Raw genomic sequence first — 60,948 nt, 5'->3', positions numbered from 1 at the left:
ACGCTAGGGCTCAACCGATGCCACCACCCAATTGATGTGACTTGAAAAGCCTGCAGACTTTGGAAAAAGCTTGAGTAAAAGGTTTTTGGTTTTGTCGGAGCTCTCTCAAACCTTTGAAGTAGCATTTCTAGGACATGTATTGGGACAGGCTTGGGAAGACAGCAGAGATGGGTAAGCCCAGAGGATGGATGGGTACCAAAGCTGAAGCCTTTGCTGATCCAGAAATATTCAGAGCCGGGGGAATTGTTGCATAAAACAGCCTTTAAGGATATGTGAACTACTGAAAGTGTATAAAAATATTTCAACAAAAAGCAGCAAAGTGGCTAAGAGCATTTTTTTTTTTTTTTGGCCGCATCGCCCAACATGCGGGATCTTAGTTCCCCAACCAGGGATCAAACTCGCGCCCCCTGCAGGAGAAGTGTGGAGTCTTAACCACTGGACCACCAGGGAAGTCCCAGAGCATGGGTTTTTTGTTTTTTATAAATTTATTTATTTATTTTCGGCTGTGTTGGGTCTTCGTTGCTGCGCACGGGCTTTCTCTAGTTGCAGCGAGTGGGAGCTACTCTGCATTGCGGTGCATGGGCTTCTCATTGCAGTGGCTTCTCTTGTTGTGGAGCACGGGCTCTAGGCACACGGGCTCAGTAGTTGTGGCTCGCAGGCTCTAGAGCGCAGCAGAGCCATGGGTTTTGAAGGTGGGTGCACTACGGTGCTTCAGGCTCTGCCCCAGTGTGACCCTGGCTCTACCCAGCTCCTCCTCAGTAGAATGGGATCAGCTTAGTGCCTCTATCCATAGGCGTTGAAGAAGTGAAATAGATAATACAAAGTGCCTAGCATAGCGCTGGCCCTAAAAGAAAAGAACAGTTTTCTTCCTTTTTTTTTTTTTTAATCGGGGTATAGTTGTTTTACAATGTTGTGTTCGCTTCTACTGTACAGCATAGTGACGTAGAGTTCCCTGGGCTATACAGCAGGTAAACACTGTTTTCTTCTATACCTACTCCCACTCACACTTGTGACACTAAAAGTGTGGGGTTTCTCCCACACTGACCAATTCTCTGACACCAGCTGGGTGTCCTAACCGAACCCTATTCAGTTCTGACACTATCCACCTGGAGTTAGGGTCCCATCCCATAAGTTAGGGGATCAGTTCCACAGACTGCCGTCACTTCAGAAACTATTTCTGACCTACCAGATATAAATCAGAGGTTCCCATGACCCCCTCCTTGTGTTCAATAATTTGGTAGAATGGCTCACAGAACTCCAGAAAGTACTTTACTTATTTTTACCTATTTATTATAAAAGGATACATCTCGGGAACAGTCAGATGGAAGAGATGAATAGGGCAAGGCATGTGGAAGTGGGTACAGGGCTTCCATACCCTCTTCAGGCCTGCCATCCTCCCAGCACCAACCTACAAGCTCTTGGAACCCCTTTGGTTAGGAGTTTTATGGCGGCTTCATGATGTAGGCATGATTGATTAAATCATTGGCTGTTGGTGATTGAACTCAATCTGCAGCCCCTCCCATCTCTCCAGAAGTCAGGGGGTAGGGCTGAAAGTTCCAACCCTCTAAGCACATGGTTGGTACCCCTGGAACTAATCCCCCATCCTTAGGGGCTTTCCAAAAGTCACCTCATTAACATCTGCTCAGGTGTGGTTGAAAGGGGCTTATTATGAATAATAAAAGACATTTCTTTTACCCATATCATTCAGAAATTCCAAGGATTTTAGGAGCTCTGTGCCAGGAACTGGGACTGGATGAAGACCAAATATGTATTTCTTCTTATAGCACAATATTACAGGCCCACAGTCAAGTGTAGCTATGTACTTGACAAAGAGAGTAGAAGGAGAAGGAAAAAAAAGATTCAGAATAGAATAAAGGGGAAATGGAGAGGGGGCCAGAATCAGTATTCTGGGCAGGGCTGAACTCATGGGCACGTGACCTGTGCAGTCACACAGAGCCCTGCTCTCAGAATGGACCCAGCTTTTGGTTTAATGCCAGCATGCAGCTTCTTCCGTTGCGGAGCACAGGCTCCGGACGCGCAGGCTCAGCGGCCATGGCTCACGGGCCCGCCGCTCCACGCCATGTAGGATCTTCCCGGACCAGGGCACGAACCCGTGTCCCCTGCATCGGCAGGCGGACTCTCAACCACTGTGCCACCAGGGAAGCCCTCCTTGAACTTGTTTTGTAAGAGAAGTCCAGTGGGACGATGATGCATGTGTATGAGCGGAGAAGATACACCAGGTGGCAGCAAGCAGGCTCTGGCCATCAAGAACAGCAGGCAGTGGGCGGTATGGGTGCTGAGCAGTTGGCCTGGCCACCCCACGTGCACCCATTTGGCTGGGCAATCTGGGACACCGTGGGGCTGCAAGGGGCCAGGATCTGAGCCCAGATCGGCAGCAGTAGAAGATGGTAGCAGTCCACCAAGGCTGTGGTGAGAGAAGGAACCCCATATGGAAGCGCCCGTTCTGTAGCATATACACAAATATAAGCTCTGCGGCCTAAGTCTGGGACAGGAACTGCCAGCACTCACACAGTAAGATGTCAGTAAATTATCACAAAACTAAAGCATACACATGGATGTTGCAATAAAGCATATCAGGGAGTCATCAGAATTCATTAGAGCTAGAACCTCTGGTTGTAAAAACCGCTGCAGCATTGCAAAGCAAGTATTCACAGGCTTAGAAATATAAACTAAATTTAAAGATCATATTCTTCAGAAAAGAATTCTATTTTCACTGAAGTTTCATTATTAATGAAGAAGGCAATTTAAAATTAATTTTTCCTTGTAATCGAAGATAGAGCAAGCAAATGTATAAACAGGTTATTAAAATTATATACAGGGACTTCCCTGGTGGCACAGTGGTTAAGACTCCACGCTCCCAATGCAGGGGGCCCGAGTTCAAACCCTGGTCAGGGAACTAGATCCCCCATGCACGCTGCAACTAAGAGTTCTAATGCCACAACTAAGGAGTCCGTGAGCTGCAACTAAGGAACCCGCTTGCCTCAACTGAGACCTGGTGCAACCAAATTAAAAAAAAAAAATTATATACAAATCATGAAGTCACTCAGTTTCTTATACAACTTCCACAAGTTACAGAAAATGTTAGGGGAAACATTAAAATGTCACTGTATAACTTTACATATAAAATTAAATTCAGACACATGAAATTGGTTTGTATGAAGAGTTAAGTCTTTTTAGAAAAATTGTTCCACAAGAATCATCAGTTCTAGATGTACTAATATTTGATATATTTTGAAGTAGTTTATCAGAAATTTCTCCTAATGTGACAGCCTATAAAATATTCTTAACAACTCCAGTAACAACTGCATCAGCAGAAAGATCCTCAAAATTAAAAATTATAAAAAATTATTTGTGATCTTGCATTTGCCAAGAATGACTGTCATAGCTTTTAATTATGTCAATGGAAATGAAGTTGACAAAAGTATGTTTTGATGACTTAATAAATGAATTTAAAAAAAAAGTAAGCCAGAATCATTTAATGATCGGATATCATATTAACAAGGTATTATTATTTATTGTATTATATAAAATTATGACAATAAAAAAATTTATTTTTCAATTTTAGGTTTATGGTGTTACTCATGTATCACTATTACCCCTTACTTATCATTATAAGTAATAAAATGGGCTTCCCTGGTATCGCAGTGGTTGAGAGTCCGCCTGCCGATGCAGGAGACACGGGTTCGTGCCCCGGTCCGGGAAGATCCCACATGCTGCAGAGCGGCTGGGCACGTGAGCCATGGCCGCTGAGCCTGTGCGTCCGGAGCCTGTGCTCCACAACGGGAGAGGCCACAACAGTGAGAGGCCCGTGTACCGCAAAAAAATAAAAAAAAATAAAATATTTTGAAAGGAAAAATCTTTATATTTTAGTACCTTTAACTGCACTTTTTTTTTTTTTAACTTCTTTTTGAACAAGAGGCACTGCGTTTAATTTTGAACTGGGCTCTGCAAATTATGTAGCGGCCCTGATTCTGAAAACTAGTATTTTTTTCAAGGGTTTTCACACTTCTGCAAATTGTCCTGCCTCTGTGACAACACTTTCAGGCTTTTACAGACTTTCCTCCAGTCCAATGAATGGCCACCACGTGATAACTTTCTAAAACCCACATGACAGTGTGGAGCGCTGGTCATCTTGGAAGGCTGACACTCTTCACTGTGATGTCCTATTCATCCCCTTTGGGGCACAGTCTTCTCAACCTGAGACACTTTCCTCTGAATCGCTCCCCCACCCCCATCCCAGATGGCAGATCTGAGTCCTTCGATGTCAATTTTTGAAGTCCTTTGGCAATATGTGACAAGTGGTAACTGTAAAGAGTGGAGGGAATAACCTGAATAATGATGACGAGGACAGAAAGTGCAAATAGAGGACGGTGTGACTACTAAGTGATCACAATTCCATTAATCTTCTTGAAGACTGAGGGGAAAGGCTGTTACAGGTGAGCCCCGGGGTCAAGCAGAAGCTAGCGGGCTGGAGCCCGGCCCCACTGTGTCCCAGGGTTACGCTTCCTCAGGCCGGGCTGGGGGTGGGGGGACAGCAGCCTCAAGGGCGGGCCTTCCACGGGTGGTGGGGCTCTTCTGATTGCGAGCAGTTGCGGCCTTCAGGCCTCCTTAAAGCAAAGCAGGACAGAACCTGGGTAGGCTGAAACCCGCGGTTCTCCACTTTCTCCTGGAACTCGCGCCTCTTCCTGAGTCTCCGCCCACCCGATTGACCAGTCCCTCTGCTCCATCGCCGAGGGAAGCAACCTGATTGGCTTGGTCATAGTGTGGGGTGGGATGGGGGGCGGTGCTTTATAACAGCCATGGCGCCAAGGCCCTGGGACCCATCAGCCTGTGAAGGGGCGGCCCGTGGATCAGGTGTTCACCTCTGTCCAATCAGAGGCCTAGAGGCTATTTCCCAGGCCGGGACTACTGCGGAATTTGCAGAGAGCAGGGGAGTGGGCGTGGCCAGCACCATAACTGACAGGTCCATACTGAGAGCCAAGCTCACCTGCTCCTCCCCGCCAGCCTGACCTCCAGCACTTCCAGTACTTGGGAGGTGTTCTCACACCTACCTCACCCCTCTTTACTCAGTCCATTATTTACTGATCTGCTCCTCCATCAAACTTCTTCCGCTCTTCTCATCGCCATGGTGACCTTCCTGTCTGAACACTGGGCAGCAACCTCGACTGCCATCTCACCACCGGAGTGGTCTTTTTAAAGAACACACTGGGACGGTCACTCGCTCTTCAGTGGGTTCCACACACTGACTCTGAACCAAACCCCTACGCAGGCCTCAAGACCCTGCGCCGTGCAACTCGAGTACCCTCCACATTCTCTCCTGTGTCCGCCACTCTCAAGCTCTTCCCCAGACAGGACGGCGTTTTAGTTCCTCTCCAGAATGCTCACCAGCCCACCTTCTTGCCAGCGAACCCCTGCTCATCCTAGACAGCTCAGGTTAAGGGTCATCTGCTCAGGGGGGCCCAGGTCTAAACCGCATCTTCTGACACTCTCTCAGCACTTCACACAGTTGAGATTTTTGCTTGCATGTTGGTTTAACGTCCATCTGCCCTGCTGGAAGACCACCTCTGCAAGGGCAGGGGTGTCTACCTGGTTCAGTGTTGAACTCCTAGGGCCCAGCACAGTGTCTGGCACTTTACAGAGTCTGAATAAATCCTGTGGCAGCTGAGGGCCACTAACTTTAAAAACAGCGCCCTGCAAACGTGTACGTAAGTACATGGGAATGGTCTGGAAGGAATGAGGCCAAGCTAATCTTGGCTGCCTGTGGTGGCTGGGGAAGGCACCAGGAAAGGGAGTGGCGATGGGGTGTGCGTGCATGCACACATGTAAAGGTGAGGGGCATTGGCTTCATCTGTAATGACTTTACTTTTTACTAAACATTAATGAACAAATAAAGCATGTTCCAGGTCAGGGGAGACAGAGGGGATGGGCAAATGCCAAGCCACACTCACCAAGAACCAAAAAAACACCGTGACACTCTGCAATCCACTGGTGGGTTTGGAGTCTTCATTTTATTACTATGTCACCAGAAGTCACCACCTTCACTTGGTTCACCACAAATGGACAGATGTCATAGAGGAGGGTGCCATGGGGCCACACTGGATTCACTCTTGAGAGACTTAACCAGGTGGTGGGGGAGTCCAGAGTGGGGGCCCAGGATGGGGACTGCCATTCACTGCACACACACACGCACAGAGATATATTTGTGGAGCCTTATATTATACATCTTATATATAGAAAATATATATATTTATACTATACACAGGCAGTAACGCTGCGGGAAGGGCCAGGGCACCCAGACAAGGGCTGTGGGCACCAGGGGATGGCGAGCGTCACATCAAGGGGCAGCGCTGGGAGACGGATGGACAAGTCCATCCTCCCACAAACTCTTGGGAGGCAGCTCCCCCTTTCTGCTCCTTAGAGAATCAAAGGGGTCTTGGGCCAAGGTTGGGGGCTCCCGGGGGGTAACGTGGGGGGAAGCCTGGGACCCCCAACAGTCTTCGAAGATCAAGAACCACCAGGGAAGGGTGGAGTGGGGAGCAGATACCAGCACCCTGGGAGTTAGTCCCTCAATTGTTACACACCCAGGTGGACCAGATGCCTGTGATGGAGCAGGATGAGTGTCAACTCGGAGACAGGAGACCTGGATCCCGAACCTCTGGCTCTGTGCTTGACTTTGGACAAGTCACTGTCTTCCTGGCCCAGACTCTACCACCCCTAAGTGTCCGTGCAGCTCTAAACTTGTGTGGAACCCAGTTTTCCTTGGCCCTCTCTTGCGCTTGACGGGAGGAGGGAGCCCAAACTCAGCAAGGTCGGGCTGCAGGGGTGCCCTTCTCCAAGGAAGGGCTTGGAAGCAAGGGGGAGGCAGAGGGGGGCAGCAGGGAGGGAAAAGGGGATACCGCTGGCCTGTGAGCACAGGCTCTAAGCTTGGGGCTCCCAGGGGGCTGTCCTCAGCCAACAGAAGGAGCAGGGCTTCCCCACCAACCACTCAGCAGGGGAGTCAGGAGCCCTGGGTCTCAATCAATTCCCGCCCTGCAAATCTCTGCTCCTGTTTCTCACCCCCACCGCAGCACAGCCTGACCACGGGACCCTGTCTGGGCAGCACCCCAGGACTAGTGGGGAATGCTGAGAGATGATTCAGCAACCCCCAATCCTGGCAGGGCCTTGTAAATTTTCCCATTCTGGGGTGGCAGGTAGAGTCTGTAATAAACACCCAGCGACCGGGTTAAGTTTAAATGGTACCCTGCCCTCTAGCCCAGCATCACCAGAAGCTGGTCGGTGCCCAGGGGAAGAGATGGGCAGCACCCTGGGGTCTCCTGGTGCCCGTCAGCAAGGGATGTTTTTGGTGGGGAGTGGGTGAGGGAGAGGACTTCTCATAGAATGCTATGTGGGCACAGAGCTTCTCTCTGCCAGAAACACACCCACTCCCACCCTTACCTTTTTCGCAAACCGCTGCTCTGGTACCGGTTCCACTGCTCAACCTGGCAGATACCAGAGCCCCATCCTGTCCCCACTTGGGCCACCCAGGGGGAGAGAACCATAGATAGAGCCCCTTCCCCAGATGTGGAAAACTGAAGTCAGCAACAAGCAGCTGTCACTTGGCTGCCTGGGGTCCTCTCCCGTCACCGCTGCCCCTTGGGAGGACTTGACCAGACCTGATCCATGCTCCACTGCTAATTCACGTGCTGAGCCTCAGTTTCCCCTTAAGTGGGGACAACGATGCTACTTCTCTGCCTAGGAAATTTCCTCTCCTTCCCTCGTTGCCAAGCTAACTGCTGCCCATCCTCAGGGCCCCTCCTTGGGGAGCCACAGCCCGTCATGCACTCGCATAGCGCCTCACCCCTGTAATGGACCCTGGATACAGCTGTCGGTTTAATGCTCACCTCTGACGACTGTCAGCTCCTTGAGGGCAGGGACCCCACCCTCTATATTCCCAGCACAGATGCCCCATAACTGCCGAATCAACAGGCAAGTGAACAAATATTACCTGCCCCTTAGGGTTCTCGTGGGGGCTGGTGGTGGGAACACCCAGCACCGTGCTGACCTGCAATCCCAGTGCCCTGCTTCCCGAGGCACTGGCTGGTGGACGCTGGGCCCCAGGTCTCCCCACACCTCTCCCCTCTTCAAGGCCTCCCCAACCCTTAAGGCTCAGTAGAGAGCCCACGTTGTGTTAGAGTCCCTCCCTGTCCCCCACAACCCTCCCTGTGCCTTTGAGGACACCTGCCACCCTCTCCCCTACAGCCTGTGGCCTCCCGGAGCCTTCCACGCCCCAGGGGCTCTCACCGTTCATCTTGCTGGGTCTAGAGCCCCTGTCTTCCCATAGGGAGACCGGCCGTTGGCAGGCCTTCTGGAAGGCTTTGGCTTGGCTGTCCCAGCCCCTGGGACCCTGGCTGACCCCAAATGAGGGAAGATGACACAGTGTCCCAGATCAGTTCTGTTTCCTGGGAGGTCACAAGGGCAGGGAATGGGGCACCTACTAGGTAGCTGGGACCAAGGAGACCAGGTAGCAAGCCCAGCCCTGCCACTCACTCACTGTAACCTTGGGCGACGTGCTCCCCATCCAGGCCTCCTTGTCCACTCAGCCCCGGGCAGGGACATAGCGAGCCCCTCCGAGAGGCAGGGACAGTGGTCAGTCGCCAGGAGGCCACAAAGGCGTGCTGGAGCTCCTGGCGGGATACGCACAGCACGGAGCAGCACATGGGAGCCAGGCCCGCCCTCTTGGCTCTCCTGCCCTGGGAGGCTGCCAGGGGAGGGGCTGGCGGGATGTGGGGAGAGGGGCCTGGAGGCAGGGCTGTCCCACTTGAGGGAACAGTCGGGGAAGAGCAGGCCCCTGGCTTGCAGCAGAATCAGGGTGTCTCATGGGCTGAGGTCCCCAAGCCCTCCCAGAGTGACGGTAGCACTGAGCGGTGGAGCCCCCAGCTTGGGGAGGGGGGATGGTGGGAAGGCCAGGGGACAGCAGGTGCTCTGCAGTCAGGGGGCCTGGGCTTGGCCCCATCTCTATCACTGGCTACCTGAGTGACCCTGGGCGAGTGACCTTGACCTCTCCAGGCCTCAGTTTCCTCAGCCATAAAATGGAGACAGGCCAACACTCCTAGCAGGGCGGTTGTATCACTCCTAGCAGGTGACAGCCCCCAGTGTCCTGTGGGTGCTCACACCCTGCAGCCAAACCTTCCCAGCATCCTCCCAGTCTAGTTTTCTCTCCATTCCTACTTCTGGTACCAGTAGGGCCTCCTCCACATCTCCTCTTCCCCATTTCCAGGGACCATTTGTCTTTCAGCACTCATGCCAAGCACAGGCCTGATATACAGTAGGTGCTCAACGAACGCTCGAAGACACAAGGAATGAATGCAAACACCCCAGGGCCCTGCTGGATACACCTGCACACACATGTGGATACCCCCCCAACACCTCACTGCCCCATCCCACCCGAGCTGCCCTGGACCTCAGTGGAACCACCTGGAGGGACCGGGTAGGGCAGCCTGGGAGGGAGAAGGGGGCCGGGCGTGAAGGGGAGCAGGGGGCAGCTGGGGCAGGTCACAGGCAGGCGGGGGGCAGGCGGTCACTGTGGCTCAGTAGCCCTGTGACTGGTAGCCCTGGGGCTCGGGCTCAAAGGCGCTGGCCGGCTGCTGGTAGGTGCCACCCATGCCGGCGGGGTCTGGCCCGGTGCTGGGCTCCACGTAGGGGGCGTAAGGCATGCTGGAGTCCTGGCTGGGGTCCATGTAGTCCTGGGAGAAGAGGGCCGAGTCTGCGCCAATCTGGTACCTCTGGAAGGCCAGCACAGCCTGGCCCGCCTGGGGACGGGGGTCGGCGGGGACAAGGACAGGCGGGAGGGGGTGGTTAGGGGAGAGACAGACAAGAGCACTGGGTTAGTAGAGGTTAGTCCACAGGACACAGGCAATAGAGGGTTAAATATCCTCAAAACACAGAAGATGAAACCAAGCTTGACTGGGGAGGAAGGAAGGCTGTCCTCGAAGCCAGCCCAGAACCACACTCTCTAGCCACAAAGAACTTCAGAAATCACCTGCCCTATAGCCCCTAATCCCAGAGGTCACGCTGGGTCAACAAAAATTCTAGAGTCTTCATTTTGGAGTGTTACAATGCCCCCAAGGCCCACAGCATCCTTCTCAAGATGTGTTCTTAGGGAGTTGGATGGAATGGAGAAAAAAGTTTTTGGTGGGACAGAGAAATGTCGGCATCTCCTAAAAGCTATTCTGTCTCTCTTGCAGTTAGGCATAGCCATATGACTAAGTTCTAGCCAATGGGTCACCCCCAAGTTCTCTGTCCCACCCTTTGACCTGATGCCTGGAATGCAGGTGTGATAGCGGGCGCTCTAGTTGTCATAATGGACCATGAGGTCCATGAGCCAAATTGTAGGGAAGGACGAAGCCTGGGTCACTAAAGGCTTCTGGGGCCACTATGCCAGCCCTAGACTGTCTTCCCAGACTTAGACTTTGTTTAAACCACTGTCATTTGTGATTTCTGTCATTTGTCGCTGAACCTAATTCTAACTGAAATGCTTCACCAAACAAGTTTGGGAAACTGAGTTAAATAGAAGACTATAGGACTTGTCAGAGCTTTGACTAATGACTAATATATGCTGGGATCCCCAAGGGGAAAACTATGGCAAGCAACATTTGCCAACCTTATCCAACCACTGAAGCCTTTTTTCATAGGACCCAGTTGGGAAAGACTTGTCTACCGCATAAATGCATAGGCGGGAAGTTCTTTTCCAGTAAAAGCAGTTACATTGTTATGAAGGACAATGACACTGATCACACCAAGCTAGGGAATAAATTAAACCTGTCATTAAATGACAACGTTTATAGGTTTGCACTGAAAGTCTTCTCCAGAGACCTTCCCGATCCAGGTAATCTGCCTGTGATGGGAAAATGCTAATGTTCTACATACCCTTGTTTGGGGTCTGGGAAGACTGAGGCCTAGAAAAGGGTGGCCTCATGGCAGTCAGTGCCAGAACCCAGACCTGAACACAGGGGTCCTGCCCCTTCCCAGGCCACGGCCCTCCCCACCTCCTTCCTTTTGATCAGCCTGCTGACAAGGCACTAAGTCAACCAGGAAGCCAAAAGGGTCAATGGGTGAGAGGCAGGGGGGAAAAGGGCCAGGGGCCTGGGAAAGGCAGACCAGGCCTCAAGGAGGTGGGCTGAGGAAGTTAGGAGTGGCCCTCCTGTATTTTCCACTATGTTGGTAAGAGGTCCTGGCTGTGGGGGCACTCGGATGCAGGAGCCTGGAGAAGCAGGGAGGTGGAAAGTCCCCCCTGGGGTACCAGCAACGTTGTCAGCACCCTTGAGCCATCAGTGAGCCCACAAGAGCACAGGGGGAATGAATGAATGAATGAATGAGTCCCTGAGAGGAACTTCTGCAGACCTGGTCCTCCCACAGCTCCCTGGCTCCACTGGTGTCTGCACGGAGGCAGAGGGCTGGAGCAGATGACCTCTGCAGACCCTTCCAGGAAGGGGCCTCTAGCTACAGGCACCTAGTGCTATATCTGTGGTCACTCCTCCATCCCCACTGAGTCAAGGCCTCCCTTAGCCAGCCAGTTCAAAGAGCCACAGACAGGAGCCATGGAGGGGTCTGGGCCCCTGCTGGACTGGGGTGCAGAGGTGAGGCTGGGCGTTCTGTTCAGAGCCCAGGGACCTGGTGGTCCACCTGGCCCTGCTTCTTCAGAGCAGGCGCACTCTCTGTGGCATTTCCACCGTGCAGTGCTTTGCCCTGGGGGCCAGTTTGTACTCCAGGGCAGCAGAGGGAACCTGTGTAGAAATGGGGGCCAAGGTCCTTTGGAAGAACAGGGACTCACCACACGGGAATCACTCCCAAAGTAGAGATTATGAAGGTGTCCTTGACTCCTTGGAGAGAATGAATGAATGAATGAATGAATGAACAAAAGAACCTACATTTATTGAGCATCTCTGTGCCAAGCCCTGTGCCAAGCTTTGCTTCATCTGTGCAACAGCCCTGAGAGGCTGGTCCATTACCACTCCTCAGTCCAGGGAAGTAGACTGAGGCTCAGAGAGGTGCACAGGTCTGCCCAGGGTCACAAAGCACACGAGAGCAGAGCCAGACCATGAGTCTTCTGACGTCCTGGGCCAGACACCCCTTGGCAGCCAGCCTCCACGGGGACTGGAAAATCGGCCTTCATGTTGCAGCCATGGGACGGGCTCTCAGCCCACAGCTCGGCACCCTGACAGCCCATGTGTGGAGCCACCTCCAGCCCTTCTACAACCTGTGCAGTACATTTGGGGGAGGTTTCGGTTTGTCTGTCTTCGCCTCCCCAGGATGTGGGCTCCCGGGGCCAGGGACCACATCTGACTCATCACTAGGCACAGGACAGTTGCTCAATAAATGTTTACTGAATGAATGGACACATGAAGAATAAACAAAGGAGGCAATGAGCGAATGGTGAGTCTTAACTGGCCCCTCTAGCCAGCTTTCCACCGCCCTGCACGCCCTGGCATCTTGGCCGGTCCAGGAAGTGGGCTGCCCCCCAACCTTGCCACTGGGCATGATTAGGGCTCCCTGCCTCTGGAAGCCGGGCGGGCCTACGGCTGTGCTGAGGTGGGAAACAGTGTGCTGTACTCCTCCTGGAAGGTAAGGTCCTTGAATCTCCGCACGGCCAAGGCAGCGGTCAGGCTCTGCCAGGAGAGAGCAGGGGTGAGGCCAGCGGGGAAGAACAGGGAGAGGCAGAGGTGCCAGCAGGGAGGCTGACTGCAGTGGGCTGGTGGGCACCTGTCAGTCAGGCTTTCAGACCCACCCCTGGAAGTCGTGGTGTCCAATCACCCACTCCTCCTTTTCAAGCCCCGCCCCCAAGAGAAAAGGGATAGCCAGGAGCCCAAAAAAAGGAAGAAGTCTAGGACAGGCCCAGGAGGGCAGGGGGGACAGGGAAGGCTGGCTGCAGCAAGGCTTCACAGGAGGGGTCAGGACAGCTGGAAGGTCTGGAGGGAAGGGGGCACTGTCAGAGGAGAGGTGAGAACCCTTGGGATGTGGGAACGGAGCCTATATAACCCCAGATATCTGCAGGAGGGAGACGAGAGAAGAAAAAATAAATCAAGAGGACCTGGAACCAGTGGGAAAGAAGGACCAGCCTTGCTGTCACGCTGATGGGTGCTCAACACCACTCGGTCTAGAGCCTGCAAAGGGGTGATCTCTGGCCAGTGGGGCCCAGAGACATGCTTTTTTGGACCCACACAATATATTTTTTTAAACTTGAACAAATTGCTAACACATAAAGATCAGATTTCTCATAGAAATTCAGACTTCTGGGCTCCCTGGGAAAACAGGAAGACCTGGCCTCTGTGGGTCCCCATTACTGCTCAGAACAGGGGCCGGGCAGAGGGTACCCTTTTAGGACGGTGTGCACATGCCACCCGGTCCACTCACGCCTTCTCACATCCTGCCTGCCCCGTGGCCATCTGCGTTTGTGACACACCCCACAGCAAATCCAATCTCCCCACTTTACAGATGGGAAGACAGAGGCCCAGAAAATTAGAGGCAGCCCCACAATTTGACCCAGGTCTCCTGACTCTCAGCTTGGGCTCCTTCCCTGCCTTGAACCTCAAGGCCTTAACTTCCCATCTAGGCCTCAGCTTTGTCATCTGTAAAAGGGGACAGTAAATACCTACCATCCAACTATTGGAGTGGCTGGGAGGGGAGTCCATTACCACAGGAATGGTGCTCTGCACCAAAGCCAGGGTCTGCCACCACCACCTGACTGTCTTTGCTGGACAGTCTCCTTCCTCAGGGAGCAGCCCCGCCATGAGCATTGAGGAGGGAAGCAGAACAGAGTCCGTGGCTATGCTCACGGGAGCCTGGCTGGGGCCGGCGAGTGTGGGCTGGGTGGGCGGTGTACTCACCCATGTGAAGATGGAGAAGAAGGAGAAGGCGATGGCAGCCCGGGCCGCGTCTGTCCCTTCGTTCAGCGGGCTGTCCTTGGAGACCTGCCACTGGTTGGCCAGGTAGCAGAAGCCCACGAACCACAGGAAGGCCCAGAAGGCTGGGGTGTGCGCGGGGCCAGGCGGACGCCCGCGTGGGGAGAGAGGGCGAAGAGGGAGGCGATTGGAAACCGAGGAACGGGGGACGTTCAAGAGCACGTCTCCCACGCTCCCCCACCCCCAAAGGGAGAGGAGGTGGGGGTCAGAGTGGGGAGAGCACAGGCAAGGTGCAGGCGGAAACAGAGAGGCCGGTCAGATGCAGAGCGGGAGAGAGACCACAGAAAGGAACCAGCCAGGCCGGGAGCAGATCCAGGGAGGGCCGGGCAGTGAGAGGGAGGGAGACACAGAGGGGAGGAAAGACAGAGAAAAGTCAGTCAGCCTCGGCCGGCGTGTCTCTAACCTCAGCCAACACACATTTCCTGGCTGAATCCCTGACTGACCCATGGTCCACCCTGAGACCTGCAGCTCTCTGGGAGGAGCGTCCACCCAACCCCGCAGCCTCCCAGAGAACTGGGCAGGGGAGGATGAGGGGACGCCAGAACCAGCAGGTCTGAGTCTCAACCACTAGTGTGACTGCAGCCTCACAAGGCCCCGAGGTTAGTGAGGGGCCCTTGGAGAGCCGAGGTCTGGGGAGTTTAGTGGTGCGAGCCCTGTGACAAGATCTCTAGATGCCCACGGTCTATCCATAGAAGTCCAGAGCTGCTCAGGATAAAAAGCGTGTGTGCCGGGGGTGATGCCTAGAGCCTAGCCCCTCCCAGAGACACTGCTGGGGAACCCAGGGGCTCCATGGAACAAAGTTTGAGAACCACTCATGTCATTCTAGTTCCTTCAAGTCTAAGGGACCCCGGGCCTCACTGCCTGCAAGCCAGGCACATCCTGACAGTCCTGGGGCCAGGAAGTGGGGGGAGGTCCCAGCCAGACACCTGAGACCACAACCCCAGGCCAAGGACACCAAATCCAAGCACCCTCCAATCAGTCTCTCGGAACTCATGGGGACAGAGACCAGGGTACTTCTGCCAAAGGCCATTTCTGAAGGGCAGGGGTGGCAGGTCACGGTGGCTCCCCAGCTCCAGGTCCTGACCCTCCCGGGGTACCTACTGTGTGCTAGGGCCTTCAGCCATCGCCTTGCTTACTTCTCACGGGGCTCCACCAGGGAAGGGGCCAGAGGAGGCCACTGAAAGAAGGGGTAACTCCTCTGGTCGTTGTGCTCCCCCCCCGCATGAGCTATGGGCTGTTCTGGGGTCTCAGGCCCAGCCCTGGTCCCACCCTTCCCTGCTGCCAGCCCTGTGACCCCAAGTCTGTCTCTTCACCTGCCTGTACCTCAGTTTCCCCATCTGGAAAATAGGGAGAAGGGTGGCAGCCGCCTCCCAGGTGTGCGTGAGGGTGAGGAGGACCACGGCCAGGACAGCCCCCTGCGGACTCTGTTGCGCTGGGGTTGGGGGGTGCCCACTGGGGTGGGGGCTCACCCGAGACGCCGATGTCGGACAGGACGGCCTTCTTACGGTCCTTGACACTGCTGATCTGTGGGAAGTACACGTCCAGGGCCAGGTAGAGCAGGCAGGTGAGGAAGGCAAGCACGCCCACGGTCACGCCGTAGCCGCAGGCATTGGGGTTGCGGTTGTAGATGCAAAACTCCTCGCTCTCTGAGGGGCTGTTGAGGTAGCCCTCATTCACGATGGAGCCGAACACCACGATGGAGAACACCTGCGGTGGCGGGGGAGGGGCAGGGGCAGGCGTGAGACCCCTCCCAGTACCAGCCCCAGGGGAGGGGAGGGCTGCCAACCCCCTCGGCCTGCTGCCTGCCTCTCTGTGAGCCCTCTTCACCCCAAACAGCCACAGGGCCGGTGTTAAGCATGCATTTCAGAGGGCAGGCCCAGAGAGGGAGGGGAACTTGCTTGGGGTCACACAGCACAGGCGGGGTCAATCGCCTTCTTCTTCAGCTGCAGGCACTGAGGACCCTCTGACCACAGATGTGGCCCCACTCCCCTTCCAGCCAGGTGCTGAGAGGTCTTCCTGGGCCCTGATACCACAGTTCCTCTAGGACTGGACCTGGCCTCCCAGGAGAAGAGGTCTCAGCCCTCTGGGTGGTAAACTGCCAAGCCAGCAAGCCCCCAGCTGATTCCTCCGATGTGGGCACGTGCCCAGCCCCATTCTGTGCTCCCCTCTGCTCTGCAGAGCCACGGGCTGTTCTGGGGTCTCAGGCCCTGTCCTTGGTCCCACCCTTCCCTGTTGCCCAGGCCGTGACAAGTGGAAAGAATGATAAATGAAAAAAATACAACAGTCACAATCCTGTCAATTACAGAGCAACAGGTCAATTACTTGCAGGACCCCAAGTGTAACATGTGTTACCTCCTTAAGTGCCCCCAACAACTTCCAAGACAGGTCTATTTCAGCTGGGCTGGCAGCCAGCAGAGGTGGTCCCCTAAGACCCCACCTCCTGGTATTCCGCGTTTGTGCAATCTCCTTCCCCTAGACTGTGGGCTGAGCCTAGCGATTTGCTTCTAAACAAACAGAATATGTCAAAAAGTGACGGGATGTCACTTGTGCGAGGAGGTTACAAAGACCTGGCCTCTATCGTGCTCACCCCCTCCTGACTCCTCTCACTTGCTTGCTCTGATTGAAGCAGCTGCCAGGTTTTGAGCTGCCTTATGGAGAAACACGCGCAGCATGGAACTGAGAGGCCTCCAGTCAACAGCCAGCAGGGAACTGAGCCCCGCGGCCCACAGGGAACGAGTCCGGCCAGCACCATGTAAGTGAGCTTGACAATGGATCCTCCCTCAGCTTTCAGATGAGACCGCAGCCCTGGCTGACACCATGATGTGAGAGGCAGTGGCACCTCGCTAAGCAGATTCCTGGCCACAGAAACTGTGAGATAACAAATGTTTGTTGTTTTAAGCCACTACATTTTGGGGTGTCTTGTTACACAGCAGCAGCTAACGAAGACAATCCATCACCGGCATTTTGCAGATGAAGCAGGGAAAGTATAGGTATTGGTTAATGTGCCCAGAGTCACACAGCTGGTACGTGGCAGAGCTGGCTTCAAACCCAGGGACCTGACTCTGAAGTTCATGCTTTTTCCTCCTACCTCTTGCCTCCCCAGAAACTATGATTATGAGGAGGCCCAGACCCAACTGACAAACACACAAACAGGAAAACAGAACCTCAGATGTGGCCTACAGTGAACTTGAGGTGCAGGCTGCAGAGGGTTTATTGTCCATTTTCCACTTCACTTTGCTTTCCAACTTTTCTATAATAAGGAACTAGAATTTCAATATGACCCAGACACATTTTCGTCCTTAGCTAACACCTATGATGGGAAGTGACTCCAGCGCAGGTGTGAGAAAAAATATAAGAAGCATCATTTTTTAAATTGTATCTTTTTAAGATGTCTACACTTTACATGGGTTTTATAATGTACTGGACATATTAGTGTAGCAGTAATATATATAAAACAAATCCACATTTTTTATTGAAGTATAGTTGATGTACAATATTATATAAGTTACAAGTATACAATATAGTGATTCACAATTTTTAAAGGTTATATTCCATTTATAGTTATTATAAAATATTGGCTATAGTCCCTTGTTGTACAATAAATCCTTGTAGCTTATTTTATACGTAATAGTTTGTACCTCTTAATCCCCTACCGCTATATTGCCCCTCCCCACTAGTAACCACTAGCTCGTTCTCTATATCTGTGAGTCTGCTTCTTTTTTGTTATATTCACTAGTTTGTTGTGTTTTTTAGATTCCACATATAAGTGATACACAGTACTTGTCTCTCTCTGTCTGACTTATTTCACTTAGCATAATACCCTCCAAGTCCACCCATGTTGCTGCAATGGCAAAATTTCATTCTTTTTTATGGCTGAGTAGTATCCCATTATATATATATACAATATTTACCACATCTTCTTTATCCATTCATCTGTTGATGGACACTTAGGTTGCTTCCATTTCTTGGCAACTGTAAATAATGCATGAACATTGGGGTGCATGTATCTTTTCAAGTCGGTGTTTTTGTTTTTTTCACATATATGTCCAGGAGTGGAATTGCTGGGTCATATGGTAGTTCTATTTTTAGTTTTTTGAGAAACGTCCATACTGTTTTCCACAGTGGCTGCACCAATTTACATTCCCACCAACAGTGTATGAGGGTTCCCTTTCCTCCACATCCTCGTCAACATTTGTTATTTGTGTTCTTTTTTTAAAAATATTTATTTATTTATTTATTATTTATTTTGGCTGCACCGGGTCTTCATTGCAGCATGTGGGATCTTTAGTTGCAGCATTTGGACTCTTAGTTGCAGCATGCATGCAGGATCTAGTTCCCCGACCAGGGATAAAACCTGGGCCCCCCACATTGGAAGTGCGAAGTCTTCTTTTTTTTTTTTTTTTTTTTTTTGCGGTACTCGGGCCTCTCACTGCTGTGGCCTCTCCCGTCGCTGAGCACAGGCTCTGAACGCACAGGCCCAGCGGCCATGGCTCACGGGCCCAGCCGCTCCGCGGCATGTGGGATCCTCCCGGACCGGGACACGAACCCATGTCCCCTGCATCGGCAGGCGGACTCTCAACCACTGCGCCACCAGAGAAGCCCCAAGAAGTGCGAAGTCTTACCCACTGGACCACCAGGGAAGTCCCTATGTTCTTTTTGATGATAACCATTCTGACAGGTGTGATATGATATCTCATTTTTGTTTTGATTTGCATTTCCCTGACGATTAGCGATGGTGAGCATTTTTTATGTGCCTACTGGCCATCTGCATTTCCTCTCTGGAAAAATGTCTATCCAGGTCTCCTGTCCATTTTTTAATCAGGTTGTTTTTTTGATGTTGAGTTGTATGAGCTGCTTATATATGTTGGATATTAACCTCTTATCAGTCATATCATTTGCAAATATTTTCTCCCATTCAGTAGGGTTGTGTTTTTGTTTTGTTCATGTTTCCTTTGCTGTGCAAAAGGTTTTAAGTTTAATTAGGTCCTATTTGTTTATTTTTGCCTTTATTTCCTTTGCTTTAGGAGATAATTCCAAAAAAATACTGCTATGATTTATGTCAAAGAGTATTCTGCCTATGTTTCCCTCTAGGAGTTTTATGGTTTCCAGTCTTACATTTAGGTCTTTAATCCATTTTGAAGTTTATTTTTGTATATGGTGTTAGAGAACACTCTGATTTTATTCCTTTACATGTAGCTCTCCAGTTTTTCCAGCACTACTTATTGAAGAGACTGTCTTTTCTCCACTGTATATTCTTGCCTCTTGTGTCATAGATTAACTGACCATAGGTGCATGGGTTTCAAATTTACGTTTAATGGGAGGACTGATTCAAAAATTTTTCCTGAAGGACGGCATGAACTAAGGTTTGGAGACCACTGGTTCATGACACTTGTGTTAACAAGGATTCTGACCCAAATGTCCATGAATGGATGAATGGAGAAGTAAGCTATGGCACATCCATACAATGGAATATTATTCAGCCATAAAAAGGGACAGAGTTCTGATATATGCTGCAACTGGATGAACCTTAAAACAGGTGAAGAAAGAAGTGAAAGAAGCCCAGACACGAAAGGTCAGTATTATGATTTCTTTTATGTATCATACCCAAAATAGGCAAAACAGAGACAAAAAGCAGACTAGAGGTTACCAGGGGCTGGGGGAGGGAAGAATGAGGAGTGACTACTTGATGGGTATGGGGGGTATTTGTGGGGTGATGGAAAAGTCTCGAAACTAGACAGGTGGTAGTTGCACAACACTGGGAATCCACTAAATGCTACTGAACTGATGCTTTAAAATGGTGTATTGTGGGTAATACGAATTTTTCTGCAATTCAAAAAAAAAAAGAAAGGATGCGGGGGGGTGCTGTGTCCTGGTTCAGCCACGGGCACTGAAATGGGCAGTGGTGGCCTGTGAGCCACACATTTGCCAGTCCTGATTCGGGAATGTACATGTCACCTCAACCTGCAGACCAGTGCAGGCCTCCTGGCACACGGCTCTGCCCGGTCACAGGCTCTGCATCCTCACAACCTCCGCATGGAGCAGCAAGGGCGATTCGTACTGCCCCCAATTGACAGAGAAGGAAAACTGAGGCTCAGAAAGAGAAGGTGACACTGTTGTCAGGGTACAGGCTGAACTTGAACCCAGGTCTCTTGAATCTCAGCCCTATGCTCTCTTCCACCTGACCAAGCTGACCCTCAGCCTCAGGAGGTGGGCCCTGAAGCAGGCGTGACCCTTTATTTCCAGAGACCCAGGGGATCAGTAGGAAAGCATCAGTGTCATGGGAACAGGCCGTGGGACTGGAATGGCAAGTCTGGCGTTCAGGGGCACAGGAGGGGAGAGGCACGAAGTCCAGACTTCAGAGCAACTGTCAGAGGGACCCCTGGGCTACTGACAGCCCAGACAAGCAATGCAGACGCCACTGGGAGACAAAGGCGGGCTCTGACAGCCAGCTGCCTGGGCCGTGCACTGCACAACTCCAGGGACCACCACTCACACAGCCCCTTGGGCCTGTGCACCAAGACAAGTCCAAGGCTCCTACCAGAAAACTGCCGGGTTGGGAATCTGAGGCCCAGTCCCAGTGTCATCAGACATCACCAATCCAGCAAAATTGAAAAGCCTCTTGATTAGACAGACTTCAGACACTGAGGAGCCACACAGACCTGCTGGATTCAAATCCCAGGCCTGCTGCTCATGCTGTGTGGCCTCAGGCAAACGACTTAACCTCTCTGAGCCTCAGATTGGTCCTCTGTAAAAATTATCCTTCCCTCCAGGGCTGATGGGAGCATTACACACAAGTACACAGAGCACAGCAGTCAGGACTTCGTTAAGGGTTAACTCCCTTCTCCAGAGGCCCTGGGAGAGAAGACACGCTCCCTGGGGGCTGGAACAAGGGTGGACCCCTTCCCTAAAGCAGGCTGAGTGGAGGGGTGGGGGCAGCAGGTGGGCGGAAGTCCGGGCTTTGGGGACAGCAGAGGAGGAAGCATTAAGACGGGCCCTCTTGGGGGAGAGGAGCAGGGAGTCCTCAGAGAGGCCAGGAGGAAAGTGCTGGTGACGGCGTGTCCCCAAGAGGGGAAGGAGCAAGATTAAACAGCCTCCCGGACCTGACCGGGCGGGGCCACGGAACTGGCAGAGCTGGCATGCCAGCTCCCTGCAGCCGGTCCTTCAGCCCCTGGGCTCCCCGCCCTCCTCTCCGCCCACGGCTCCCTCCTGCAGACTTGGGCCTCCGTCAGGCATTCATCACAGGTCACAGGCTTCTCAGTGCCTTGCACTGTGCTGGGAGGGGGCGTCAAGGGGGACCGCGTCCGTGGAGCCCCTGCTGTCAGGGAGCTGACCATCTGGAGCTACAGGAGTGAGGGGGCGAGAGCCTGGCCCCTTGTCTAGCGGGGTGGCCTTGGGCTTAACCTCTCTCTCAGTTCCCAACAACAACAGCACCTAAACCACTGGCATTTTGTGAGGAATAAATGAGGTCCTACGTGTAAGGAAGAGCATGTGATGCAGAGTAAACAACCAAAAAATGCCAGACTGACACTAAACAAGTGGAAAAGACAATTGAGGCAATGACCCGCGGTGGCAAGTGCTGGGAAGAGGTGGCAGTGGTCAGGGGAGGGAGCCCCGAGCAGTGATCTCTGAGCTGGGCCAAGAAGGAGCCAGCCCTGCACAGATCAGGGGAAGCGTGTTTCAGGCACAGAAACAGAAGGGGCAAAGGCTGAAGGTGAGGGAAGGAGCACAGCTGGAGCAGGGACCAGGGAGCTGGGGCTGGAGGAGGCAATGGGACAGGAAGCGGCAGGGAGAGCAGGGCCTGGTGGGGCACGGGCACATTGGATTAAATGCAGCGAGAAGCCACAGGAGCAACGAGATCTGGGTCTATGGATCATGGTCCCCACCCTGCAGAATGAAGGTCACCTAAGTGCCCCCGCCCCCAATCCCCGGCCCTGGGCCTTCTGGACACAATCCAAGCTTCTAGGGCTGGTGGTCAAGGTCCTCTAAGTACCCGCTCTGCCCACCTCTCCCGGTGCCTCCCTTCCCTCCACTTCCCACCAGCCACCTACTTACCCACCTCACAACCCCCGGCCCTTTCCACTGTTTTCTTTCCATAATATTCTTTCTACCACGCGGTAGGTGCTGGGCTATAACTAACTTTTCTGATTATGTTGGGTGGCGGTGGGGTGAGCTGCCCCTCTGCTGGGCATGCACTACCCAGGGAGATGACCACTCTGCAGCCACAGGGCCCCCTGCCTCCGGGGCCTGGGAGGCCGCATCTCGGAGGCCAGAGAACTGGGGCTTACTATCGGTTGTTCATTCATTTTAAAGTATTTCTAAGCACCTAGTATGTGCCAGGCCCTGTGCGAGAGGCTGAGGGGGCAAGGTCCCTGTTCTCATCAGGGAGACAAACAGCTGAGAAACATGTACAAAAGTCCAGACAAGTGTCCCGAAGAAGCATCAAGCAGGGCAGGAGGAGACAGACTGGGCGAATGGGGTCACTGATGTAGTGACCTTTGAGCGGATGCCCATATGCAGAAAGGCAGAGCCATGCAGATACTGGGGAGAGACGTTCCAGGGAGAAGTAACCACAAGTGCAAAGGCCCTGGGGTGCGAATAAGCTTGGTGCCTCGAGGAGGTGCACAGGGTGTGGCTGGAGCACAGTGAGCAAGGGGAGGTCCCCAAGGTAGGCAGGGGCCGGCCCCCAGGGCCTGCAGGGGAAGGCTGAGTTCAGGAGTCACTTCGGGGTTAAGAGCAAGTGAGTGATTGATCTGACTTAGGTTTAAGAAGACTCACCCTGGGCTTCCCTGGTGGCGCAGTGGTTAAGAGTCCACCTGCCGGGGCTTCCCTGGTGGCGCAGTGGTTGAGAGTCCACCTGCCGATGCAGAGGACACGGGTTCGTGCCCCGGTCCGGGAAGATCCCACATGCCGCGGAGCGGCTGGGCCTGTGGGCCATGGTCGCTGAGCCTGCGCGTCCGGAGCCTGTGCTCCGCAACGGGAGAGGCCGCAACAGTGAGAGGCCCGCGTACCACAAAAAAAAAAAGAAGACTCACCCTGGTCATGGTGGAGAAAAGACTGTGGGGCGAGGGTGAAAGCAGGGAGACCAGAGGGGCTAATCAGTGCCCAGGTAAGGGACAAGCGGGCGGGGCTGGCATGGGCAGCGGGATGGGGTGAAGTAGTGGGGGCTGAATGTCCTTTGGAGGTAAAGCCACCAGAATCTGCAGACACTGGCCTGCTGCGGGGAGCAGGGCAGTCGGGGAGGGGCTGGGCTGGATGAGAATTGGGAACAGAGGTGTCGTGCCAGGTCCCCCGCAGGCTGCAGGGCTGGGCCAGGGCAGGGAGCCACCCCTGGACCAGGCTGAGAGTCTACAGATGGAGAAACTGAGCCTAGGGGAGGGGAAGCAGCATTGCCAAGGACACACAACAAGGCCCTTGCAGTCTCACCACACCCCCTGCAGGACCCTCTGGGCCCCAGGTTAACTCCTCCATTTAGCTGCAGTCTCCCCACCCCGAGTGGGAGGGAGCCTCCCAAAAGCAGGCCCAGGCCCCAGGTTTCTGTTCCACAGTTCAAGGCAGGAGGAACGGGGACTCCCTCAAGACCCATGATGTGACTGAAACACATGCTCTTCACTCCACAAGGTCCATGGCCTTATTCTCATTTTACCCACGTCCAGGGAACTGCCCAGGTCCCACGGCTGTTTAAGGGTGGATGGAGTATTGACAAAAATCCAAGGCCGGTGCCCTGTGTCGGGCGGCCTCTGGGGTGACTTGCTAAGGCCGGATGGCAAGGAGCACGCAGAGCAGCCACCAGAGAACTGGAAATTAAACCACAATGAAATTCTACGCTGGCCACAGTGGCAGAGGCATGGGAGGGAGAAGCTCACCCCAACAAGCAGATCTGCTGCAGGGGCCGGGACAGGTCTGCGGAGGCAGAACCAGCAGCCAGGAAACAGGAGAGGATGGAGGGTGAGGGCCCCGGGAGGTACTCAGGGGGCCACTGGGCACAGGCAGGCACAGGAAAAACCACCTCCCTCCCTTGCACTAGAGAAAAATGTTTAAAAAAAAAAAAAAAAGCACCAAGGTAAACTGGGGCAAGACTCTGTTTTTTTCACCATCTTTATAATCCAATCCTGAGTCTTAAAAAAATGGATTCCAGATGGCACTTAGAGCAGAGCTATCTCCAACTCAGAAAAGCAAATCGAAGGAATCTCAGCATCTCAGGCTCCTGGACTCAGAGACACACAGAAACAGAGACCCCAGAACTGCCAGACCCTGCCCTGGCCTCACATCGCTCTCTCTCCCACCCCATGACTCAACCATCCTAGAGGGCCAGCACTAGCAAAGCCACAGGCTGTTTGATAATTTCGCCCTGGCTGTTCCCACCTCCCAGAACACCCTTCCCCACCTTCTTCATCTTTCAAATAGGAACGAACTCCTTCCCACCCTTCAAAACCCTGTTGGGAGGTGGTGACTTGCAGCTGCCTCCTGGGACACCCTCCTTCCCAGTCACTCTCGCCCACCCTAACCCCCGACCCTGAGCCAGCCCACAGCCTCTGCAGGGGCCCTGCATCCACTGGGAGGGCTTGACAAAAATCATCTCATTTAATCCTCATCAAAACCCCTAAGGGAAAAAATAAACCTAAAACCACCCCACAGATTAGGAGATACACGTTACTGTGTACAAAACAGATAAACAAGGTCCTACTGTAGAGCACAGGGAACCATATTCAGTATCTTGTAATAACCTAATGGAAAAGAATCTGAAAAAAAATATATATATATACACTTATATGTATAACTGAATCACTTTGCTGTACACCAGAAACTAACATTGTAAAAATCAACTACACTTCAACAGATAAACAAAAACAACAACAAAACACCCACCCCAACAAAGCAGGCTTACTTAGCGCACTCCAGCAGAGGGCAGCTGAGGCTCCAGGAGGCCTGGACTCTGGCCAGCCCACGGCCGGATGACCCGGAGCAGGTAAGCATGGTGCCGGGCCTCCTGCCCAGGCCTGCCCCAGGTCCAGCCCCATTCCGGAATGTGTGCCAAACCTCGACCTTCAGCTGCCTCCCCATGAAGAAATGACTTCCAGATCCCAGACTCTAGGACCAGCACGAGACCCAGGAGAGACAGCTGCTGTGCCGAGCCTGTCACCTCCCCACAGTGCAGGAGGGGCCCGGCCCACTTTTCTCCACATCCGCCCAGAGAGCTGGCAGGCTGTGCCTGGGCCAGTGCCGGGCATCAGGCTAACTCGGGCTCCAGGGACAGCTGGGCCCAGCCAGCGTCAGGGGCAGGTGGGGACAGAGGTCCCTGCTGTTCTCAGGGAGCTTCCCAGAGGCCCGGCTTTAAACATCCTGAGACACCTGCTGAGTCTTCCTCCAGACAAGCTGTCAAGAGATGAGGTCAGGAGTCCACGGCTCTCCGGTCCTGCCAGCTCCGGATGGTACCTTCTATCTACCTCACCCTGTACAGAGACATCTGTTCCCCAGACCGGTGGCTGGGAGGAGTCCCTGGTCCCTGCCTCACGCTGCAGGCAGCCAGCGGACCCGCTCGCCGGCTCTCCAGTTCGCGGCATCGCCTACTGTCCACTTCCAGGCCACAGTGTTGCTTGCCTGACTCAGGACAGCCTCCTCTCCCGCCTCCTCCACCCCATCTCCAGACGGGCGCCAGGGGGCACTCACCACTCCCCCAACTCTCACCAGTCCCTCCCGGGGCTGAGGATAAAGTCCAGCCCCGAAGAAGAGGACACCGACCGGCTGCTGGTCTCACCTCTGGTCTCTCCCCGCCCCCTCATCCATCTGCACACTGGCTCCCACTCAGCTGCTCAGACCCCAGAGTGGGCGCATCCTTGAACCCCACCGAACCTGGCACTTGGGTCTATTTCTTCATCCTTCCCCAAACAACTCTCAATTTCCTCCATGCAGCCTCCCGCCCCCGCCCCTGTGCCGGTCCAGGCCACCATCACCTCTTGCTAAGCGATGACGGCAGCTTCCCAGCCTCTGTGCGCCACTCCTGCGCCCCTGCACCATCCACTTCACTGGGGCTGAAAAGATCTCTCTAAACCTAAGTCAGATCCTGTCACCCCCTGCTGCATCTCACTCACCAACACCCGCACGGTGAAATCCTCCTCCTCACCCCAACCCCCAGGGTTCCAGCTTCCTCTCAGCCTCCTCTCCTGCCACTCGCCTCTGCTCCCTCCTAAGCTCATTCCTGCCTCAGGGCCTTGGCACTGGCTGTTCCCTCTACCTGGGATGCCTAGAGTTCCCCAGATCTTCCAGGCTGGCTCCTGCTGGTTCCTTCTCAACATCCAAATCTCAATGCAAGCCACCTCCTCAGAGAAACTCTCCAGACCTGACTCCCAATATTCTCCAATACCCCCATTTATTTTCTTGATAACCTCATTATGTATTTTTTTCTTATTTTTTGGTTCAGTTGTTGGGTGTATGTCTCCAGTCCAGACCCAGAGGGAGGGTCAGGAAAGGCTTCAAGGTGAGTGAACAGAAAGCCTGATAGATGGGCAGAGGCACAGGCAGCACGAGTGTTGGGAGAAAGACTATTCTCTCCTCAGCATCCTTGGCTTGCACACCTCTGACCACAGGGAGCTCACTCCGTAACAAAGGGCTGCCACGTCCTCTCCCTCAGCACGAGCTGAGCCCGCCTTCCTGCCCGCATCCTCATGAAGTCCTCAACCTGCCTCCTGGGCCTCACGGGAAGAGCGGACAAAGAAACGGGCAGCTGAGCATTTGAGGGATGAGTCAGGCTGCAAGGGCCCCCCTTCACGGGAACAGGCCCTGCCTCCCCCCGGGTCACGTGAGGGAAAGGGCCGAAGCCAACGCAGGGGCGCGTGATGGGCACTGGGTGGGGGGGCACTCGGCTTCCTCAAGAGCCTCGTGCAGAGCCGCAGGGCGGGGGCAGGGCAGGCGGGCTCCCTTCTCTCCTCCCAGGCCCAGCCCGGCCACCACCTCTGCAGCCTTGGAAGCAGAGACCTGATGCGGATTAGGCAGTGATCTTCCCGCAAGCTGTCTCCGTGTGCTCTCCGCAGTGGGGGTGGGGAGTGGGCTTGCTGGGCAGGGGCCCTATCCCTGCGGCACTGAGACTCGCTGGACCTGGTGATCTGAAGGCTCCCCTGTCTTCTCCCTCCTGTGGCTGCACAAACACCAGGAGAGCAGGGAGCCTTCCTAGAAATGGGGAAACTGAGACCCAGCCCTGAAGACTGCAGACTTGAATGGGGACGGTGGGTGGATGGAGGAGGACAGAGCACTGCAATTCCCAGCCTCATTCACCCACGTGTGAGCCATGACAAGATGCCAGGTGCCGTCTCGCACTGGGGATACGACAGTGACCTGACAGACACGGTCCCTGCCCCCCAGAGCTTACAGCCCATGGGGCGTGGGGGGGGGGTTAGCAGCCTCTCATCACCGCCCTGCCGCGCCTTCACCCGTGCTGCTCCTTCTGCTTGGAATGTCCCCCCTCTCCACCTGGCTGGCCCCATCCCTCCCACCTGTCCCGAGCCCGAGTGAGCCTGAGTGAGCGTTCCCTCACTCTAGGGCTTATGCTCACCTCCATACTTTAAGTGGTTTCTCAGCCACATTTCCCACCACTAGACTGTGAGTCTCGCAAAGACCAGGCACATTAAAGAGAAGGCGGCAGTCCCACGGCTATCGGAACCAACGGAACTAACGGGAGGACATACGAACCCCTCACTGCGCCAGATGCGGCCGTGAGAGCCATTAATAACAATTGGCCACAGGATTTGGCAATGTGAAGGTCACGGATGATCTTGATAAGATGGAGAGGTGAGGGCGAGAGCCTGAGCAGGGCGCAAGTGAGAGAAAACCGGGGGAGAAACACCAGAGACGGTGACCATAGACAAATCTTCTGCAGGACCAGAGGCATGGGCAAGGGGGTGGGAAGAACTCCCATTTGTAAGCCGATGGGAAAGAGCCAGAGTGGAGGATGGAGGCAAGGGCAGAGGGAGGGAGGGAAGGAGGGAATCTGAGTCCTCCAGCAGGTGAGAGGGTGCACCTGGTGGACCCTGCGAGGCTGGCCTGGCCACCAGAACAGGAGAGAGCCTGAGGGAGGGGCAGGTGCGAGGAGGCCAAGGGTGGATGCAAGCAGGGCTTTGCCAGGTGAGCGCAGCGACGCAGGGGGGCCAAGAGCCGGGAGCAGGTGGGTGAGACCACCAGGGAGCCCAAGCTGGCGAGGGGGGCAGGGAGGATGGGGTGAGGGCCGGTGCACAGAGGGAGTCCCAGGCCAAGGACCGTGCGAGGCAGAGCGCTGGAACGACAGGAGGGGTGGGGAGAGGCGGACACCTGAGTTCTCGCCAGGAACAAGGGCCAGGCCCAGGGTACACCCAGTGAGAGTGGCTGAGGCAGGGAGGACAAGACTGTGGGAGGCTGGAGGCCAAGGAAGTGAGAGGCCAGGCTGTGGGAAGGATCACGGAAGCGGGAGCTAGTCAGCAGGATGGAAGGCGGGGCAGTGCTGAGAGACAGGGCAAGTGACCTGGGGCTGGCTTGCAATGAGGGGAGTGGCTGGCCCAGTGCTGCGATGAGATTCAAAGCGGGGGGAGAATGGTCTGGAAGCAGCCTCAGGAGCCGGGATGACTGTGTCCCATCTCCAGGCCCGGCAGAGGGAGGGCATGAGGCAAAGAACAGCCCCCACTGAGAAGGCTGCTGGGGAAGCCGGGTCTGGGTGGTGGGGGAGGCCAGGTTACAGTACAACTTTAAAAAGGTGTCAGGGATGCTCAGAGGGGGGCCCAATATTTGGGGAAGACCATGTCCTCTTGACCCCTGGACCCTGAGTCATTTGAGGAGCCGGGATGGTTGGGGTTCCCAGGTGATGGCTTTCTGAACAGTGTGGGCCTGACAGCCTGGGACTCTCCCAGCCACCCCTTCCCCGCGGTCCCCCTCCCCCCACACCATCTTCCCAGGCAGAGGTGGGGTGAGCACCTCTCCCTCCAGGAAGGGAGGGCTTCCCCAGAAACACAGGGGCACGGGCCACCCTGCCGGCTCCAGCTGACACTGTTCTGCTCCTGCAGTATGGATCTGGGGCCCAGGCTCCCCCTGCAGGCCCCCACAAAGCATCAGGGGTGCGGGAGGCTGGTCCCTGACATCACTTCTTTAAATACTGACCAGTCAAAAAAAAAAAAATACTGACCAGTCCCCAAGTTCCCAACCTACAACCCACTAGGAGCAGGAGTAGCATTTGCTGAGGGTAGAAAGGCCGGGAACCACCAGCCCAGCCTGGCTGTCCTCCCCGCATCTGATAGATGGGGAAACGGGCCCAGAGAGCACTGGCAGACGCTCACGTCACACCACCTGTCAGGGGTGGAGTGGGCGCAGAACACGGACTCAGGCCTCGGGCCCCAGGCACTTCCTGACGCTCTGCCCTGCCTCTCCTCCCACCGGACAGCTGGTTCTTCCGGTGTAGGTGCCAACTGTGGCTCCGTGCCAGCTCTGCCATCTGCCCTCTCCCTTTCCTCCCTCCTCCCCCTGGTTCTTCCTCCTCTCCACCCTCCCTCCCCCAGCCTTTGTTCTTTCTCCCCAGGCTCAAGCCTGCCTAACAGCTCTGCACAAGTGGCCATGTGGGACTCCCCATGTGGCTGGGGACTCCCCAAAGCAGGAAGAAAGGGCCACGTCCTGGAAGTCAGGCATGGGCTGCAATCCCAGTAGCTCCAGTTAACCTCTCTGGGCCTCAACATCTCACCTAAAGTGGGGGTAATGAAACCCATTGGACAGGGATGTCACGTGCCTAGAGGAATGAACTGGATGGCAGGCCCTTTATACATCCATGTTCACAAACCGAGTCCGCCCTGAACCCAGGCACTCCAATCCCACGTTACAGGTGAGGATTTTCCAAGGTCCCTCTCTGGCGGCCCTGGTCTCGATGCCAAACCCAAGACTCCTCAAGCTCCCACACTGCCCCAGGACACGAAGAAATGCCCGAGATGCATGCAGAAACCTATCATCCACGTCTCCTGACGACCTCCATGTCCTGACTCTCTCCCAGGCCTGAGACAGATGGACCAGACAAAGGTCGGTCACAGGCAGGCGAAGAGGACAAGAAGATTCTGAGACTGTCAGCGATACATACCAAAGGAGCACAGGACATGCCTGTGTGGACCCAGCCCCCTGAGTAAGTGGCAGGGCCTTGCCTGGTGCTGGGAGAGGACAGGCTAGACCACACCACACATTTCCTGCTGGGCCTCCTGTCCCCAGAGCCCTCCCCAAGCCATACCTCCACATGGCTCTGCAGGGAACTTCCGAAAACACACCTCTTCTCTGCTTAAAACCCCTCTCTGAGGCTGTCCATGGCCCTCCGATGCAGCCCAGCTTGTGAAACTGGCATCCAAGGCTGACCCTGGGTTGCCCACCCTGCCTGCCCCCCACACCTCTTTGACTTGCTCTCACTCACATACCCGGGGTCCCCAGGAGCTCAGCAACGTTTCTAAAACCCACTCAGACCTTGTGCCCCCAAGTATTTATTTACACATGTTGTTCCTCCCACCTGGAATGCACCTCCACCCCCACCTTCTTTATTAGGACCAACACAGGGGTCACCTCCCCCTGGAAGCCGTCCACGCCCCCTGGCAGAGGTACCTACTCCCCACTGGATTTCCTTCGTATTGCATCCCAAGCCTTCTGGATGGTAACTGTGGACTCAATTCTGTTCTCATTGACCGAGAGCATCTCCAGTGGGACACACAGGCTGGCACCGAGCAGGGACTTGGTATTTGTGGAATGAATGAATGAATGCCATAGCTGGCCAGAGGCTCTGTCTCCACCCTGGACCCATTTCACCCCAGCCCCTGCAGGCTCTAGAATTTCTATGTGGGACAGCTAGAGTGTGGCAATCTGGCTGGGAACGGAGACAAGGGGTCTCATTTTGAAGCTGCTGCGTTTGCAAAGCAAACTCAGCTTTTTTATTTTTATTTTTTGGCTGAGCCTCGCAGCGTCGGGAATTCCCCGACCAGGGATTGAATCCGCGCTCCCTGCAGTGGAAGCACGGACTCTTAACCATTGGACCGCCGGGGAAGTCCCGCAAGCTCAGCTCTTATACTCAGTGTTTGCTTGGAGTGATTGAGGGGGTCTGATAAAAATGAGGGTGTAAAACTGCTCCCTCAAGCCACTCCTTGGTGACACTGCGACTCAGACAGGGAAGCCACGGGGAGTACACTGAATGTGGACCCAGTGGACTGGATTGAAACTGTGGCTCTGACAGTCCCGGGCCCAGGAGCTCTGTCTCTAGTCAGTAGAGAAGTCACCTCCAGCCTGCCCCTTACTTCTGTCATGCGAGGGATGACACCCACCCTCCTTACAACATCCTGAGTGTTACAGCCAAAGCCCTTAAGAGATCAACCCTGAAAATGGCAAAATTTCCAACATTTTATTGTTTTATTTTTGCCAAAACAGAGCATTAATATAAAAAAAAAAAAGAAATAAAAAGAAAACCTCTCATCTACCAGCGCCAATATTCTTTTCCCATAGGTCATTTCAAAGCTCTAAAAGGATGTAAATTCTAAATAGAAGGTAGTCCTTTATATGAAATCAGCTAGCTCCCTGCTGAAACTCCACTTCCCCCCACCTGGCTCCAGGTAAAGAAAGGGGTCACTGACAGGCTGCAGGATCGGGGCAGGATTGGGCACCTCTGACCCAGCCCAGCCTCTGCTTTCCGATGGGGAGACAGAGGCAGAGGGGGTGGCCACAGCTGGTGCCAGATCTCCTGGCCCCCCGCCAGCACAGCCCACCTCCCCGCCAACCCAGGTCAGAGGAGGCAGCTCTGAGCTCACCCTGGACACTGTCCCAACTTAGCCATCACCTCCTCGCCCAGGGCAGGAAGGGTCCAAGTTGGGATCTGCCAGAGGGCTCACCAGCTCCCTCCCCACCTTAACCCTCAGGGTCCATTCCTCAATTCCCGAAGTGAGTAATCACCACCCACCAGGTGTGTGTGTGGGGTGGGGGGAGGTGGTGTAGGGCACACCGGGGCAGAGAGGAGTTGAGAAAGCCTCAGTCAAGAGATAAGGGGTTCTGCAGGCCTGGGGGCTCAGGTTCCAGGGTAGGTCCACCTTTGGTGACTCCCTGAAGCTTACATGTTTGGGGACCCACTTTCAAATAAACAAATAACAGAAAAAAGATCTTTCTCTTACAAGTTTTACAAAATCGCAAGCCCAAGTGCTCACGTTGTTAGGGCCCTATAGGGCGGCAGAAGGGGTCTTGGGAGCACAGGAGTCCTGGATAGAGTGACAAACCGTCTTGTCTGTCTGGAACAGGGGGGCTCCCAGGTCATGGGACTACCAGTGCTGAAGCCAGGAAAGTTCTGGCAAACCAGGGCAAGCTGGTGCTGAATGCTCAGGCTCCAATAGCTGGAAGGTGAAGCTTAACGCCAGCCAGACCCTGCCTGCCAGACCCTGTGGTGAGCAAGCAGAGGGAGCTCGAGGGAGGAGGGCAGGTGGCCATGTGCGTCCACTACGTGCCCCCACGTGTTAAAATATCTCAGCGCATCACGTGTTTTTGAAAAAGACTGGTAGGAGATAGCAGCCCTCCCTAAGTGGTGGGATCACACGTGCTTCTTTTTCCAATTTTTTTTTTTTTTTTGGTGAAATACACACAACATAAAATTTACCATCTTAACCATCTTTAAGTGTACAGTTCAGTGGTATTCAGCACATATATATTGTTGTGCAACCATTACAAGTGATTTATGTTTTCCAACAATCGGCAGGTATTACTTCTACGATCAGAAAAAAACCTATATATTTTTTTAAAGTTCATCAGCCTGTATCAGATACCTCTGCTCACGCAAAGGTAGTGAGCAGGGCTGGGAGACTGTTGGGGGCCTCTGGGGGGATTTGGACATTGGATGGAGGTTGACCCAGATGACCCTTATCCTTTCCAAACCTGAAATCCCAGGACTTCAAACTCTTCCTGATCCAGGGGAAGCACTGTGCTTTGGAGACAGGAAGATCTGGGTTCAAATCCTCCATCTGCTACTTACATGCTCAGTAACCTTGGGCCTCTCTGAGCCTCAGTTCCCTCAAGTGTGATACCGACTGTGGGGGGAACTAGCCAGGTAACCGTGAGAACAGCCCTGCATAGTGGGTGTTCAGTGACTTTTTCTCCCTTCTGCTTGGAATGTCCTCCCGGCACCTTGATGTGCACACATGTAAACCCTCCTCATCCTTCCAGGCCCAATTTGACATCGCCTCCTCCAGGAAGCTTCTCTGATTGCTCTCCTGGTTTTGCTGGCCTCTGCCTGAAGGTGCCTGGCTCACTCCCCAGCGGGACTGTAGGCTCCCTGAGCACTAAGGGCTGCGTCTGAGTCACGCCGCCTTCCCTTGGAGCCTAGCCAACTCAATAAAGCTTTGCTAAGTGAAGCCTTCACCAGCAGAAGTGACCCAAGCAGACAAAACGCCCACACCCCGTCACAAAGCCAGTGACTTCACGCTTCGGGCCGGCGGAGGGGAGCAGTGCACAGAGCCGCCCCACCTCATCAGGCAGGTGTCCCCCAGAGCTCTACCTTTGCCAAGGACCTGCCAGGGTCTCTGGGGAGCTGGAGACAACACACGGATGAATGAACTCAGCACCACAAACCCTCCTGGATGTACCCAGGGTGCCAGGCCATGTGCCAGCACCAGAGACCCAAAGACTAAAGAACAGGGCTTCCCTGCCCTCAAAGAGCTCCCCATCTGGTGGGCACTTGAGAAGAAGGCGTTTAAACGTGGCCACCCTTCCTGTGGCACCAGAGGGAGGTTTTAACGTTTTTAGACAAAGGAAAGGTAGATCCCTTTCCCTCTGGGAGGCCAGAGATAAACACCCCAGCTGTCCCACCCATCACACCCTTATATGGCCCTGAAAATCCAGGAAGTGAGGGAGGTTGAGCACCCCACAGCTGGCTTTAGGCTTAGCCCCGTGGGGTGGCTGACAGGGGCCCTGCCCAGTGTCCCCAATCCAGGCCTTTCTGATCTAGGCCCACAGGAAGGGGCCCCAGGCCTGCAGAGGCAAGACCCTCTAGTGAGGGGGTCTGGGCAATGGCCGGCAAACCTAGGGAGCCCCAGACACCCCTCCCCAGACAGCAGCAAGCCTCCTTTCCCTGGGGTGCTGCCCAGGTCATGTGAAACCCTCCCCGTGTGCTGACTCTGTCCCATCCTCCTCTCCCCGACCCCAGGTTTGAACAGGGACCCCCACTCAGCTCTCTGCACTGAGGGATTCTGCCCTCGTCAGGCTGGAGGTCCAGAACGGGCTTCTCTGCTCTTCCCTGTGGGCAGCGGACCTCTCTCCCGCCCTCCCGGCCCACGGCCCTCCTCAGGCATCCAGGTGTCTGCACGAATTCAGGAAATATCCGATCCCAAGGAGGTCTCAAGGAGGCTCCTCCCACCTCGCTACAAATCGGGAAACTGAGGCAAGCTAGAGGAGGTGACGCTGCCCACCTCGGAATTTAACTCCTCACTTTCCGTGAACATTTCTAGGGTGGCTTCCAGCCCAAGGTCACGCTGCAGAAAGACGGTTCCCCGGGAGAGAGCCCAGGTGTCAGGCTCCCGGCGCGTCGCTCCACACGAGCCCAGCTAAGCCACAAAAACCCGGTTTCCTGCCCTCTCCTCCTTGAACGTCCATGGCAAGAGCGCGTGCACCCCGCGAAACGATCCACGCCCCGATCCACCCCCGAATAAAGGCCACCTGAAACCAGGGCTCCGTCCCCACGGTCGCCGGTCCGCCCAGGCGGCCGCGCGCAACCCGACCCGCGAGGCGCCAGGTCGCGGCCTGGAGGTCACCGCGACGGGGGGCGGGGGGGAGAGTAAGAAGTGGGGACACCGGGAAGCCAGGGGTCGGGGAGCAGGCGCCCCCGCGAGGGCCAGGACCCCCGCCCGGAGCCCGGGAAGGAGGGAGGGGCGGGCGCCAGGACGCCGGCCGGCCGGCTCCCCGCCCGCGGCCGCACCCGGGCACCAGGCCCGGTGGGTTGGGGTCCGTCCGGGCGCGCAGCCCTCGCCCGCGCCCCCACCCCGCCCCACCCCCTGCTTGGCCGGGCCACCCAGACGTCCTTACCCAGGACACGACGCGCAGGATGGTGTGCGGCTGCCGGACCAGGGTGTAGGGGTCGAAGGCGCCCCCGGCTTTGCCCGCTCCGTACGCACCCCCTTCCATCGTGGCTGCACCCGCGCGGTGCACCCCGCTCGGCGCGCTCCGCCAGCCCGTGCGCGTGCGTGGTGCCCCCCGCCCCCTCCCCTGCTCGCGCGACCGGCGAGGCCGAGGGCTCCCGAGAGGGGGCGCCGTAAGCCGAGGGCGCCGGGCGGGCGGGCGCGGCGCCGGCGGGCGGGCCGCGCGCGCCCTCGATCGCGGGGACGCGGGTGCTGCGGAGCCGGCGGAGGGCGCGCTCGTCGCTGGCTTGGTGACCTCTTTGCTGAGTAGTGGGGACGAGGAGTGGGGGGGCGCAGTAAATGCAGGACTTGTCGCCGCCCCCGGGTGGCGGGTCTGCCGGGCCTCCCTACCTGCTCCGAGCCTACGGCCCTGGATGAAACCACCTTCGTGACTTTTTTGCTGGTTTCCTGTCGCTCTGTCTGCCCCCAATATAGTGAGCGGACAGGGGCCGCGTTTGTATTCCTCATGGGGTGCTTGGGACACAGGAGGTGCCGCAGGACTTCTCGAATGAATGAACCACGAATGAATTCGATTCACGAATGAATTACCCTTCTCTCAGAGCCTTCTAAAGCACAGCCCCACCTCCCCGGAGGACCTTTCCACCCTGTTTTTACGCTGACGTCACGTGAGTCCCCGAGTCTGCGCACCCCCCACCCCCAGCCTGGAGGGGTCCTAGGTACCTGGCTCAGAGGCAGAGACCGAGGAAGGGCAATCAATTCTTTATGAGACACCTTCACCCCCACCCCACCAGCACGCTACCCTTTTCCTTAATCCACTAATTAGTTATGTAGTTATTTGTTCATTGTCCTCCTCTGCTAGTCTGCGAATTTTGTCTGACTTGTTCACTGCTGTAGCCAAGGGCCTGGCACACAGTAGGTGCTCAGTAAACAGACCCTAATCCTCATCACTCCATCACTGCTTGGCCTAGAGCTCCAGCTTTCATGGAAACCGAGGCTGGATGGAGGAGTGCTCGCTGCAGTGAAAATGTCTGCCTTCCAGGTCTGGCTCTTAGCATGACCTGTAGTCCCCAGGGCCTCATGTCTCCACTGGTTCCAGGAGGCTGTTGGATAAGGATGTCTATCTGCCGGGGCCTTTGCTGTCCTGGTAATGACAGAACATGCCGCATCCTGTGATGACACCAGATCCGTGCAGAGGAAATGTGGTGGGTGTGAGGCCACCCCTTATAAACATTCCATAGGCAAATGTCCATCTTAGGCTCTGTTTAGTGACTGTTAACTCAGCACCAGGCCCTGAGCTAAGGGCTTTACATACGTTATCCCATTTAATACAGCAATCATATTCTATGATTATATGAAACTTCTAGAAGCAAACAAATTTTTTGTGACTTTGGGTTAGGCAAAGAGTTCTTAGATACGATACCAAGACCATGATCCATAAAAGAAAATCGATAAATTGGACTTCGTCAAAATTAGGAACACTCATCCGGGGACTTCCCTGGTGGTCCAGTGGTTAAGGCTCCACGCTCCCAATGCAGGGGGCTGGGGTTCGATCCCTGGTCAGGGAACTAGATCCCACATGCCGCAGCTAAAAGATCCCGCATGCTGCAACTAAAAGATCCCACACGCCACAACAAAGATCCAGCACAGGGCAACAAACATCCCGTGTGCCACAGCTAAGACCTGGCACAGCCAAATAAATAAATAAATATTTTTTAAAAAAACACTCATCCAAAGACCTTGTTAAAAGACTGAATAAACAGGCAAACCACAGTCTGGGAGAAAATATTTGCGAAGCACATTTCAGACAATGGATTTGCGTCCCAAATATATATAAAGGACTCTAAAAAGTCAATAATAAGATAAACAAGCCATTTTTTAAAAAATGGGCAAAAGATTGGAGCAGACACACTTCACCAGAGAAGATATACAGATGGCAACTAAGCACATGAAAAGATGCTCAACATCATTAGTAATTAGGGAAATGCAAATTAAAATCAATGAGATACTTCCACACACCTATTAAAATGGTTAATGTTTTAAAAATTTGACAATTTAGGGCTCCCCTGGTGGCGCAGTGGTTAAGAATCCGCCTGCCAATGCAGGGGACACGGGTTCGAGCCCTGGTCTGGAAAGATCTCACATGCTGCAGAGCAACTAGGCTCGTGAGCCACAACTACTGAGCCCACGTGCCACAACCACTGAAGCCCACGCGCATAGAGCCCGTGCTCCGCAACAAGAGAAGCCACCAGAATGAGAAGCCCGCGCACCGCAACGAAGAGTAGCCCCCGCTCGCCGCAACTAGAGAAAAGCTCTCGCGCAGCAACGAAGACTCAACGCAGCCAAAAATAATAAGTAACTTAATTAATTAAATTGAATAAAAATTTGACAGTTTTGAGTGTTAATGAGTATTTAGAACAACTAGAACTCTTGTACATTGCTGATAAAAATACAAAATAGTACAGCCATTTAGGAAAACAATCTAGCAGCTTCTTATGGCGGTAACTATACATTTGCCATATGACCTTGCAACCCCTCTCCTAGGTATTGATGCTAGAGAAACGAGAAGTTACATTCACACAAAACCCTGTACAGGAATTTTTATGGCAGTTTCATTGGGAATAGCTGAAATCTGGAAACCACCCAAATGTCCCTCAGCTGTAGATTGTATAAAAAAATTGTGGAACATTCATACAATGGAATAGTACTCAGGAATCAAAAGGAATGAACAACTGATACACTCAACCACAAGAGACTACAGACTGCACGACTTTCTTTACGTGACATTCTTACAAAAGCAAAACTATAGGAACAAAAAACAGACCAGTTGTTGCCAGGGGCTAGGAGTGAGGTTGGGGTGTGTGTGTGTGTAGGATTTACTACTAAGAAGCACAGGGAAGTTTGGGGGGATGATGGAATCATTCTATATCTTGTTTGTGGTGATAGTTATACAATTGACTATATATGTTTGTCAAAACTTGCAAAAATGTCCATAAAAGGGTGACTTTCACTGTATTGAAGTTATACCTAATTTTTTTTTTTTTGCGGTACGCGGGCCTCTCACCGCTGCGGCCTCTCCCGTTGCGGAGCACAGGCTCCAGACGCGCAGGCTCAGCGGCCATGGCTCACGGGCCCAGCCGTTCCACGGCATGTGGGATCTTCCCGGACCGGGACACGAACCCGCGTCCCCTGCATCGGCAGGCGGACTCTCAACCACTGCGCCACCAGGGAAGCCCCCCTAATTTTTTTTTTAATGGAGAAAAAAGTGTGCAAGGCTGATGGGCTGAATCAGTGAGTGATATTCAGATCAGTGAGTCATGTTCATTCATTTATTCATCCAATAAATATTTATTTGAAGCCCACCATGCATAAAGCTTTGTGCAAGGCATAGGGCCATAAGAGTGAAGAATTTAGAGACTGTCCCTAGACCTTCCAGCACTAAGGTTTGATCACACTAATGTATTAAATCTCAGAAAGGGTGGTGTTCAGAAACCTGAGCTTCAGACTGAGATATTCTTGGATGGTCCTGGCTCCTGCCACCCTTCACTCACTGTGTGATCTTGGGCAAATGGCTTCACCTCTCTGTGCCTGTTTCCTCATCTGAAAAACAGAAATAAGCATAGTACCTGCCTCTGAGGATTATTGACAGGATTAAAGGTGAGAACTCACAAAATGTGCCTAGAATAGCGCTTGGTACAAAGAAATGAGCTCAGTAAACGTTAGTGAGCTACCCATCCCCGTTGGTCTTCAGGGTAGCTGTGTACAACAGGGTATACAGGCACTTTCTTAGAAACACAAAGCTATAAATGGTGGGTAGCTTCCCGACTCACCCAGGAACCTCTACTTTTTAACTATCATTGCAGGTCATAGAAACATCCTCTCCTTCTACTGTCTGTATTTATGTGTTCTGCATTAGCGGCAAGGCCAGGCTGTCCTTCGTAGGTCAAGCTTTTGCAAACCCAGAGCTGCCTGGATCATGCCTTGTACTGCCTGGTCGTTCAAGTTCCCAGCCCAGGCTGAGCTGTAACTCGCCTTTGTTCCTTCTCTCCTGCCCCCTGGAGGCCGCTTTGGTATGGAAGGTGTTTGGTCTGTTTTGTGCGAGTGTGGAGTTACCTGGGCAAATGGGCAATTCATTCATTGTATTTGAGTGCATGAGCCACAGCATAATGATAACGTTAAAATTTGCCAAAGGTACGTTTCTGGAGAGCTGTTTGGCAGTGTGTTTCAATTGAATAAAGAATGTGCCATTTGATACAGAAATCCCATTCTTTTCCCAAGGAAGGGATGTAGGAAGTACACACAGATCTAGTTAGCTCTAAGACTGGGTTGCACATTCACCTAGTCATTTGTTCAATATATCTTTAACACCACTGTGCGCCAGGTCATTGAAGACCCTCCAACAGTGACATAGTACATGGTCTCTTTGATGCTCCTCCCACAGAGAGGTGGAGCCTGTGTCTCCTCCCCTTGAATATGGGCAGGCTTGAGATTCGTTGATCAATAGGATGACATTGTGCCCTTTTCCTGGCCCAGGCCTTAAGAAAATATCAGCTTTCACATTCCACCTCTTGAAACACTCAGCCCTGAGCTGTCATGTAAGAAGCCTGACTATGTTGACACCACTGAGACATCATGTCCATACTCAGGTCAAGAATCCCAGCTGAGGGAATTCCCTGGCAGTCCAGTGGTTACGACTCAGCACTTTCCCAGCTGAGTCCATCCTTCCAGCCATCACCACCACTGTTCTGAACCCTCCAGACTGATCATGTACCAGCTGAATACCACAGAGCAGAAATACGAGCTGGGGAGAGGGCGGAAGTCATGGATACTTGAGCTCTGGATCCAAGCAGCCACCGAAGCTTTGGCTTTTGTAGGATAACAGATTAAAAATTTCCAAAAGAGACAGAACCTGAGCCAGGCTCTTGCCTGAAGGCAGCAACAGGGGTGGCACTCCATCACCGGGAAAGGAAGCAAAGAATAGAACTGCAGGGGATCCTTGCCTGGGACTCTCACTTAAGAAAGTGATGGGTCCGGGAAGGGAGGACAAAGATTTAGCTTGCTACCGAATGCTGAAGCAAGCCTCCCACTGCATCCCCAAACAAGGCATCCCCGATATGTCCATAGGAAAGAGCCCTAACACATCATTGTGAGAGCTGCAGAGACTTAAAATAATAATACCAATATAGCAAGAGAATATTGTGAACTTTATGCCATTAAAATTTGAAAATAAAGAAAAATGGACAATTGCCTATGTATTTATAGAAAAATATAGCTTACCAAAACTGATGCAACAAGACATAGAAAAATCTATGTAGTCCTATAACCATTAAAGAAGCTGAAACAGTGGCTAAAAAAATCTAGTTACAAGTAAAATACAAGGCCCAGATAATTTTATGAGTGTATTTTAACAATCACCCAAAAAAGATGATTTCATTTTCACACAAATTCTTTTAGAGTGAAAAAGTGGATATACTTGAGCTTCCCTGGTGGCGCAATGGTTGAGAGTCTGCCTGCCGATGCAGGGGACACGGGCTCGTGCCCCGGTCTGGGAAGATCCCACATGCCGCAGAGCGGCTGGGCCCGTGAGCCATGGCTGCTGAGCCTGCGCGTCTGGAGCCTGTGCTCCGCAACGGGAGAGGCCGCAGCGGTGAGAGGCCCGCGTACCGCAAAAAAAAAAAGTGGGTATACTTATTTCATTCTATGAAGTTAGAATACTTTGACATCAAAATCAGAGAAAGATAGTACTAGAAAGGAAAAGCTCAGGGCAATGTCATTCATGAATATCATTGCAAAGAGTGCTGGGAAAATATTAGCAAACCTAATCCTGCAATGCATAAAATGATAATACATCATGAGCAACTTGGTTTTATCCTAGGAATGCAAACTTGGTTCATTTTTAGGGAATCAGTAAATGTCTTAACTTAAGATTTTCTACAAAAGTCCTATAGGATGAGTATACTTTTTTTTTTTTTAATTTATTTTTATTTTTTTTGGCTGCGTTGGGTCTTCATTGCTGCACGCAGGCTTTCTCTAGTTGCGGCGAGTGGGGGTTACTTTTCGTTGTGGTGCGTGGGCTTCTCATTGTTGTAGCTTCTCTTGTTGCAGAGCATGGGCTCTAGGCACGTGGGCTTCATTAGTTGTGGCGCTCGGGCTCCGTAGTTGTGGCTAGCAGGCTCTAGAGCACAGGCTCAGCAGCTGTGGTACACGGGCTTAGTTGCTCCGCGGCATGTGGGATATTCCCGGACCAGGTATCGACCCCGTGTCCCCTGCATTGGCAGGTGGATTCTTAACCACTGAGCCACCAGGGAAGCCCCAGGATGAGTATACTTAACAGATGAAGCATTAAAAGCATTCCTTTTAAAAATTAGAGAAAAAACAAGAATGCCAGCCATCACTATATTCAACATTGCTCTGGAGATCATAGCCAGCACAGTAAGACAAGGAAAAACGATATGTAAGGTACAAAGATTGGAAAGAAATATTCATTAGTTCCAGGTGATATCATTGTTGTACATAGAAAACTATAAAGAATGTACAGTCAAATTATTAGAATTGATTAGAGTTTAGTAAGTATGCTGACTAGAAAATCAAAATACCAAAAGCAATCGTATTTTTATATTCCCACAGCCAATAGTTAGAAAATTTAAAAGGGAGTCATTTATAATACATTTTTTAAAAATCTAGGGGTAATTTTAAAAGGGGGGGGTGTGGGGACTTCCCTGGTGTTCCAGTGGGTAGGACTCCGTGCTCCCAATGCAGGGGGCCCAGGCTCGATCCCTGGTTGGGGAACTAGATCGTGTATGCATGCTGCAGCTAAGAAGTCCACGTGCCAAATCTAAAAGACCCCGCGTGCTACAACGAAGATCCCACGTGCCACAACTAAGACCCAGCACAGCCAAAATAAGTAAGTAAATAAATAAATATTTTTAAAATAAAAATAAAACCTAAGCCCTAACACAGTAACCCCTACATACAAACCTTCAAGTTGTGAACTTTCAAAGATGCGAACGTGCCCCTGTGTGCCAGTTGTTGTACGGTACCACTGTACTTTTCAAGGTACTGTACTGTAAGATTAAAATTGTTTTCTTTATGTTTTGTGTTTGTTTTTTATGTATTATTTGTGTGAAAAGTATTATAAACCTATTATAGTGCAATACTATATAGCCAATTGTGTTAGTTGGGTGCCTAGGCTAGCTTTGTTGGACTTACGAACAAATTGGACTTACAAACACGCTCTCGGATCAGACCTCATTCGTATGTAGGGGACTTACTGTAAAGAAGACCTAAGAAAATGGAGATGTATTCCAAGATAATCAGGTATGAATACTCAATATTATAAAGATCTCAATTCTTCCCAAATTGATCTACAGAGTCAGTGTAATTCCAATTCAAATATCAATAAGCTTTTTAGTGGAACTTGATACACTGATTCTAAAATTTTTATGGAAAAACAAAGGGCCAAGAATTGGGAAAACAGTCTGAGGAAGAAGGGCAAGCCCTATTGGACAGGTAGGGCAGCTGTAAACGTTTATTATAAAGCTAAAGTAAGGTGGTAGACAGAAAGAACAACGGAACGGAATACAGAGCCCAGAAATAGAACAGTGAACATATGGAAGTGTGTTATACAGCAGAAGTGACACTGCAAACAGAAGGATGGGCCATTCAGTAAGTAAGTAGTAGCTGGGAAGAATGGCTATCCATATGGGGGGAAAAATGAGGTTGGGTTCCCACCTCACATCATTCACACAAGTTAATTCCATATGCTGGTTGCAAGTACCATCAGCGCAAATCAAAAGCCCCAGCGGGTGTGGCAGTTGTGAAAACAGGTGTGGACTGGCCGCAGGAGTCACTTACACCCACCCCTCCCCTCCAAATCAGCAGCTCAGGGATGACAGCTGGGAGACGGCCTCCTCCCAAAGCCCCTTCACCCTAAGCGTTTTCAGGTAAAACCATGGTAAAGTGAGAGGTAGTGTCAGCAAGAGGGGATGCTTGGCTGTCTTGTGGAGCCTGGAGCTCTACTGCCCCAGGGCTCCCCTCTCCTCTACTTCAATTTCCTGGGACAAACACACACTAGAAACTGCCCTCTTTCTTTCTTTTTTTTTTTTTTTAATTTTATTTATTTATTTTTGCCTGTGTTGGGTCTTCATTGCTGCACGCGGGCTTTCTCTAGTTGCGGCGAGCTGGGGGGCTACTCTTTGTTGTGGTGCGCAGGCTTCTCATTGCAGTGTCTTCTCTCATTGTGGAACACGGGCTCTAGGCGCGCGGGCTTCAGTAGTTGCAGCACGCGGGCTCAGTAGTTTTGGCTCGCGGGCTTAGTTACTCCGCAGCATGTGGGATCTTCCCTGGTCAGGGATCGAACCCGTGTCCCCTGCATTGGCAGGCAGATTCTCAACCACTGCGACACCGGGGAAGCCTGAAACTGCCCTTTTTCTTTTCCCAATACACATTACCAGATTGAATAGTTGAAATCCTTGTGGCGGAGGGTGGGGCTCAGAGGCTAAAATAACTAAATGTCTGAGTAGGACAAGTCCCTGAAAATAAACACAGTAAACTGCAGGACATATACCATTTGAAGCCCGACTACTGGAAAACACAAACCAAGAATATAAAATAGACCTGACAGAGCTAAGGGATGATATTAATGATATAAATGAGGAACAAGAAATAATCAAAGTGAATCCAGCAGAAGTATTTCATTTTATTTTATTTTTTGGCCACACTGCATGGCTTGTGGGATCTCAGTTCCCTGACCAAGATTGAACCTGGGCTATGGCAGTGAAAGCGCAGAATCCTAACCACTAAGTCACCAGGGAAGTCCCTTGAAGTACTGAATGAAAAATATAAATGTTGAAATAAAGGACACAGCATGGATACAGCTGAAGAATGAATTAGTGAGATGGATGACCAGAGTGATTAAATGCCTTGGTATAGTTTACTGATGGCTAGAGCGCCCTGCTGTTTGGTCAAACACTAGTCTAGTTGTTGCTGTGCAAGTATTTTGTAGATGTAATTAACATATAATCATTTGACTAAGTAAAGGAGATTATCCTCAATAATATGGGTGGGCTTCATCTCATCAGGTAAAGGCCTGAAGGCTTCCCAGAGGGGAAGGAATTCAGACTCCAGATTACAACATCAACCCCTTTCTGAGTTTCCAGGCTGCTGGCCAGCTCCACAAATTTCAGACTTGCCAGCTCCCATGATCACATGAACTAATTCCTTAAAATAAATCATACATATATTTTTATTGTTTCTGTTGGTTCTGTTTCTCTGGAGAACTTCAACTGATACAAGTAGGTTGTAAAAATCTCGCCATCATAGAAGTCCCTTTACCCTCCCTGCTCTATGTTGTACTTGTCATATATGTCACCTCTACATACACTGCAAACCCCATCTGTGGGAGTTGCAATAAATCTAGAGGAGCTGAAGGGGAGAGCTTGAGAAGGGGCCGGGGGAAAGTGGAGGCCAGGGCGGCACGATTTGTATGTTTCCTCAAGATAACACCTATGTGAAACGTTTGGACGTTAGTAGTTCACATATGATGTCATGCACTTCACCGTGCACCCCACCGGGAGGGACGTTATGCCAGGTTGTCCTACTATGTGCTGCTGGCTTAAAGTGTGACCATCAGCCTCCCTGATGCTGAAGTGCACTTTTCCTTGGTTATTAATAAGTAATCTGTAGCTGATACTTCGCCTGACCAGCCCGTTTCCCAGCTGTGTTTCACCCAATGGTTTTAACGTCTCTTGACGATCCTTGCTTGATTCAATTAGGGATTACAAAGGGGTGATTTTTCTATTATTATTCTGTATTTATTAGCACAGCTGTTATCTGGTGTTTTGTTTTTTAACAACATAGTAGTAGATTTTGGTTGGTTGGATTAGAAACACAGCTCATCTAGAATCCTAAAGGTAAGTGGAAGGGGCCTGGGACCATCCATTAAAGAGATTCTGGTCCAACCCCCTCATTTTCCAGAGACGGGCAGGGATTTGCTCAAAGGCTCCCAACAAGAGCTTTGTAATGTCCTACAGGAGCTTTCTGGTGCACAGCAAAGACTTATACAATTACTCAGATTTTAAGCTCAAATGATTTGCCCAAACTTTCCCTAGCTGAGTGGACTGTGTCACCAGGGAAGTCCCTAATTTTTAAATAAATAGGATTATAGCATTTGGGCTATTCCATGAATTGCTTTTTTTCTTTAACTTGATGTGTTTCAAAAGTCTTCTCACGTCCCTATATGTAGATCTACCTAATTCTGTTTAACAGGCTGTAAACTATTTCATTGTACAGAAATATCATTGAAGGAAACCAGAATGTGTCACCCCCAAATATGCCTCTTTGACATAAGAATTCTTTTGAGCTGAAGGCAATTAAGAAGTAGCAAATACAGGGGCTTCCCTGGTGGCGCAGTGGTTGAGAATCCTCCTGCCAATGCAGGGGACACGGGCTCGAGCCCTGGCCCGGGAAGATCCCACATGCTGCGGAGCAACTAAGCCCGTGCGCCACAACTACTGAGCCTGCGCTCTAGAGCCCATGAGCCACAGCTACTGAGCCCGTGAGCCACACCTACTGAGCCCGCGTGTCACAATTACTGAAGCCCACGTGCCACAACTACTGAAGCCCGCGCGCCTAGAGCCCGTGCTCGGCAACAAGAGAAGCCACCGCAATGAGAAGCCCTCGCACCACAACGAAGAGTAGCCCCCACTCGTGGCAACTAGAGAAAGCCCGCGCACAGCAACGGAAGACTCAACGCAGCCAAAAATAAATAAATAAATTAAATAAATCTATTTTAAAAAGAAAAAAAACTTTTAATAAATAGCAAATACAGGAAAAGCTCTCTTTCCCCTCCGCTTTTCTAGGGTATAAATTTTCCTTTCCTGGAGACAACTCTAGACTCTTATTAGCCCAGAGACAGCACCAGAGGAATCTGAAAACAAACTGTATTCCATTCGTTTCCCCCCCATGTATTTACTTCCCCACAGTCTGCCACCCTTGGAAGCTTAAACCCATTTCCTTTGTCCCGTCATTCTTCTACAATCGTGTGGTTCTTTATTGCAGCTGCAAGATAAGCCCAAGGTTTAGCCACTGCTTTGAGTTACTCACGGGTTTCTCCCATGTGTATATACTATATAAATGTTAATAAACTTCTGTTTGTTTTTCTCTTGTTAATCAGTCATATGTTATAGAGCCCCAGCCAAGAGCCTAGAAGCGTAGAAGGAAAAATAATTTTTTCCTCCCCTACAATCATCATGGTAACAATAACAATTATTGTTCTTTGTTCACCTCAAGTGCAAACTGCCGGGTTCTCCTCAGCTCAGAACACATTTCGGTCTCCAGGCTGGGCCAAAAGCCCTCTCCGGTCTCCTCTAATTTCCTTCCTCTTCTGCTCCCAGGCCCTTCCTCACAACAGTTTCTAAAGAGAGGTTCTCAAACGCTGGAGTGCATCAGCCTCCCCGGGAGAGCTAAGAAAGAACACGGAGCCCGAGCTTTGCTGACAGGTATGGCCTGGGCTTTTGTGTTTCTACCTTGTTCCCCCTTGTAAATTAAGTATGGATGCATTTGTGTTTGTGTTTTTAAATAGTATTAATGGCATTGGGCTATACATCTTACTGTTTCTTCCCTTTTTCAACTCCGCATTATGTTTTAAGACTTCTCCACATTATAGTAGGAGCATCGAACTTGGCAATTCCAAATGTGGTCCAGCATCCCATTGTGTACATCCCCACATCTTATTCATCCATCCCCCCAGTGGTGGCCACTGGGGCTGCAGCCACCTTCTGTTTCAATTCCACTGTTCTCATTTGCTTCAAGAACTACTGAATTAAAGTAAAGGGAAGACGTACTGTATGGCACAGGGAACTCTCTTCAATATCTGTAATAACCTATAATGGAAAGGAACCTGAAAAAGAATATATATGTATAGTTGACTTGCTTTGCTGTACTACCTGAAACTAACACAACATTGTAAATCAACTATACTTCAAAAAAAAAAAGAAAGAAAAAGAAAGGAAGATAAGGGTTTATATATCCACTTAGGGACTTCCCTGGTGGCACAGTGGTTAAGAATCCGCCTGCCAGTGCAGGGGAGAAGGGTTCGAGCCCTGGTCTGGGAAGATCCCACACGCCACAGAGCAAATAAGCCCGTGCACCACAGCTACTGAGCCTGCGCTCTAGAGCCCGTGAGCCACAACTACTGAGCCCGTGTGCCACAACTATTGAGCCTGTGCTCTAGAGCCCAAGGGCCACAACTACTGAGCCCGCGTGTCTAGAGCCCATGCTCCGCAACAAGAGAAGCCACCGCAATGAGAAGCCCACGCACCGCAACGAAGAGTAGCCCCCGCTCGTCACAACTAGAGAAAGCCCGCGTGCAGCAACGAAGACCCAACACAGCCAAAGATAAATAAATAAATTTATATACCCCCTTAATAAGGGGATAGGGAGTGGGTAGAAAGGGCATCTATGGATGAACAAATGGAAGGTGTGACCGTTTCAGATAAAATTGGTTTAAGCAATATTCAGGTTATGATGCTTAGTCTCCTTTCTGACCGTGAACCTCCCAGACCGGGGATTTATGGTGGCTGTATCCTTCAGGAGGTCCTGCTTAAGGCAGCAAAGACAGTTAGGTAAATTTTGTTTCTGTGGCTGTGGTTTGTTCAGACATTTTCAGCTTAAAATAATCTTAATGCCACTGGAGTGCATTTTGAATCCCCACAACTGTATGGTCCACAAAACCCCAAATATTTCCTCTCTGGTCCTTTACAGAAAGCTTTTGTGGATCCCTGGCTAATGACCCCAGGCCTTGGACCCAGACTACTTGTGCTTGAATCTGCTCTCATCACTTTCAAGTGTACCTTTCCATGGCTCTGTTTTCCTATGTATGAGATGAGGATATGAATGGAACAGAGCTCATAGAGCTGGGAGATGAAATGGGTTAACATTTGTAAACACATAGAACAGTGCCAGGCACGTAGGAAATACTCTGCAAGTGCTAAGCATAATCTCCTTCAATGGAAAGCAATCCTTAATTTTGACATAGATGAATACAATCACCCCCTTATAATGTGTTTTTCTGGGGCCTTTTTAAAAAATTTTGTTTTTAATTTTTTTATTGAAGTAAGTTGATTTACAATGGTGTCAATCTTTTTTTTTTTTTTTGGCTGCATTGGGTCCTCGTTGCTGTGTGCGAGCTTTCTCTAGTTGCAGTGAGCGGGGGCTACTCTTCGTTGCGGTGCGCGGGCTTCGCATTGCGGTGGCTTCTCTTGTTGTGGAGCATGGGCTCTAGGTGCGCAGGCTTCAGTAGTTGTGGTGCTCAAGCTCAGTAGTTGTGGCTCACGGGCTCTAGAGTGCAGGCTCAGTAGTTTTGGTGCAGGGGCTTAGTTGCCCCGCGGCAGGTGACATCTTCGCAGACCAGGGCTCGAACCCGTGTCCCCTGCGTTGGCAGGTAGATTCTTTTTTCTTTTTCTTTTTTTAAATTAATTAATTAATTATATTTATCTTTGGCTTTGTTGGGTCTTCGTTGCTGCGCGCGGGCTTTCTCTAGTTGCGGCCAACCTGGGCTACTCTTCACTGCAGTGCGCGGGCTTCTCATTGTGGTGGCTTCTCATTGCGGAGCACGGGCTCTAGGCGCACGGGCTTCGGTAGGTGTGCCACGCAGGCTCAGTAGTTGTGGCGCACGAGCTTAGTTGCTCCGCGGCATGTGGGATCTTCCTGGACCAGGGCTCGAACCCGTGTCCCCTGCTTTGGCAGGCGGATTCTTAACCACTGTACCACCAGGGAAACCCTCTGGGGCCTTATATAAGAAGTCTTTCAGCATCCGTAAGTCACAAAGATTTTTCTTCCATTTTAAAAAGAGCTATCTTTATAGTCATACATTTCTTTAATCTACCTAAAATTTGCCTTCATATATGGCATATGTAGAAGATGCCATAGTTCTTCTCCCCCCAGTGAATCGGTTCTCCCCACACCATACATATCGCTTGTCAGTCCATCTGTGCCCCATGGCCTGTGGCTCATCAATCATGGGTCCGGTTCCAATGTGCATGGAGATCTGCTTCCATGCTCTGTCTTTACTCCTTTGTCTGTACCTGTCCCGGTTCCACGCTCTTTTTATCATTAAGGCTGGAATGTGAGCACCCAGAGGGCAGGAAGCGTTGTGTTTTTTTGGTTTTTTTTTTGCAGTACGGGGGCCTCTCATTGTTGTGGCCTCTCCCGTTGCGGAGCACAGGCTCCGGACGCGCAGGCTCAGCAGCCATGGCTCACGGGCCCAGCCGCTCCGTGGCATGTGGGACCTTCCCTGACGGGGGCACAAACCCGTGTCCCCTGCATCAGCAGGCAGACTCTCAACCACTGCGCCACCAGGGAAGCCCAGGAAGCATTGTTTTAATCACTGATTTTTCCCAAATGCCTAAATCAGTGCCTGGCACACAACAGGTGCACAAAAAATATGTGCTGAATGAGTGACTTTGTGAAATGTCCTAATGTCCTGTAAGGTGAGCTGTGATTTATTTCACCACCCCCGACTGATATGTATTTTTTTATCTTTCAGGGGATTCTGTGCCCAAGAACCACACCCGAGTCACCTCAGGTCCCTGGGAGACTTACCCCAGCACAAGTTACTCAGCCCAGGAGCCTGTAGGGCAGGACACAGAAATGCTCTCTCCTCAGGGGAGATCTGCCTCCTTCTGAAAGGCGGCCCCCTCTCCCCCTCCCCTTCCCCCCTCCTCCCCCTCTATCCTTCCCCTCCTACAGCCCTTCCCCACCTCTCTCCAGGTAAATTGAATGAACACCAAAGGGATTCATCTCCAAATCGCCAACCCCCCAGGGCGGAACATAGCACACATTCAGAAAATAGAAAAGATTGGTTGAATGGATAACGTTGAAACCTACAACTTCATCCTCCTCCTGAATTCTCTAGCCTAGTAGTTCTCAGTTTTGGCTATACTTGGAATCACCTGGAGAGCTTTTCAAAATGTCTAATGCCTGAGTCTCACCCTCAGAAACTACAATTTGTTGTGCTGAGATTCAGCCTGGGATTCAGAATTTCTAAAACCTCCCTGGGTGATTCTAATGTTCAGCCAATGCTGAAGAATCTCTGCTTTACTCTGTCCCTGAAACCCCTCTCCACCTTTGCCAGCTGTGGGACCCTCAACCACTCTGAACCTCAGGAATGGGCTGTAAAATGGGTATAATTAATAAGATGTACTTAGGGCCTTGCTATTTAAAGTGTGTACCATGGACCAGCAGCCTCGGAACCCCAGTCCTCCTGAATCGGAATGCACATTCTAACAAGCTGCCTGATTTGTTTGCATATTAAAGTTTGAAAAACACTGTTTCAGGAGATTTTGAAGAATCACTGAGATAGTGAATATTATAATTATATAATGAATTATATGTAATGAGTATAACAGAATCTGGTAACAGGCATTCCTTATGTGTTCGCTGAATGAATAAATGACCCCTTGATTTAGATGTGATTGTTCTCATTTTACAGCTGAGGAAACAATGGTTTAGTTGGCTATTAAGTTAGCTGGTCGAATTAGTAAAATGCTGGGGGCGATGGGCATGGTGTTTGGGGGATGGCAAAAAGGGAAGTTTCCAGAGACTTGAAGGCCAGGACACACAACTACACTTTTTGTTAGAGAGACCCAGGATGTCCAAGCTTGAGGCTCCACTGACAATACTTACATATCCCCAAAACAAACAGGCTCACCATTGCATTTACCCACAAATATTTATGCAGCCCTGCTCTGTGCCTGCTGCTGGACAAAACAGAAAATAGCCCCATCTCTGAAGAAGCTGATAAGTTAGAATCCACAATGCAGGATAAGATCTGAGAAGGGGGAACTTCCCTGGTGGCGCACTGGTTAAGAATCCGCCTGCCAATGCAGGGGACACGGGTTTGAGCCCTGGTCCGGGAAGACCCACATGCCCAGAGCAACTAAGCCCGTGCGCCACAACCACTGAGCCTGCACTCTAGAGCCCGTGAGCCACAACTACTGAACCTGCGTGCCTAGAACCTGTGCTCCGAAACAAGAGAAGACACCGCAATGAGAAGCCTGCGCACCGCAAAGAAGAGTAGCCCCCGCTCGCCGCAACTAGAGAAAGCCCCCCCGCCGCGTGCAGCGACGAAGACCTAACGCAGTCAAAAATAAAAATTAAATTAAAAAAAAAAAGATCTGAGGAAGGGAGAGAGGCCAGTTTATAACATCAGGTGACTGAGGAAGGCTCCCGAAGAGATAACATACAAGATAAGATGTGAAGAGTATAGGAATATTTAAAGATTTTTGGAATAAACAAAAGAGATCACTGGCTATCCTTTTAAAGACAAGCTGGAGCCTCAGAGATTATCTAGTTCTTTGTAGTTTAAAGGTTCTTCTTTGCCCTTAAACTATTTTGCATCTCTGTACACTGTAGACAAAGGATAGCAATGCACATAATCCTTATCTGTACACATGCAAATAAATCCTGTCCAGTGGAAGGACACTCCCACCCCACCAGTGGAAAAAGCCAGTTTTATGTCTATTTGTAAATTCATTTCAACATTTCTTTGCTCCATATAACTACGTGGTTCTGTGTTCTCCTTTGAACCATTTGCAGCATCTGCCTGGTTTCCTCGTTAATTAATGAGCTAAATAAAAATCTTTCACATATGTTCATTTTATATCTGTACAAGTGTCGTGATTTTATCATCTTTTACAATTTATGCTTTAACAAGAATAGAAGTCAGCCCATGTTCCAGGCAGGAAGAGAAGCAGGTCCAAAGACTCTGCTGCGGGGAGGGCTGCATGTGGAAGGGGGGAGGTCAGCGTGAGGGGAAACCCTGGGACCAAGGGATGTGCTGGGACCCAGCTGGCAGTCCCCAGAGGCCTCATATGGAAAGCCACTGGAGGTCTTAATCAGTGGAATAATAGTCTGATTCTCAGTATAATACCTACCTAGCTACTGAGTGGAGAACGGCTTGAAGGGGCAGGAGGGGGACCAAGAGGATGCACCTGTAGATTGGTTCAGCAATCCAGGTGGGAGGTGACCGTGACCTGGACTTGGTGAGTTGAGGGTTGAGTATCTGCTGAACCACAAACAAATGGGGATGGCACAGGGGAAAGTCTACAAGGGGACACTGCATCTGATTTCTTTTCTTTCTTTTTTTAATATTTATTTATTTTTATTTTTGGCTGTGTGGACTCTCTAGTTGTGGCACATGGCTTAGCTGCCCTGAGGGATGTGGGATCTTAGTTCCCCAACCAGGGATTGAACCCGAGTCCTCTGCATTGGAAGGTGGATTCTTAACCACTGGACCACCAGGGAAGTCCTGCATCTGATTTCATTCATAAGATAAATGCTCTAGGCCTTTAGCAGGGAACTCAGCAGAGCCCATCTACATGACACCTGAGCAGGAGGTGAAGGCTTGTGGTTGAAGGTGTGAGCTCTGCTGTATGATCTCAGGAAGTTACTTAATTCTTTTGAGACAATTTCCTTAACTATATATAAAATGGAGACATAAAAGAGTGCTTTCCTCAAAGGGTTGATTGGATGATCCGATGAAATAAAAGACTGTTCTGCCCTCAGTAAATGGCAGCTAATATCATTTCCCCAAGAATAATAAATGCCTCAAGACCATTAAAATAACCTCTGAGTTGGTATATTGCCGCAAATATTTTTGGACCTTAGGTATAGAGTTGAGATACAAGGTAAGGATCTGTATTAGTTTCCTATGGCTGCGGTAAGAAATCACCAAAAACTTGGTGGCTTAAAACAACAGAAACTCACTCTGCCACAGTTCTGGAAACAGGAAGTCTGAAATCAGGTGTCAGCAGGGTTCGTTCCTCCTGGAGGGGCTGAGGGTAAAACTGTTTCATGCCTCTCTCCTAGCTTCCAGTGGCTATTGGCAACCCTTGGCATTCCTTGGCTAATCTGCTTCCCGCTTCACATGGCCTTCTCTTCTGTGTTTCTCCTCCCTTTAGCTTCTCTTATAAACACACGTGTCATTGGGTCCCCCATCCTAATCCAGGATGATCTAATCTCAAGATCCTTAGTTCAAAGTGTCCTTTGCAAAGATCCTTTTCCCAAATAAGGCCACATTCACAGGTTCTAGATAGACATATCTTTGGGGGACCACCATTCAACCAACTAGAAGATGCATATTTATTTATTTTTTCATGTAGTGAACCAATTTCTCCAACTCTATCTGCTAACTAGTTCCGGCTCTCCCCACTGGTTTGTGATGTCACCTTTTCCATGTACCAAGTTCCCATTTGTAGCCACAGCTTATGTCCGGGCTCTGCATTCTGCTCCACTCATCTGCCTGTTTTTTTCTGCCACATTGTTTTTACTACTGGGATTTCATACTATGTCTTAATATTTGGTAGAGCAAGTCTCCTACCTTGGCTCCATTTTTTTTTAAATGCTTTAAAATTTTAAGGACCTTGACTTTCCATATACATCTTAGAATCACTTTATGAGTCCTCTCCCTTGCTCTTAAATCCCTTGAGATTTTTTTTTTTTTTTTTTTTTTTTTTGCGGTACGCGGGCCTCTCCCTGTTGTGGCCTCTCCCGTTGCGGAGCACAGGCTCTGGACGCACAGGCTCAGCGGCCATGGCTCACGGGTCCAGCCGCTCCGCGGCATGTGGGATCTTCCCAGACTGGGGCACGAACCCGTGTCCCCTGCATCGGCAGGCGGACTCTCAACCAATGCGCCACCAGGGAAGCCTCCCTTGAGATTTTGGTTGGAATCCTAATGACTTTATAGATTAATTTGGAGACAGTTGACTTTTTTAAGACATTAGGCTAGTTCACCCGTAAATTGATTATGTCCCTCTTTATTCGGGTCTTCTTTTTATGTCCTTTAATAGAATCTAAGTGTTCTCCAAGGAAGCCTTGTACGCTCTGTTAGGATACCTGAGGGGGAAGAGCACTTTATAACTTACAAATGGCTCCGTTTTATATACCTCTTCTCCCTGGAGGCTTATTATCCGCATTTTACAGAAAAGGAAACTGAGGCCCAGGAAATTCCCCAGGGACACATAGAAGTGACAGAGCTGAGACCAGGTCCCCTAGCCCAGGCCCTGCTATGCAATGTGGCTTGCATACTGGTTACCACCCACCCTTGCCCCCAGCCCAGCAAAGGCTTGGTAGACAGATCTGATGCCATTCAATCTCTTCTTGACAAAGCAAGTCATGGACATACCAGAGGCTTGCTCACACTTGGTCATTTATTTTAAGATCTGCACGAAGAGACACATGGCGTAGATATACAGAAGAACGATGAGAATACAGGTCGCCTTGACTTATCGTGCGAGGGCCTGCTTGGATGAAGACCTGAAGGCTATCTTGCTTGTACTATTGCTCTGGAACCTGGTGCTAATGGGTACCTTACTGGCCCCCAGTCTGCAGCCTCCCCCTCCCCCACTGGCATCCTTGTCCCCAGCCACTAGGCACAGGCTGATGGAGGCTGGCGTGAACCCACCTCAGGGTGGCCAGGTCAGGTCCAGGGAAGTGCTGGCTAAAAGGGATGGTGGTCGCTGGAAGGATGGTGGTGACCGCATCCAGGTCTTTGGAGGGTGCCCTGCACAGCCCGGCCACTGCCCTGCAGGGCCTAAGCCACCTGTCCCACGATCACCCACAGCCTGTCCTGGCAGCGGAGCAGCAGGGACAGCGCCACCTGCTGCAGCACAGCCGACAGCAGCAACTCCAAGGCCTTGCAGTTCTCGTGGTGGAAGTCAACCAGGCTATAGTAGGCCCACTGGGCCACAGAGAGCAGGGCTAGGGGGGCTCCCACCGCAAGTGCCGCTGGCGCCACAGGATGCAGTGGCAAGCTCCGTGCATCAGTGTGGCGAGCAGCTGAAGGCCCTAGCCCTGCACGACAGTCAGCAGCTACCACAGGCCTGCTGGATGGGCAGCAGTATGTCCACGCACAGCTTCCAGGCCAGGACAAGCCCCCCAGTCACCTGCAGACTCCTGCCACACAGGATGCAGAGGCCCAGCATGGAGACAGAAAGGCAGTGAGAAGCCATGTTTGCCATGGTTGCCTGCAGCCCCAGCAGGGCTGCATAGAATTTCACCAGGCCCGGCCCGCAGAGGAGCAGAAGCTGCCAGGTGCCTCTGGCCAGCCGACTCCCTTTCTGAGGGGCATCCCCTTGGCAGCTGGCGGTGGAGGAGCAGGGAGGGGGGCCTTCATGACCCAGAGGCTCTGTGCCCAGCCTCCTGCTCCAGGGGCAAGGGGCTGCACTCATGCCACAAGCTCATATTAACTGAGCCTCTGGCCCAAATGCCCTGTCATCTGAGCCAGGTGGCTTTGCAACAATCAATGACAGCACAAAAGATCAGGATGTGAGCTCTTGTCAAAGAGGGAGCTGGGCTTCCCTGGTGGTGCAGTGGTTAAGAACCGGCCTGCCAATGCAGGGGACACGGGTTCGAGCCCTGGTCCGGGAAGATCCCACATGCCGCGGAGCAACTAAGCCCTTGCGCCACAACTACTGAAGCCCCCGCACCTAGAGCCCGTGCTCCGCAGCAAGAGAAGCCACCGCAATGCAAAGCCCACACACCACGAGGAAGAGTAGGCCCCGCTCACCACAACTAGAGAAAGCCCGCGCGCAGCAGTGAAGACCCAACGCAGCCAAAAATAAAATAAATTAAAAAAAAAAAGAGAGAGAGAGCGTTATTGCTTCAATGGGCAAGGGAGGCAGCCTTGGAAACTGTGATGTTCTAGTTCATGCGCACATCGCGAAATGTGAGCCAGAGCCTTCTCTGGGCTAGGACCTGCAATCTCTGTCACCACAAAGCTTCCCGTCCAGCAAGAGGGATGGACATTGAAACGCCCTCGTGACGAAACTGCATCACTTGTGCTTCCCCATTCTTTTGTTTTTGGTCACACCATGTGGCTTGCAAGATCCTAGTTCCTGACAAGGGATTGAACCTGGGATGAACCTGGTGCTTTCATATGCCGCGGCAGTGAAAGCGCCAACTCCTAACCGCTGGACCACCGGGGAATTCCCCCATGCTTCCCCATTCTGCTCCTCAAGCCCCCCTAACTTCTGCCGAGTTTAGTCCATGTCTCTGGTTTTCCCTGGCAGCAGAGAACCTCTGCCCTTCAGGGATGTGAGCAAAACCTTGGACCCTTTTCCATTCCTTACTAGAAGTTCCATTTTGAAAAACAGTATCGATGGGGGACCATTTGTAAACAAAGTTAATCCATTTCTTTCCAGACTCTGGATTTTACCTTTGGATTAAACCAGCAATCCGGGATCGGGTAACCCAACCCCCTTGTTTTGGCCTTTTGTAAAGAGCTCGCACACATGGGCTTGGTGAGTCACCCTGATTTCACTGGTCCGCATCAAATATGCTCAACCATTGTGTGTTCGCTGTGGGGTGATAGTTCAGGGTGTCATTAGCTGCATCCCACTTTGGCTCCTTTAGGAGAACCCCATCTCCCCAGAGAAATTTCTTTCAAGCCTTATTTTAGGCACAGTGGATTCCTTTGGCCACTGGTTTGTTTTTATCATGTGGATATTGCGAATCATGTTACTAATCATGTTTACCTTTCTTACTTAGCTGGACAGAGGCCTGAAACCTAATGGGAGAGCTACTCTAGCGCAAACAAGAGTTCTGTAATGCTTGTTTTGGGTGTGATCGTGAAACCGGGGCCCTGTGGGGCTCCCGGGCACGGAGGCCTTTTTGTCCCCCCATTTCTTGTAGGCAAGACTACAGCCTTCCTGACCTTCCCTGAGTTCCAAAGGGCAGATTCGAACAGTTGCGAATCAAGGGAGGAGCAGCCGAGAAACCACCTGAGGCAAGATTAAAGGGACCAGGGACTTCCTGGTGGTCCAGCTCCGCCCTCCCAATGCAGGGGGCCCGGCTCTGATCCCTGGCCAGGGAACTAGATCCCACACGCCAGCCGTGACGAAGACCCCACGTGCAGCAACTAAGAACCCCACCCTGGGTTGGGACACATAGTTTTCGAGGGCAGGAGCCCTCTGTGTCCCCTTTTGCCTGGCAAAGCAATAAAGCTATTCTTTTCTGCTTCACCCAAAACTGTCTCCAAGATTCGACTCGGCATGGGTGTACAGAGAGGGTGAGCTTTCGGCATCAATCCCTCTCTGGCTTCATCTTATTTCCCTTCACTCACGTCCTTACTTTTTTTTTTTTCTTTTAAATAGACTTTTCCTTTTTTTTTTTTTTTTTTTTTTGCGGTACGCGGGCTTCTCACTGCTGTGGCCTCTCCCGTTGCGGAGCACAGGCTCCGGACGCGCAGGCCCAGTGGCCATGGCTCACGGGCCCAGCCGCTCCGCGGCATGTGGGATCCTCCCGGACCGGGGCACGAACCCGCGTCCCCTGCATCGGCAGGCGGACTCTCAACCACTGCGCCACCAGGGAAGCCCTAGACTTTTCCTTTTTAAATAATTTTTTTATATATTTAAAAAATTTTTGGCTGCGTTGGGTCTTAGTTGCTGCGCGTGGACTTTCTCTAGTTGCGGCGAGCGGGGGCTACTCTTCGTTGCGGTGCGTGGGATTCTCATTGCGGTGGATTCTCTTGTTGCGGAGCATGGGCTCTAGGCGCGCCGCCTTCAGTAGTTGTGGCTCGCGGGCTTTAGAGCACAGGCTTAGAAATTGTGGTGCACAGGTTTCGTTGCTCCTAGGTATGTGGGATCTTCCCAGACCAGGGATCGAACCAGTGTCCTCTGCATTGGCAGGCGGATTCCTAACCACTGTACCACCAGGGAAGTCCCTTATTGTTTTCCTTGTTGATTTGCATACACCTCGCTGTGTAGTCTTAGACATGTTCTTGGAAGAAGGAAAGATACAGTTAACCCCATAACTGAATCCAAACCTACATATATAAATTAATCTATCCTTTCTAAAAGTAACGTTATCTATCCAATATTCCAAAACGGATATCCTGACTCCTGCTGTCTCTGCTTCCTCTCCCTGCCCCCACCCACAATGACTCATACAAATAGTCTCCAGATCCTGCTATCCTAAATATCTCCTGATTCTGCTCCTTCATGTCTACCCTCAGTGTCCTTTTCCAGGTCACCCACCTGACAGCTTCCATAGAGTAGTGAAAGCCCTTCTACCTTATTCTCACCTTTAGTTGGTCCTTTAATGTCATTCTTAGGCAGAGTAGGCTCAGTACACATTTGCTGAGTGAATGAATGAATCCCTCATTTGACAGATGGGGAAATAAGGCCCAAGGCAATAACCCAGTGAGCTATGTGCACAACTGGCAGGACTGTGCAGGTCTGTTGATACTCTCTTTTCTCTGACTGGAAAGAGGGAATTCCTTTTAGGGGGAATGGTTTGCCCAGGACCTTTGGTAACATTGTTTGTTAAATCTTTTTCAACCCTCATCACAATTTTAAATAGTCTTATTTGGTCTGCAACGGTAGCTGTCTTGTTCTCTTACAAATTCCCACAGACTGGTGCAGTACCTGGCACAGAGCAGGCCTTTAGGAAGAATTTCTTATTGAGTGAATGAGTGACTCAGGACCCCAGAGCTCCTTTTCCAGTGAAAGGGCTACTGAACCCTGAGTCTGATGTCATGAAAACCCAACCTAGACTCAGTCAGACTTGAGCTCTGTCCTTTATTAATTGCGTGACTTTTGCCAAACTATTTCCTCTTGGCCTGAACTTAGTTTTGTGTCATGTGGGCCATAATTCCTTGTCTGCAATTCTGAAATGAAAAAACTTTTTTTAAATTGAAGTATAGTTGATTTACAATGTTGTGTCAGCTTCTGGTGTATAGCAAAATGACTCAGTTATATCTTTTTCATATTCTTTTTCATTACGGTTTATTACAGGATATTGAATATAGTTCCCTGTGCTATACAGTAGCACCTTGTTTATCTATTTTATTTATAGTAGTTTGTATCTGCTAATCCCAAACGCCAAATCCATCCCTCCCCCTTTCCTCTTTGGTAACTGTAAGTTTGTTTTCTATGTCTGTGAATCCGTTTCTGTTTTGTAAATAAGTTCAATTGTATCATATTTTAGATTCCACATATAAGTGGTATCACACGGTATTGGTCTCTCTCTTTCTGACTTACTTCACTCAGTATGATAATCTCTAGGTCAATCCATGTTGCTGTAAATGGCATTAAGAAAAATCTTCTTAAGTCATTTGGTGGCAAAAACCAAACTAACCTGAATTTTTTTTTTTTTTTTTTTGCCGTACGCGGGCCTCTCACTGTTGTGGCCTCTCCCGTTATGGAGCACAGGCTCCTGATACGCAGGCTCAGCAGCCATGGCTCACGGCCCCAGCCGCTCCGCGGCACGTGGCATCTTCCCGGACCGGGGCACGAACCCGTGTTCCCTGCATCGGGAGGCGGACTCTCAACCACTGCACCACCAGGGAAGCCCTAACCTGAATTTTTTAGGTAGCTAAGTTAGCCTTTAACTGTGAGGCTATTTATACTTATCCCACTCCATGTGAATATTCACGTTTCTTAGCAGAATTAACGTGTTTCATTCAACAGCTTAGGGATGATTACATAATATATAGTATGTGCACCATATTGCATGGTATTATCTAAAACATGAAGAATGCTGAATTTGGATACATATCTGGCCCCAAAGATTTCCAGTAAGGGGCTGAGGATTGTCAGAACTGCCACTGGGGGATGGCGCGAGGGTTACATGAGAGAATGTTTTTTGTTTGTTTGTTCTGTTTTTTTGCGGTACGCGGGCCTCTCACTGTTGTGGCCTCTCCCGTTGCGGAGCACAGGCTCCGGACGTGCAGGCTCAGCGGCCATGGCTCACGGGCCCAGCCGATCCACGGCATGTGGGATCTTCCCGGACCGGGGCACGAACCCGCGTCCCCTGCATTGGCAGGAGGACTCTCAACCACTGCGCCAGCAGGGAAGCCCGAGAGAATGTTTTTTAACAATGGTGTGAGCAATGGTCAGCCCCAGAATCCAAGAACAGGACGGGGTAGGATGGATGTGGAAGGTGGTGATCTATGAAAAAGTGTGTGTATTCGCCTGCAGCGAAGAGGCTGGAGTAGCTAGTTAGGGCAGCTTCTTGGCTGGCAGGCTCAGAAGTTAAGGCTTAATCCACGGGAAACAACAAGGGTTGGGGGTGGGCGTGGGGAGGGTCATGGGAAGTAACAAAAAGGGATTCGATTCTTATAAAGGTTTGGAGGGGCAAGCCTGGCGGCAGGGAGAGCCGCTAGGAGCCGCCTAGGACCTAGGTGACCCCGAGCCCAAGCAGACATCAGCAAGGGCGATTCATGCAGAGTCTGGGAAGCAGGGAGGGCCAGGGTCCGTGAGGCCGGGCAGCTGGACCCATGACCCTAGACGGTGAGGTGGTTCCGTCGCCTAAGACCTTCAGAACCAAGCACGGGCCCCCACAGCCAGATTCTCGGAGGAATAGCCGAGATGGGGCTTGAGGGAGGGGGCCCGAAATCAGGAAGCATTAAAGACAAGCTGGTACCGGGAAGCGGCTCTGGGTTGGGAGCCAGGAAACCAGGGTTCCTGTCTTTCCTCTCCAACTTCGAGCTGCCGGAAGCGGTGCGACTCGTCCCACTTCTATGTGCCTGCAAAATGGCAACAACGCTGTGTGGGACGGAAGCGGGATACCACGTGGGAAAGCGCCTTGGAACTGAAGCCCCAACAGGGTTACTCAATTCCAGAGATTTCATATGAAACCTGCATTTCATATGAAAAGAACCGACGTAGCCACTTTCCTTCACCGTAACAGCCGTTTCATCAAATTTGGCTGCTGGCCGACGCCTCAGGACAACTCTCTGCCGGCGAGTCCGAGGCTTTTCACTAAGTTTGAACTCAGCCGCTCGCCTTAGAGCCTCTAAATCCCGCCTACGAAACTGACGTCCCGGTCGGGACGTAAGCAAGGAGAGGACGAGCGTGCGTGGAAACGGCACCCCGTACCCGTCCCCCGACCCGACGTCTACCGCGGGCGCGCGCTCG

At 51.6% G+C, this 60,948-nt stretch overlaps 1 protein-coding gene across 3 annotated transcripts; it reads right to left on the bottom strand.

The window, feature by feature from the left end:
• Positions 1 to 5,856: 5,856 nt before the first annotated feature.
• Positions 5,857 to 35,135, bottom strand: SYNGR1 (synaptogyrin 1). Of its 3 annotated transcripts, none has more exons than XM_029205137.1 (4): positions 34,983 to 35,135; positions 15,428 to 15,665; positions 13,884 to 14,023; positions 5,857 to 9,809 (listed from the first exon to the last, which is right to left on the bottom strand). In XM_029205137.1, exons 1-4 carry the CDS (start codon positions 35,079 to 35,081, stop codon positions 9,588 to 9,590), a joined length of 699 nt encoding a protein of 232 aa, XP_029060970.1. In that variant the 5' UTR covers positions 35,082 to 35,135; the 3' UTR covers positions 5,857 to 9,587. The 3 variants fall into 3 exon arrangements, with proteins under 3 accessions (XP_029060970.1, XP_029060971.1, XP_029060968.1); XM_029205138.1 differs by lacking the exon at positions 5,857 to 9,809 and adding an exon at positions 12,365 to 12,665; XM_029205135.1 differs by lacking the exon at positions 5,857 to 9,809 and having other exon boundaries at positions 12,679 to 14,023.
• Between the last annotated feature and the right edge of the window lie 25,813 nt (positions 35,136 to 60,948).

This window comes from Monodon monoceros, unplaced genomic scaffold, assembly GCF_005190385.1.
Source record: "Monodon monoceros isolate NGI ecotype Baffin Bay Population unplaced genomic scaffold, NGI_Narwhal_1 Super_Scaffold_6, whole genome shotgun sequence".
In the NCBI taxonomy this organism is placed as follows: domain Eukaryota; kingdom Metazoa; phylum Chordata; class Mammalia; order Artiodactyla; family Monodontidae; genus Monodon; species Monodon monoceros.
Note: the sequence above shows the minus strand (reverse complement) of the source record. Positions and strands in the feature narration are given on the sequence as shown.

Excerpts from the sequence above, each read along its gene's own strand:
- SYNGR1 (XM_029205135.1), bottom strand. The coding sequence starts at position 35,081 with ATGGAAGGGGGTGCGTACGGAGCGGGCAAAGCCGGGGGCGCCTTCGAC. Across the intron at positions 15,666-34,982 it reads TCCTGCGCGTCGTGTCCTGG|GTGTTCTCCATCGTGGTGTT; the intron begins GTAAGGACGTCT and ends CCGCCACCGCAG. Across the intron at positions 14,024-15,427 it reads GTCCGACATCGGCGTCTCGG|CCTTCTGGGCCTTCCTGTGG; the intron begins GTGAGCCCCCAC and ends CGCACACCCCAG.